Here is a 72089-nt window from a genome sequence, read left to right on the forward strand (position 1 = left end):
TCTGAAACTACACCTAATTCAAGCAAAATGGGATTTTAGTCTTGCTTTTCTTTAACTTCTACCACTAGTGATGATTCAACCTCATTCGTCACCACTACTCATCCTTCTGTGGAATCCATACGTCGGACTCCTAGGCGTGCAAGCCTATGCACATCTTTCGCTAACTCTCTCTTTTCTTCATCAACATGGGCGGTACTACCCATAAACAACCTGCTCAAAGCATCAACAACAACATTAGCCTTACCTGGGTGATAAAGAATACTCATGTCATAATCCTTGAGTAATTCTAACCACCTCATTTGTCTGAGATTAAGCTCTTTCTGAGTGAACACATATTGAAGGCTCTTGTAATCAGTGAATATATCAACATGAACACCATACAAATAATGACGCCATGTCTTCAAAGTGAATACTACAACAGCCAACTCTAAGTCATGGGTTGTGTAGTTCTTCTGATGAACTTTCAATTGTCTGGAGGCATAAACTATAACTTTGCCATTCTGCATTAAGACACAACCCAAACCAACTCTAGATGCATCACAATACACCACAAAACCTTGAATACCTTCTGGTAAGGTCAAAACTGGGGCAGTGGTCAACCTCTTTTTTAATTCCTGAAAGCTTTTCTCACAAGCTTCTGACCATTGAAATTTCACTGTCTTCTGAGTCAACTTGGTCAAAGAAGACGAAATAGATGAGAACCCCTTTATGAACCTTCTATAAGCGCCAGTTAAACCCAAGAATCTCCTAATATCAGTTGGAGATGTGGGTCTAGGCCAATTCTGCACTGCCTTAATTTTCTAAGTATCAACTTTAATTCCTTCTCCAGACACAATATGGCCTAATAATGCCACATACTCAAGCCAAAATTCACACTTAGATAATTTATCATATAACTCCTTATCTTTCAAAGTCTGAAGAACTATTATGAGATGATTAGCATGATCTTCTTCATTCCTTGAATAGATTAGTATGTCATCAATGAAGACGATAACAAACATATCTAAATAAGGTTTGAAAACTCTATTCATAAGATCCATGAACACTGCCGGTGCATTGGTCAGACCAAAAGACATGACCAAAAATTCATAATGACCACATCTGGTTCTAAAAGTTGTCTTTGGAATATCACACTCCCTTACTCTCAACTGATGGTAACCTGATCTGAGGTCTATTTTCGAAAAACAAGAAGCACCCTGAAGCTGATAAAAACGATCATCAATTCTCGATAGAGGATACTTATTCTTGATGGTAACCTTGTTCAACTGACGGTAATCTATGCACATCCTAAGGGAACCATCTTTCTTTCTCACAAATAAGACTGGAGCGCCCCAAGGTGAGACACTTGGTCGAATGAAGCCCTTTATCTAATAGATCCTTTAACTGCTCTTTCAACTCTGCTGGTGTCATTCTGTATGGTGGAATAGAGATAGGACGAGTATCTGGAATGATGTCTATGCCGAAGTCTATTTCTCTCTTAGGAGGGACTCCGGGTAGGTCTCCGCTTCTGCATACAATATGTCTTTTTATCGTTACCTAAGGATGAATTTAAACGATACGATATAAGAGCACAAGAACAAATCTAACTATTTTTTCTTTTGGCTTATACATTTTGACATATATAACCACTTTTTTTATTTTGGTTTTAAGACCAAATGAGCTTGTGGTCATTAATTAACTGCGTAGATGGTTAAGCTTGAAGAAGTCAACAAAATTGAGAGAGTTGTACTTTCACCTCACCTAGGCATTAAGTACGAGTTGTATACTTTTCAATCATTTTTGTGCACTACGTAAACCCCACCTATAATAGCCTGCTGCAAATCACATCGAAGATATAAATTGCACTAGGCAATTCCTATGCAATAATTTTTCAATGTTAATATATACAATATTTAAATAATTACATATTTATTGTTCATATTAATTGAAAATTTTAGTTTGTACTCAATCTTTTACTAATCATTATGCAATAATTTTAAAAATTTATTATTTGTTAAAATACAATTGATGTAATTATAATTAAAAGTTGTAAGTAATTATATTTGTAGCTAATTTCTACTCCTTAATTTGTTTAATTCATTTCAATTTGAATCAATCACGTTTTAATATTGACTTTCTAAGATTGTTATCAATTTTTTTAGGTGTCTTCTTAGACATTTCAAGCCCAAACCAATTATATTATCGAATAATTAAATTTAAAGAGACATTGTCTAACTTTGAATGTCTTATAAAGCGTAACAATCACTACAATATTGATGAGTTAGGCCTATTTTTATAATTAAAGGTAATACGAAATATTATACAAAATAAAAATTATACTCCAATTGACATACTAGGTGATGTCTTAACGCTATTTTTTAATAAATATTTCTACTACTTCTAGATAAACATTTGTGGTATTGTGTAAGGTGTAATAATTTATATATAACTATTTCAGTCCTATGAATTATTACAATTTTTTTTTTATTATACTATGAATTGAAAAAGAGAATTAACTATCAAATTTATAATTAACTATTAGAATATATAAATGATTACATAAACATAAGATCTCTTTTTAAAAAAATAGTTGACTTTAGGTCTCGCATCCTATTAAGCTGTCGCAATTCTGGTTAGGTGACATATCAATATATGTGATAAATTTCAATCTTGTATCTATAAATTACACAAAAATAACTTTTTGGGATTCATGTTGTTGACCGTCCAAACTCCTAAATTACTTTATTGTCAATTTAATTTAACTTAAATTAATTTAAATTAAAGTAAAGATGAATTAATATTAATATTCATCACAAAAATATTCAGAAAAATTTAAGGGATACATTATTAAATTGAATTACATATTATAATAGTTAGTAATAATTTTTTTACTAATTTTAAAGATTTAAAAATTAATACTAAATTGACTAATTTTCAATTGAATTTTAAACATGAGTCGATATTCAAATTTCAACACTAAGATTACTACTAATCTTAAATTCTCTCACTCACATTATATTGCATAAAAAAAATTAAATGTCATAATTTAATTTAACTAACCAACATGATCCCTTCATGTCTAAGACTCTAAAAACTTTCACTCAGCAAAAGCAATAAATAATTATTTAGAGAGCAGAGAGTTGATATGTGTGGCTATGTTTTGGGCATCAAATGCAATCCCATAAAGTCCTCTTCTTGATAACCCCACACAATAGAGTCCATTCTTCCCCTTCCAATGTTGTGGAAATTCTGGCTTTGGTAATCCATCTTCATTCAGCAGATAATCATCTCCCTACACAATAAACACATATAGAATGCAAAAAAAAAAAAAAAATTTTAGAATCATCTGAACTTATTATCTTTTTCTTCAAAAACAAAATTAGAAAACAGAAGAAAATCACACAACAAAGAAGACAATTTAATATTATTATTATTAGAATACAAAAAAAAAAAATGGTTACTCACCTGAAGCCAGTTGTGAGTAGTTCTCTTGAAGCCAGTAGAAAAAACAATACCATCAAATTGATGAATTTTACCATTTTCCAACACAACATCATTTCCTCTTATGCTTTTCATTGCAGGTAACACCTGTCACCATAATTTTTTTTAATCACATGAATCAGATACAGTTTGAATTTCGAGAGTCAAACAATTTATGTTACCTGAATTTCACCAGACTTGATCTTTCGATAAGTCCCCACATCAAAAACAGGGTACTTCCCATACTTTATTTTACAAGCAAATGGTCCTTCTTCTGGCCTTTTCACCCCATAATACTTGTTTATCTCCATACATCAACTTGCTTAACATCACCATTATAGTATCCACCACTGTGTATGCAACTTTGTACTTCAACAACATCAGCCCCAAATATCCCATCTCTCTTGATATCAAGTGCATCTGTAACATACAGACGCATGATTAGAAATTTGGGGTTCTAAATTTTAGGACTGAAGAATGATATAACGAAAAATATTTAAAATAAAATCAATTGATTACCGGGCTTCGAATAATGATTGAAGTATTAGCACCATTATTAGCAAGATCAAGAGCAATTTCCATGCCTGAATTTCCACAACCAACAACAAGGAATTTTTACCCCTATACTTCTCAGCATTTTTGTATTGAGTAGAATGAAAAGCATCTCCAGTGAAACTTGCCAATCCAGGGACATCAGGGATAAAAGGGTAACTAGCTTCACCAGTAGCTACAACAAGAAATTTACAAAAATACTCTTCCATTTCATCAGAATTACCATTTCTAACCTTAACATTCCATTTTTTAGTAAATTCATCAAATTTAGCAAATTCAACATTTCTTTTGTAAAAAGGGGTGATATTAAAATGAGTAACATAGTCATCCAAGTATTGAATGAATTGTGTTTTTGGTATATAAGTAGGTGAAGAAGAAGGAAAAGGAATATAAGGAAGTTGACAAAATTGTTTAGCTAAATGAAGATGAACTCTATCATAAGAATATTTTTTCCACATAGGAGAGTAACAATCTTCTTTTTCAAGAATGAGATTTGGTATACATAATTTATTTAGACATGCAGATGTAGCAAGACCACCAGGCCCACCACCAACAATGATAACCATAGGTTCTTCATAATTATCAAATGTTGCCATGACTAAAATTGAGAAGAAAATTTGTTGGTGTTGAGAGAAAAAATGATGAGGGATATGTATATATATACATGGAAATATGCTACTCCCTCCGTCCACTTTGATTTGTCATGCTGTGCTTTTCGAAAGTTAATTTGACTAATTTTCAAAGTCAAATTAGATTACATTAATTCGATATTTTAAACAAAAAAAATTAGATTTTCAAAAACTATACGAAAAGTGCTATAAATTTGCAATTTTTTTGATGAAAATATACATTGTAAAATATTAGTCAAAGTCTTTATAGTTTGACTCTGAAAAAAGAAGTTATGACAATTAAAAGTGGACGGAGGTGGCAGATGACAACTTTGGAGTCATTAGAATTTATTATTATTTTTTGACTATTTTACTGTTCATTTATGTTGACTTATTAATTTTTCTTTCCCCTTTTTATTATTTTTTGACTATTTTAGTGTTCATTTATGGTGACTTATTAAATTTTCTTTCCCCATTTTATTTGGGTATGATTTTGTAGATTGTGTTGAATTTGAACTTATTTTGGTATCATCTCTATAAAATTTGTACAATATCATTTCAATGTTTGTGGTAGAATTTAGAGAAAATGCATAAATTCCCCTCACAAAATTTAATTTAGCAATGTAACTTTATAAGCGTTTCTTTACCCCTTAATTCTAGTTTGAGATCAATTAAGCTAAACTAAATTTTTTTGGTTTGACTTAAAAACATGTGTAATTTTCACATCAAACATAAATATGAGGAGTCTTAAAGCAACCACCTCCCCCATCCCCACTCTCACCCTCAATTTACTTTTAACTCTCAGATTTATAAAATTATATTTTAGCACTAATTCTTAACTATAATAAGACATATTCCTTCATTTTTCCTCACCATTCTAACTATTAACTAAGCTTGTGCACAAATCGGTCCAACTCGAATTGTCGGACAAAATTCGAAGCAATTTGGATAATATAATTTAGTTATACGATTCAAATTTGATTTATAAATTCAATTATAAAATATTATAATTTTTTTTATTGCATCCGATCCAATCAAGAAATTGAACTGCGTAAACGTGATTAAAAGTTATTAATACCAAAACATGTGGTTGCATATTTGTGAAAAAACTCCGATAGGTAATTGAAGTATTTATTTATCAAACATATAGGAGTATTTATTTTGAGAAGGTTATTTTTTAGCGTGAAGAAATATATAAAGTGTGTCTTAGTAAAATATGTTACTATTATGCCTGCAAGCTAGTAGTAGCACAATCTATTTATTTATTTGGTACCCTTGGGCCACCGATAACCTTTGTCACAGTCTCTGTCCGAACAACCACTCAACTTTGTTCTTGCGGTCGAGTAGCATAAATTATCAAGCTCTTGTTTTGCCATTTATATGATATAAATAAAATAATGTATAGGGCATGTGCACTTCTAACCGTACATGCAGGAGAAGTAGGTATCAGATGAATGAATTAAGGATGAATGTCAAAAATTGTTAAGACAAATCAGAATTTGAAACATGTATCAATCATTATTTTTATTTCCAAATAAATCTAAATTATTTAAAATGTATGTAATTATTAATTTTTTACATTCTATTTTGTGGTGACAGTTTGAGATTACTATACGATGATAATTTGAAAAAATATTATTTTAACCTTGATTGTTTCCTAAAACATTATGCAAGTATTTATGAATGGTAGAGATGTGTACAAGATGGCTACAACACAACAATTACAAACAAATCCAATCTAAAAACATGGAAGAATTTTATTATAAAAAGTCCAAACTCACATTGAAGTTTGATTTATATATAAAGATGTCCTTGTTCTTTACGTATTAAAAATAAAGCTTCTTTCAATTTTGACATAAAGAGTATAAAGAACCACTAGAAAATTCAGTAAAGTATGTTATTCAATTCTTGAAATTAAAAAGAATGACAAGTTTAATCAATCTTGGTCAAAATCTGATCAAGTTAAATGAGGTTTGAAGTGTAAAAATTCTCACATTCTTTTAATTCTAATCATTCTCCATTTTCTCTAGCTATGCCTCTTTCTCCTTTTTTTTTTTTTTTCTGAATGATTTTTTCTATTACTCCATTGTTATTGTTTTTCTTACCTTACCCTTGCTCTTTTTTCTTCCTCCTCCTTTTTCTCCTTTTATTTTCTTGTGTGTTCTTGTTGTTCTTCATCAATTTAGAAAAAAAAAACATGTAATTTATTCGTATAGTACTGGATATTACCTAGAATTAATATTCGATCATTTGATAAGTTAATAATGTTGTGTTATAACAATTGTTTATATTGTGAAGTTGCATTTTCAAGAAATTTCGATAACAGTTATCCATGTTGCAATGAGAAAGTTATTATATAAAAACTTTTAAGTTTTTCATAACAACTAACAAAGAAGTTACTACAATTATTGCAAATGCTACATATTATATGAATAGCTTTTAAACATGTAAAGAAATTTGTTGCAATAGTTGATGTAATTAATGCAATTTTCAAATGAACAATTGAATCTATTAGAACAACTAATAAACTTCTTGTGTATATAGCGATAATTGTTGTACTTGGCAAGCATTTTCAAACAAGTAAACTACCAAATTGTACAATTGCAAGTTCTCTTATACTTTAATTCTATTTATGGGACTAAACCTGAATGCAAAATAAAGATAAATAATAAATTTTATTTTAGTGCTACTAATATAAAAATATATATAACTTACATAAATTCCATAGATTTAATATGAAATTACAATCTATCCCTCATTAGTTTGTAATTACATTAATCCCTTAAAAAGTAACACAAACCGGGTACATAATATGTAGCTCAGATACATTATAACATAAACCGGATACATAATATGTAGCTCGGATATATTAAAAACTAGCTCGAATACATAATATGTAGCTCGAATACATTAAATACTGGCTCAGATACATTAATATGATACATTTAAGAAATAAGGGATTTTAGAGGTTTTTAAAAATAGAAGGGAATATTGGAAATAAGGAAAATATAAGCGTGTACTTCAGTAATTTTTCCAAAAAAATATGTGTTGATAAAAATTGTATTAGTTCAATTAGTTGAAACATACCTATTGTATAATGATGATATCGTAGATTCGAGCCTTATTATATGTTAATGTTTTTTTTTTTTAATTTCAAAAGGAATGACCTAGTTTGACTTGACACGGAGTTTAAGCAAATAAAAAAGACTTTTTAATTTTGTGGTCCTAAATTAAAGTTAAGTCAAATGTACCAAAATATCTTTAATCTTGTGAACTTAAACTTGACACGATAAATTAATGTTTTGCCAAAAATAGAAATGAGTCATTATTTTTAAACAAACTGACAAGGAAAATACATTATTCTTTTTGAAACAGGCTAACAAGGAAAGAAAAGTATATTATTATTTTTTGAAACAAAGTAATAATTAATAAGAATTTTAGTACAATTACAACAAATGTAAGGCTACAAATTGTAACTGAAACTACTACTTGCACTATAGTTACTACGAACACAAAGGGTTTCTAACACTTTTGTTTGGATGGTTGTTACATATTATTTTATAATGTATTATATTATATTATATTTTGTTGTATTGTATTGTACTGTATTGTTTTAATGAATACAATGTTTAGATAGATTGCAACGTTCTCTGTCATTACATAATGTTACACATCCATAATTTGAATGATAAGCCTACAAAAAAAGTAGGATACGGGATATGGTTACAATGAAAAGGTAGGATAAAAGATGAAATATGATTCTTAAATAATAAATAAAGACAAAATGAGTGAAAATATTAAGGTAACAACACGATAAAACCAAATTGATCGTTACATAAAAATTAAAATATGTCTTTTTATCGTTACCTAATAATGAATTTAAACAATACGATATAAGAACACAGAACAAATCTAACTGTTTTTTCTTTTGGCTTATATATTTTGACATATATAACAACTTTTTTTATTTTGGTTTTAAGACCAAATGAGCTTGCATGTGGTCATTAATTGCCTGCGTAGATGGTTAAGCTTGAAGAAGTCAACAAAATTGAGAGAGCTGTACTTTCACCTCACCTAGGTATTAAGTACGAGCTGTATACTTTTCAATTATTTTTGCGCACTAGGTAAACCCCACCTGTAATAGCCTGCTGCAAACTACATCGAATATATAAATCGTACTAAGCAACTTCTATGCGATAGTTTTTCAATGTTAATATTTACAATATTTAAATAATTACATATTTATTGTTCATATTAATTGAAATTTTTAGTTTGTACTCAATCTTTTACTAATCATTATGTAATATTTTTAAAATTTTTATTATTTTTTAAAATACAACTGATGTAATTATAATTAAAAGTTGTAGGTAATTATATTTATAGCTAATTTCTACTTCTTAATTTGTTTAATGCATTTCAATTTGAATCAATCACGTTTTAATATTGACTTTCTAAGATTGTTATCAATTTTTTCAGGTGTCTTCTTAGACATTTCAAGCTCAAACCAATTATATTATCGAATAATTAAATTTAAACAGACATTGTCTAACTTTGAATGTCTTATAAAGCGTAACAATCACTATAATATTGATGAGTTAGACCTATTTTTATAATTTAAGATAATACGAAATATTATAGAAGTAAAAATAATACTCCAATTGACATACTAGGTGATGTCTTAATACTATTTTTTTATAAATATTTCTACTACTTCAAGAATAATTTTGATAGTTTATGTAATAATTGACTCAATTTAAAAAGTTTTTAAGACTATAGAATTTACCTAGAATATAAATATTTGTGGTATTATGTAACGTATAATAATTTTTATATAACTATTTCAGTCCTATGAATTATTACAAAAAAAATAATATTATACTATCGATTGAAATTTAAAAAAATATTGTACTAACAATTGAAAAAGAGAATTAAGTATCAAATTTATAATTAACTATTAGAATATATAAATGATTACATAAACATAAGATCTCTTTTTTTAAAATTTGATTTTAGGTCTCACATCCTATTAAGTTGTTCCTGATATTCTGGGTGGGGTGATATCTCAATATATGTGATAAAATCCATCAATCACATACTTAGCCTTAGTATTATGTCTTCTCCCTTCCTGAATCTTTCTGCTTTTTACATCAGGCATCATAATCAGAATTGTGTTTTCTTTGTGACTTCTTATTTTTAGCATCACAAACATCATTATACTCAGTAACATGTCTTATGTAACGACTCGAACCGTCGTTAATTAGGAAAAGCAAAAATTTGGGATATTTTGGGCCACTGTCCCGTCAGGGCGGACCAGATGCCGCTAGGGCGGCAGCGTCAGGGCGGGGTAAGTTGGCGCCAAAGCGGGATAGGCGAGATAAAATATAAATAACGCGAAATCCTATTTTCTCCTTCTTCCTAAAATACCTAAATTAGTCATAAAACACCCTAGAAACCCTCAAAAAGTTGCTCTAAGTTTGGAAATGAAGGAAAAGGAGATTTCTAGTGTGTGGATGACGATATCTTGCGGATTCTTGGCCAAATTCACCGTCATGTCATCCGAAAAACCAAAAAATTATCTGTAATTACTCCGTGCAGCTGCTTGGCGCCCAGGTAGGCTAGGTTTTATGAATTAAGTAGTTATTAATATGTGTTCATCACGTAGCATATGTAAATCAACGGTAGAATTATGCGTAGGCCTTCGTGCACCGAACAAAATATGGTTAAATCTTAGGAAGAAGCCTTAGCGGGTGATCTAGGGTTAGGTGATGATTGTGATTCTATGATTGTATGATGTATGTTTATTCTTGCTTCATTATGATACATGTATGTATGTGAATGCTGCATTATTGATCACACTTGTTGTAAAGGAGATAGATGGGGGATGAATGCCATGAATCATGACTAAATTGTATGAACTTGAGAATATACTTGTGATTGTGATTGTGGTGTGTTGAATGGATCGGTTGCCACGTTTCGGCATAAATATGAGATCGGTTGCCACGTTTCGACATAACTAACATGGATCGGTTGCCACGTTCCGGCATAACTAACTTGGATCGGTTGCCACGTTTCGGCATAAATATGAGATCGGTTGCCACGTTTCGACATAACTAACATGGATCGGTTGCCACGTTCCGGCATAACTAACTTGGATCGGTTGCCACGTTTCGATATAAATATGGGATCGATTGCCACGTTTCAGCATAAATCTTGGATCGGGTACCACGTTCCGGTATGCTAACAGTTTGAATTTTGGGTTCCATGAGAGGACCAATGACTTGACATAATTGTGTACTTCGAGGATTGTGAAATTGAATGTGGTTCGTAATGATAAATGATATTGTAATTCCCCGGAGTAGTCGTATGGTTATGAGGACTTTTATCTTATTCTTTTTTGTGTTGGGTGAACTTGTTGTGTATGTGGTTGTTGGGTGAATCGGGGAGGCCAAGGGTTCAAGGGTCGTAATAATTGAAAGCAAGGGCAGTCCGTATGTTACAAGGGTGAGAAGTAGAGGTAGTATACGTGATGTAAATGCTTAGGTGGATTTCACTTGGGAGAAAGGGATTCGTATTTAGTGGTTTGAAAGCTTGATGTAATGTACTATGTGACCAGGGCTGGGTAATACGAAGAGAAAGTAAGGGTGTGACGTGAGCGGTTAGTTGGAACGCTGGTAGTTGTATTTGGGGATTTTCTGTGTGCTAGAATATATGGTTAGGCTATGACCAAGTACCTAGTAAGTAGGTTAACTGAAAAGATTGTTAGTAGTTAGAGTGCTAGTGTAATTTGGAGGTATTTTGAGAGAGAGTAAAGGTGGAGAAGCAATTGGTTTTATTTCATGATCTTACTAGTTGGTTTCTTATGTTATGTGGTGGGCGTCGGGTTGACCGATGATGAATATCAGTACGTGTGGTTGTACTGATACTACTCTTGCTATGTCTTTTGACATAGACTGGATGCAGGTTGGTGATATTCCATTAGGTGAAGACGAAGAAATTCTCCAGTAGCTTCTATCTTTCTTTCCGCATGGTGGGAGCTGTGTCTTTTAAATTATTATGTCCAATTGTACTTTTAATTGCTCTTGTAGCTGTTTAGACTAAATTCTTGGGGGTGTTAGTTACTTTACAAGTTTAACTCTAAATTGTTTAAAGTTTTATTTAGAGAAAATACATAATTACCCCATCAAATTTGTACCATTTTTTGAAGTAGACACCTAAAGTTTGTGGGAGTCCTATTACCCCATCCAACCATTTCCAACAATTTTAAATACACTATTTTTATAATATTTGCAGTCTCATAATTTGTGCGTGTGTTTCACCATCTTACTTGTTTAATAGTAGGTCGGGTAAAACCCTGACCCACTCACATTTTAACCTATAAACCTTTTCAGAAAAATTCATGTTCATCTTTTCCAATTTCTTTTCCCAATTCTTTCGAGTTTCTTCACTTCAAAAGATTTATTTATTTTGGATGTTTATTTAGTGTTTGATTTTAATTTTTTCCTCAAAAATTAGTTTAATCCTTTTTAGCTTTGTGGGTATTCCAAAAAGCCTAGCTTTGAGTTCTATAAGTGAATTTCACATTTTTTTTTTGAATTTGTACGAGTAAATTCTTTGATACTTTTGTTCTTGGAAAACTATATGAACAGAAATGGGTTCAAATTTCTTTGTTGAAAGGTAAATTACGTGTTAAATTGACCAAGTATTATGTCGTTGTTAAATAGATTTTTCTAATAAAAGACCTTAAGATGGATTGCTAGAAATTGATGATAGAGTATACAATAAAGCAATTCGCTTCGCGTAGTAAAAAACCAACTTTTGCTGTTGAGAAAAGCTCTCAACAACCATTAATGGTGGTTTGGAGAAGAAGAAACATGGGTCTCTTTTCACTTTGGTTTAACAATGCCATGTGTCAGCTTTCCATTGGTTTGGGGCTGCAATTTTACCCTTTCACATGCTTCTCTAGTGTGAGATCACAATTGCCGTGAAAATGAGTCAAAATGATGTATTTATTGTAGATTTAAATGATTTCGTGGGGTAATAGGACATCTGCAAACTTAAGGTGTCTTCTTCAAAAAATGGTCTAAGTTTGATGGGGTAATTATATATTTTCTTTTTTATTTATGAAAACTCGATGATTTTGTTTATCTCCGTTTTTCGTTAAATTTTTCCACATGTTTTAACTTTTGGGATATGATGGTTCTCCTACTTAGACGTTAGAGTTGGTGCCCGCACGGCCCGATCGGTTGGGTCGTGACATCTTGTAACTTCATGAATCTTCATACTTTTTACATCACGATCACTACTATCAGAATCGTCATCAGAATCATGTCTTCTACCTCTCTATGACTTCTTGTTATTAGCGTCACGACCATCATCATGGATTCATGGTCATCAGACTTATGTCTTTTACCTCTTTGTAAGGTCTTTTTTTAGCATCACGACCATCATCATATTTATTCTCAGCAACATGTCTTTTCTCTTTCGGAATCATCTTGTTTATGCCATCACAGTCATTGCCATGGTCATCCTCATCAGAATCATGTCTTCTACCTCTTTGTAAGGTCTTGTTTTTAGCATCACGACCATCATTATATTTATCCTCAGCAACATGTCTTTTCTTTTTCTGAATCATCTTGTTCATGACATCACGGTCATTGTCATGGTTATCCTCATCAGAATCATTTTCTACCTCTTTGTGAGGTCTTCTTTTTAGTATCACGACCAACATCATATTTATCCTCAGCGGCATGTCTTTTCTCTTTCTGAATCATCTTGTTTTTGACATCACGGTCATTGTCGTGGTTATCCTCATCAAAATTATGTCTTCTACCCTGTTGAAGCTTAATGATTTTTGCATCACGGCCATCATTATCACCTACAAAATGTCTCATATGGACTTTCACGTGTTTCTTCTCATGATCAGACTATAAATAAGAGTCAGAATCAGAATCAGAGGATGAATCGTCACTGTGATGCCGCCTTCTAACCTTCTTGTCCTTGAAAGACAACTTTCTTGACTTTTTACCACCAACAATATCAGAATCAGAACTAGCATGAGCCTTCTTACGGGTTTTCTTAGACTTTTTGGCATGGATTTCACTGCTGTCAATGTTAGACGAATCGTCCCGTCCTCTCCTTTTCTCTTTTTTCTTATGACGCTTACCCTCGTCCTTTTCTTTTGCCAAGTCATTAACTTCACCCTCTTCAAAATGAGCTAAAGTATCATGCTGCTTCTTCTGAGTGTCGTGTTCATCCCCTATCTGAGAGCAACTTTTAAGTTTTCCATTTGATTTTCTTTCAAACTAGCGATCTGGTGTGTTTGTGTTTCCAAAACCCTGGAATGAACAAGTTTAGTTATTGCATATCAACCTCACAGTATTTATAAAAATACTGAAAAAATGATCAAAATGGTCCCTAATGTATGAGGGTTGCATTATTTTGATCCTTAATATATTCCACATAATTCATATGGTCCTTAATGTATTATAAAAGATACTCAATTTGGTCCTTTGCCCTAAAAGTAACAAATCCATCAGTTAAATTTAACATCAGGCCCACTAAAAAATAAAATGCCAAAAGCTCCCTTTCTCCTTCATCAAGCATAGCTGAAAGGGATAATTGTACAGAATGACAAACTTATAATCTAAAATAAATGGAATAGCTACTGTTTGATTTAATTGCTCCCTGTAGCAAACGTTTGTTCAGTTGCCTCTCTCCCTCCAAATTCTCGCTCACTAATTTCCCTTTCTCGCTCGCTCCCTCTGTGCTCGCCTCTCTCTCTTTATACAACAAAATTGTATAAATTGCGTTTCTGTTTGTATAAAGCGAGAGAAAATTGTATATACACATGCAAATAAATATATATTCGTCCTATACACTTATAATTATACAATAAAAATATTCCCCTACCCAGTTCTCTTTTGCCTTTCTCTCTTTCTCATTTTATACATACACAGATTATACAATATAATGTAAAATTTATGTTTGTATAATGTATAATTTATGTTTGTATAAAGCGAAAGAAAATTGTATATACACATGCAAATACATATATTTTCGTCTTATACACTTATAATTATACAATACAAATATTCCCCTGCCCAGTTCTCTTTTGCCTTTCTCTCTTTCGCGTTTTATACAAACACAGATTATACAAATATAATGTATAATTTATGTTTGTATAATGTATAATTTATGTTTGTATAAAGCGAACGAGAGAGCGATTTTTGATATACAAATATTTTTGTCAATGATTTATACAAATAAGAGGCTAACAACAATTTATACCAATGGCCTGCCAGCGAAATTATACAAATCTGAAGAGGAGCCAACGAATTATACAATTGCTTCTTTTTGTATATATGTATAGCGAAATAGACATAACTTTCAATTGTATATGTATAGCGAATTATACATATATATGTTTGCTATGGAGCGCAATTATATAAATTTTGCTCTAACATACAAATATGGTTTTTTTTTTTTTTGCTATATGTGAAAGTTGCTCTAGCTGAAAAGCTTGGCCTAATTCTTCTCCCTTCTCTGGTGATTATAATGCTTTAGGCCATCGACACACCACCGGTCGTCCACCAGCCAGCCGTTGCTCTCCACTTTAGTCCCTCCTCCACCCATCCTCTGTTCCCACGGTTTATTAGCCCTAATCCAAAATTAGGATTTCTAAAAAAATTATATTTATAATTAAATTAAAAAATTAGTTATTTTTATTACATTGTTATTGATATTATAAGATTTGATCCTATATTTAGAATTGTTAATGTCTCTAGTGAGAGCCAATTGTATATGTGTTGTCGTCATAATTTTTTTTAACAGACCGTGTCCATGTGTTTGTGGCAACATTTTTCAGCTTTAAAATTTGTCATAAGGGGTTGATGAAGCATCAACCAAGCAAATTTCTATTTCCTTATCAATTCTGCTGGCTCCAAATATAATACATCTAAACACGAATGATAACAGAGTCAAATCTAGAAATTCATTAGCTAGTTCATAAGCAAAAACTGCATATTATGCAAAATTATAACACTACAATTCAGAAAAACAAATTATTTTTCATAGGTATGGTAGGTCCTCCAAATTCCTCAAATGTTGCCTCGAGATTCCTTCGCGCTTCCTCGAGCTTCTCGGAGATCTCAGCATCAGTGTATCCCTGATCGGCAAGCTTCTCCTCAACGACGACAAGTTTGAGCTGAATCTGCCGTTTTCGGTCATGTTTGAGAATGTCCTTGTTTGCTGTCCTCGACACTCCGACAGTTCCTTGACGGGACTCGTAACCTACAAGGACTTTGTTCGTCTTCGACTTGACGAAGAACTTGTTGGTCTCGATGTGGCCGTTGGTGCCGGAGCCTCGCGGCGTTTGTAGGCCGATTCTGTTGTACATCTTTGCTGGAAAGACAAGACAAAAATATATTTGCCCTAATTTATAGATAGATGCGTGACCCAAATTTAATCGGATCGGGTAAGTTGCTTCATGAATTTCGGGTAAATCCACTAATACAAATTCGCTATGAATTAGAAATAAGTTTTTTTCGATTAAAGTCCAATTTGCGAAACTCATAGGTCATAAGAAAGCTTTTTTGTCAAAAAAAAAAAAAAAATCAGAGCCAAAGTTGTACAATAAATTTCAACTAGATTTTTTATTGGTTAAGACTTACCCATATTGAGTGTTTACATAAAGTCAATACATGCATGTCATGTGTTTAAATTTATTGTACATTTTACTTAATCATAATTAATTAACATATGTTTTACTTCATTAAATCATGTAATAATGAAAACTGCATTAGTTTGGTGTACACACCTAGTGCGGGTAAGTTTTTTGCATTTTTATTGGTGATTGGAATAATGTTGGATAAAATAACATTAAAAATGTTGGTGTAATATACCACAAATATAATAAATTACAGTTGATTTAAAATGAACAAAAATGAATATATTAATCTTTAGGCTGAGGCGTAGATATCTCGCTTCTTTAAGGAGATTTAAGCCCATTGTGGCATAATCTACACCGATCCAACAATATCACTCTTGACTTGTCCCCTCCAGGATACAACAACCCAACAACGTCGTACAACTAAAACAACTCCGGATTAGTTGAAGGGTCCAAAGCTCCACAAAAAGAATACCTTCCTTCAACATTTACTACTCTCTTTTGTATAGTGAATATAGTAGAAGACTTAGAATATTTTATTTGTCTCAACTCTCTCTTTCACTACACGAACCTCAATATAAACTTCTTATCTTTTCTTACATTATTTCACTTCTACTTGGGATCCTTCACAAAGGAAGAAACACCACTATTTATAGGTGAAGAAGTCTTTCATATAATCAATGGGTAGAATGAGGGGTAGTAATGTGGGTAGATGAGTTCCAAGAAACTAATGGTCATACGAGTTACAAGGAATTAAAGGTCAGATGAGTTACAAGAAACTAATGACCATGAGAGTTACAAAAACTAATGGTTATATGAGTTACAAGACACTAATGACCATGAGAGTTACAAGAAGTAATAGTCATATAAGTTACAACAATCAATAGTCATTTATACTCACTAACATATGCACTTAGTATTTTATTTTAATAATAAAATACATATACACCAACAAAAAAATATCCCAATAATATGAGTCAATTATATATACACATTTTGATATCAAATATCTAAACCTTTATACTAAAAAATTCTACACAAAAATATAGCTTGATAAGCTTTCTATTTAGATAGATTTTTTAAAAATATGTACATATATTATGAAGTGTATCTATAATTACATACCCAGTTTATTTCTTTTTTTTATGACCCATTAGATTAAAAACAGAATGTATGAAACAAATAGTTTTTGTTTTTTATAATTAAATATATGAGTATAGCTGTATAAGTTATTTACATATTTTTAAATAGAATATTTTATTTTAGAAAATTTCTTATTTTTACTTGAGTGTGCTTCTTTACTATTCCGCTTCAAAGTCTTATATTTACTTGATAAAAAAAAAAGAGTCTTATGGTTACTTAGACATTACAACATTTTTCTTAACGTATATACAACGTTATTTGTTGATATTTTATTTTATTTTCATTTCTTCTATTCTCTCTCTATATATTTCTAATATTTCATTATAAAAGGATTTATTTCTAAAAAAAATATGAGTAACATCATTACATGTTTATGTTATAATATAAGCTCACTAGTAGACTTATTCGTGCTTCGCGCGGTAATATAAAAATACCTTTTAAAATTTTATTTTTCTTTTTGAAAATTGAAAATATTTTTGAATATTATAGTCCACAAATAAAAAATATTAGATTTTTATGTTTTAATCTATTTAATTATTATTTTTATATTTTATAAATCTAATTTCCCATTACCTAAGACTTAATTATGAGGAAAGTAGATATATTCAAAAAGTACAGATGATCTTTGATAAAATTTATATCTTAATAAGAAAATTTATATTTATAATTTGCGTAATTACTTATCAATTTTATGTTAAAGGGAATATGGACTCCCTTCATATTAGCTTACGTTCATGGTTCTATCAAGAAAATAGCCCTTTAATATATTTTAATCCATTCATATTAGCTAAAAGACATGTTTCTATTAAGATTTTTTTATATATATAAATACTACTAACAAATAAAACAATGAAAGAGATTATGAATAAACTATGTGTTTGTTAGCTTAAAGAATCTCCCCACAAGACACATGCAGCAAAAAAAATAAAGGAAAAAAAATTACAATCTCATAACCACAAAGTAAACCAATTAAGAAAATTTATTGATAATAATTATAAGACATTTAAGATTAAATTTTTAGGCACATGAAAAATTATTAAGAAATAAAACAAAAGCAATTACGATAATTTATTGATAATAATTATAATAAATTAGACTCTGTAACTTTATACTGCATTAATAAAAAATATATATAATATATAATAAAGGCATTTAAGATTAAATTATTAGGCATATGAAAAACTATTAAGAAATAAAAGATAAAAAAAGTATTTTTTTTTCTTTCTATTTACTTTCCTTGGTGTTGGGAGGTGAAAGGGGTGCCTTCAACTTATAAAGCATATTTGAAGAAGATTTTAATTTAATATATGTAGAATAAATATGAGAAATTACTCTAGAACAATTCAAAAATTAACTGATGACAGCAAATTAGTAAGAATTGAAAGTATATACATTTTACTGTCAACTGCTATTAATAAATTTAAGTTAATTAAATTTAACAAATTAAATCCCACAATTCAAGGGCTTTAATTCAAAGATCAAATCTCATAATTGCCGATATGAATCACCACCTTCATGACAGATGGTCATATTTTATGTCAATCACATGATATGAATATGTATTTGTAGCAGTATTATTTTGAGGATATTTAATACTAGTGAATTTGATCGCGCTTCGCACGATTATAAAATATATTTTAAAAAATATTGAGAGCTATTTTCTTACAAAGAGTCTTAAATTTAATTTATTTTTAGTATTTGAATTTTACGGTTTATTTTTAGATGTTTTAGTAGATAGAGCTTAAATGAATTAAATATTTTTATTATTTAAAGTTTATTAAAATGAAAAGACTAATTTATTTTTAAAAATTCATATTATGATGTTAATACAATATATTTTTTAATTTAATATAGTTTAAATATATGTATTTAGAAAATAAATTATTGCTTTCGTCAAACGGTAAAATTTTTGTTGAAATAATCTTTTATGTTCAATTTTTTTTATATATATTTTATATATATATATATATATATACACATATATATATATATATATACACATATATATATATATATATATACACATATATATATATATATATATATGTCTTTATTATTATTTTATAGTAAAAAATATGCATCTTGCTTAGAACCTTAATGGTAAGAATTAGAAGAAACAAAAAAGATACAAAATCAATGCATAATTTATATTTATTAATGTTAATTTTTATAAAGTAGAATAAATGAACAAATCTAAAGAAAACATAAATGATACTACTTATTACCATAAGAAACACCATAAAAAGAGATATATTCCAATATTTAATATATATTTTTAAATTATCAATAATATTGTTTGAACATAGGTGAGTAATTATCATATTCCAGAAAAAATTACAATAACTAATTTGCATCTAACAAAGGTACATATTTGTGATAATAAAAAATTCATAAAACTTCAAACATAATAAATTTCATGGAAAGAAAAACACAGTGCACATATCTTTCTTATGACCTTAATCATAAGAACATAGTGAAAAGAACAATATAAAATTAATGCATAATTTTTTAAACTCTTATCGACACTATCTCCGACAAACTAATCAACATCCAAGAGTCTTCTTCACCGAGTCAAGATAAAGAATTTGATAATAATAATAATAATAATAATAATAATAATAATATAAGCAATACACTACTTCAAATATGAAGTGAAAAGGATAGTCGTGAGTAGAAATCATAAAAACTCAAACCAAAGAGGTTACATGAAAAGAACACACATCTTCCTTAGAACCTTAATCATAAGAAAATAAATGAAAATAGAAATATAGAATCAATGCATAATTTTTTGAACTTTAGTCCGACATCCCTTTGGACAAATTAAACTAATCAACATTCAAAAGCCTTCTTCATCGAGTTATGCTAAAAGATGAATTCGATCCTATAATAATAATATTAATATAAATATTAACAATGAAATAAAAAGAATAATCTTGAGTTACATGGAGAGAACACACAACACACATCTTTCTTAAGACCTTAATCATAAGAAAATACATGAAAATAATAATACAGAATCAGTGCACAATTTTTGTTACTCTTATCCAACATCCCTTTTGACAAACTAATTAACATCCAAAAGCCTTCTGCATCGAGTTATGCCAAAAGATAAATTCGATGCTATAATAATAATATTAATATAAAGATTATAAATGAAATAAAAATAATAATCTTGAGTTACATGGAGAACACACCTTACTCACAAGAAAATACATGAAAATAGAAATACAAAATTAGTGCAAATTTTTGGAACTCTTGTCCGATATCTCTTTTGACAAACTAATCAAAAGTCAAAGAGCCTTCTTCATCAACTTATGCTAAAAGATGAATATGATCCTATAATAATAATATAAAGATTAACATTGAAATAAAATGAATAATCTTAAGTTGGGGTCCCATGATACAAAATATTATGAATTTATAGAGATAAAATTTGAAAAATATCATAAAGTGTCTTAAATATTGTAATTAAATAATTGGGGGTTATGAATATGAGAATTTAAAATTGAAGGAGTTAATGATATTATTATAAGTAGAAGTTTAATAGGTATAAGTTATGAATATGAAATTTTAAAAACAAATAAAAGAAAAAAACACAAATAAAAACAAATAAAGGAGATAAAAGAAATAATTTTATATTATATATAACTATAATATTTTTGGATTGAATAAGTAAAGAAACATTTTCAACAAAATCGTAATGTGTTTTTGAATTGGAATAACAATAAATGCTGCCATAAAGGTAGCAATTCAGCAAATGATTCTTTATTACAGCCTTACATTTGGAAAGTGGGTGTAGTTTTTTTTAAAAGATTTGATTTTAAAATTAAATATGATAGAGGAGACGTGATTGAGTAAAATACTAAAGAAAATTAAAAAATTTGAGAAATTAAATAAATGTCTTATTTGGTCTATAAATTAATAGCATTGATGATGGAATGAGTTAAATATGGCTAATTGTGCACGTTTTGGGCTACAACTGAGCAAGTAATTACTCCTATTTAGTGTGATGTTTTTACACATTTATGTATTTGTTTTGAGGTAAAAAAATCAGAAATAATTCAGAAAAAGGTAAAAATAGATGATTGCAAACGCTGGCCATTGGAGGGCGCCACATCAGCGGATCTAGATTCAGATTTATATATTTATATTGATTTCTCGTCTAGAAATAAATTGAGACACAAAAAAAGAAAAAGATGTTAAAGAATAAACTGATTCAAATTATTATAAAAATATATCTGCAATAGATTATATATATATCATAAAGAGGTAAATTTAGTGACAAATACATGCTACTAGCAAAGCTCTTCATAAGGTTATTGGTATACGAAAATATTTGCATAAATAGTTACACTGATCAAATACAATAATATAAAATGAGTAAATCAAACATGCTACCAGAAAAGAAGAGTTAATTTCTCAAAAGGTCATTCAACTTTGAAAAATTATCTAATAAAATCACTGAATTTTATTTTGTATCAATAAAATCACTCAACTTAGATTTTTATATCAATAAAATTATCCAACTAAATTTATTATTAAAATAAATTTGACATGACAACATTATTTTTTATATCATGCTAATTTTACTTTTAAATTTGTGTTTTAAAGATAAAAAAGTAATTAAAAACAAATTAAGCCCTTGCTTTTTCATTACAAAACGTAAAATCAGAGTCGTAATCCAACTTACTGTTACGGATTCTCTGATTACAACAAATCCATCCAACAAAAATGGATTATTACGGAAAGTCCGCACATTGATGGATTATTTTTTAGTAATTTAACTACTCCTAATTTTTCCTTCTAAATAATATCTAAAAAATTATAACAAATTACAGTAGTTGATTTACATAGATAATAGGATTTTTTTTACATAAATAAAATCATTTAGATTAATTATTATTCTTTTTTTGGGTACTTATTTAAATTAATTATAATGAAGTATTAATTTTGAGACATTTGTTTATTATTATTTTAATAATGAACATGACATAAAAAAATATTTTAATAATAAATTTAGTTGAGTGATTTTATTGATACAAAGTTTTAAGTTGAGTGATTTTATTGATATAAAACAAAGTTCAATGACTTTGCTAAATAATTTTTCAAAGTTGAGTGACCTTTTGAAATATTAACTCCAACAAAGCATATGCCTCTCAAAATTAGTCTGCATAAATCAAACACAACAAATAGACATTAGAGAAACATATTGCGTTGGCAATTGAGTATATCAAATTAAACACAAATTTAACATTTCTATTTTATTTTATTTTGCTAGAGAATTGATATTTACTCATTTTCACCTCGTGCCTATGCTGAACTGCACATATATTTATATAGTCGGAATGTTATATTTGGAGAAAAGAACGTAAATTAAAATGATAAGAAACGGTAGAGTAATTAGTACTAATTACTATTAGACTTTAATTACTATTCGAATTTCAAGAGTCAAACAGTTTATGTTACCTGAATTTCACCGGACTTGATCTTTCGATAAGTCCCCACATCAAAAACAGGGTACTTCCCATAATTTTACAAGCAAATGGTCCTTCCTCTGGCCTTTTCACCCCATAATACTTGCTTATATCTCCATACATCAACTTACTTAACATCACCATTATAGTGTCTACCACTGTGTATGCAACTTTGTACTTCAACAACATTATCCCCAAATATCCCATTTCTCTTATATCAAGTGCATCTGTAACGTACAGACGCATTTGAGTTCTAAATTTTAGGACAGAAAAATGATATAACGAAAAATATTTAAAATAAAATTAATTGATTACCGAGCTTCGAACAATGATTGAAGTATTAGCAACCATTATTAGCAGATCAAGTGCAATTTCCATGCCTGAATTTCCACAACCAACAACCAAGACATTTTTACCCTTAAACTTCTCACCATTTATGTATTGAGTAGAATGAAAAGCATCTCCAGTGAAACTTGCCAATCCAGGGACATCAGGGATAAAAGGGTAACTAGCTTCACCAGTAGCTACAACAAGAAATTTACAAAAATACTCTTCCATTTCATCTGAATTACCAATTCTAACCTTAACATTCCATTTTTTAGAAAATTCATCAAATTTAGCAAATTCAACATTTCTATTATAAAAAGGGGTGATATTAAGGGTGTGTTTGGTATGAAGGAAAATGTTTTTCATGGAAAATGTTTTCCTGGAAAACAAGTTGATTTTTCACTTATTTTCTCATGTTTGGTTTGTGAGTAGAAAATGTTTTTTCCTTCATACCAAACACACCCTAAATGAGTAACATAGTCATCCAAGTATTGAGTGAATAGCTTTTTTTGGTATATAAGTAGGTGAAGAAGAAGGAAAAGGAATATAAGGAAGTTGACAAAATCGTTTAGGTAAATGAAGATGAACTCTATCATAAGAATATATTTTCCAAATAGGAGAGTAACAATCTTCTTTTTGAAGAATGAGATTTGGTATACATAATTTATTTAGTCAAAGTCTTTATAATTTGACTCTGGAAAAGGAAGTTATGACAATTAAAAGTGGACAAAGTCAAGGGCGGAGCAACTGTAGCGGAAGGGGGTTTGGCCGAACCAACTGACTTTTTCGTAGATTATATTTATATTAAAATATGAAGTACAATGTATCTATATATTTCCTGCGAACTCATAAACACACTGAAGCGTTTGGTCCAGTGGTCGTTGAGCACCCATCGAGATCATTCACCCCCATGGTCTAGGGGTTCGAATCTCGATAGTCACACAATTTTGGGTTAATATAAAAAAAAAAAACAATTGTTAAATGAAAAAAAAAATAGTATTTGTATCGTACTCTGAAACTACAATATCTGACTATTGATTTCTACTCACATTCAAAAAGTTTAACTCAATTTTTTTTCTCCAAAAGTTATGGTTCTAACTTTTATTGTTGATCTAATTGCTGCTATCCAACATCTGGCCTCCGGTGTATACTCTTGTCTCTCCCTTTTCATTTTTTTCCTTATTTGGTTCCTTATTCGTTTTTAGTAAATTAAATACTTGTATTTGTTCGTTAATTTGATGATTGTTACTTTAGGTTAAGATCGTTGTTCTTTTTTAAAATTTAAAACCCACTGACATGAAATCTTATCTCCGCTTCTGCATACAATGTGTCTTTTTATCGTTACCTAAGGATGAATTTAAACGGTACGATATAAGAGCACAAGAACAAATCTAACTATTTTTTCTTTTGGCTTATACATTTTGACATATATAACAACTTTTTTTATTTTGGTTTTAAGACCAAATGAGCTTGTGGTCATTAATTAACTGCGTAGATGGTTAAGCTTGAACAAGTCAACAAAATTGAGAGAGTTGTACTTTCACCTCACCTAGGCATTAAGTACGAGTTGTATACTTTTCAATCATTTTTGCACACTAGGTAAACCCTCTCCTGTAATAGCTTGCTGCAAATCACATCGAACATATATATATCGCATTAGGCAATTTCTATGCAATAATTTTTCAATGTTAATATATACAATATTTAAATAATTACATATTTATTGTTCATATTAATTGAAATTTTTAGTTTGTACTCAATCTTTTACTAATCATTATGCAATATTTTTAAATTTTTATTATTTGTTAAAATACAACTGATGTAATTATAATTAAAAGTTGTAGGTAATTATATTTATAGCTAATTTCTACTCCTTAATTTGTTTAATTCATTTCAATTTGAATCAATCACGTTTTAATATTGACTTTCTAAGATTGTTATCAAATTTTTTAGGTGTCTTCTTAGACATTTCAAGTCCAAACCAATTATATTATCGAATAATTAAATTTAGAAAGACATTATCTAACTTTGAATGTCTTATAAAGCATAACAATCACTACAATATTGATGAGTTAGACCTATTTTTTTATAATTAAAGGTAATACAAAATATTATACAAAATAAAAATTATACTCCAATTGACATACTAGGTGATGTCTTAATGCTATTTTTTATAAATATTTCTACTACTTCTAGATAAACATTTGTGGTATTGTGTAACGTGTAATAATTTATATACAACTATTTCAGTCCTATGAATTATTACAATTTTTTTTTATTATACTATCAATTGAAAAAAAGAGAATTAACTATCAAATTTATAATTGACTATTAGAATATATAAATGACTACATAAACATAAGATCTCCTTTTTAAAAAAATAGTTGACTTTAGGTCTCGCATCCTATTAAGTTGTCGCAATTCTGGTTGGGGTGACATATCAATATATGTGATAAATTTCAATCTTGTATCTATAAATTACACAAAGACACCTTTTTGGGATTCATGTTGTTGACCGTCTAAACTCCTAAATTACTTTATTGTAAATTTAATTTAATTTAAATTAAAGTAAAGATGAATTAATATTAATATTCATCAAAAAAATATTCAGAAAAATTATAGGGATTAATTATTAAATTGAATTACGTATTATAATAGTTAGTAATAATTTTTTTACTAATTTTAAAGATTTAACAATTAATACTAAATTGACTAATTTTCAATTGAAGTTTAAACCTGAGTCGATACTCAAATTTCAACACTAAGATTACTACTAATCTTAAACTATCTCACTCACATTACATTGCATAAATAAAATTAAATGTCATAATTTAATTTAACTAACCAACATTCACATCCCTTCATGTCTAAAGACTCTAAAAACTTTCACTCAACAAAAGCAATAAATAATTATTTAGAGAGCAGAGAGTTGATATGTGTGGCTATGTTTTGGGCATCAAATGCAATCCCATAAAGTCCTCTTCTTGATAACCCCACACAATAGAGTCCATTCTTCCCCTTCCAATGTTGTGGAAATTCTGGCTTTGGTAATCCATCTTCATTCAGCAGATAATCATCTCCCTACACAATAAACACATATAGAATGCAAAAAAAAATAATTTTAGAATCATCTGAACTTATTATTTTTTCTTCAAAAACAAAATTAGAAAACAGAAGAAACTCACACAACAAAGAAGACAATTTAATATTATTATTATTAGAATACAAAAAAAAAAAGGTTACTCACCTGAAGCCAGTTGTGAGTAGTTCTCTTGAAGCCAGTAGAAAAAAACAATACCATCAAATTGATGAATTTTACCATTTTCCAACACAACATCATACCATTTTCCAACACAACATCATTTCCTCTTATGCTTTTCATTGCAGGTAACACCTGTCACCATCATTTATTTTTAATCACATGAATCAGATATGGTTTGAATTCCGCGAGTCAAACAGTTTATGTTACTTGAATTTCACCTGACTTGATCTTTTGATAAGTCCCCACATCAAAAACAGGTACTTCCCATACTTTATTTTACAAGCAAATGGTCCTTCTTCTGGCCTTTTCACATCATAATATTTGCTTATATCTCCGTACATCAACTTACTTAACATCACCATTATAGTATCCACCACTGTATATGCAGCATAGTACTTCAACAACATCAACACCAAATATCCCATTTCTCTTGATACCAAGTGCATCTGTAACATATAGACGCACGATTAGAAATTTAGGATTTTAAATTTTAGGACAGAAGAATGATATAACAAAAAATATTTAAAATAAAATTAATTGATTACCAGGCTTCGAACAATGATGGAAGTATTAGCACCATTATTAGCAAGATCAAGTGCAATTTCCATGCCTGAATTTCCACAACCAACAACTAGGACATTTTTACCCTTATACTTCTCACCATTTTTGTATTGAGTAGAATGAAAAGCATCTCCAGTGAAACTTGCCAATCCAGGGACATCATGGATAAAAGGGTAATTGTAACACCTAGAAATTTTTTGAGTTAAGACTTGAACCATTCTTCATAGTGAGTGATATTTTACCAAGGAATTAAAAATTTCTTAAATGTTAAGGTCACTATATGTAGCACCTTGAGTTCCAAGAAGAAGAGAGTTCATTCAAGTCATTCCTAAGTTTTTCTTAAGCTTTGGGTCAACTTCAAACAACCATAACTCCAAGTACATGATGAGTTAGGTGAGCTACGAGATAGAAAATTAAAGCCCTTTCAGTCCTCTTTCCAACTCCACTGAGCTTGCTCAATTCCAAGCTCTGAGTAAAATGTTATGACTGATTTACTAACAACGCGCAAACCTGGCAGCAGCTCCGCGACGCGAAGCCAACACGGACCTCACTGCCTGGTGAAAGATCTTTCCGACTCCCAGCTCGTTTTAATTATTTTCTTAAAGGGTAATTTAGTCCTAAAAACCCTTAGGAGGTCATCTAAATTGCCCTAAACATGTAGAAAATCAGTTTTCTTATATCTAAACCCTCTCATTCACTCCAAATATTCTACGCTCAAGAAATTCAAGAAACACTAAGGCTAGGGTTCTTCTTCAAAGGTTTTCCTTCAAGTTGCTTCAAGAAGATAATTCTTTCAAGTATGTAAGCTTCCATAGTGTTGGGTTTGTTCACCCACACACCAATCATGTTAATTTCAGTTTTAAATTCGTTCTAAAAGTTGAAGCTTTGATGTTCTTGTTATGTATTCATGAATTTGCTTTCGTTCATGAATTGGACTGAGATTGAGGAGTTCTTGAGGTTAATGTGTCGATTTATAGAAGAGTTAGAGTTAGATTCTAGTGTACATGTGCTGGGTATCTAAATCTAAAGGGAGATTGAGAAAAAGAATCGAATTTAGGCGAATTGGGGTTAAGAAATGAAGAAGAAATTTCGTCGGTTGAAATTTGAAACCCCCTCCGCGTCGCGCAGCCACTTCTCAGATTTGGGAATTTATGTTTCGCGGAGCTGACACAGAGTGTTCTGCCTCAAAAGCCATTTTTGAAACCAAAATTTAATGCTTCTACGCGTCGTAGACCCACCTTCAGATATTGACTTTCAGACTTTTCTCATGTTTAGCTATCTAAAATCATTCCTAAACATCATGAGACCTTTCCTATCATAAAGCACAACCATGAATTCAAATCACATTAAAGGTAGAGTTGAGAGTCAAGTCTTGAGAGTTCTTTCGAACATTTTTCAGAAAATCCCTTTTTGTCTTTTTGAGAAGTCTTCTACAAATTCTAATAACTTGTTTCAAGACTCGAGCAAGTGAGTATGAGAGTGAGAATAATGTATTCATGAGTCTACCTTGTCATCATGAGATCTTTCTTATCATGAACTATAACTCTTGAATTCATAATTCACATTCAAGAGAGAATTAAGAGTAGAGTATAAGAAAGCCTTTGAGTTTAATTGTGAATCCTTTAAGATCAACTATCGATTTGAACTAAGTTTAGAGGAAATAATTCAGAGAATGAGAAGAGTCGTATACATCAGTTCCATATAGTTATGTAGACCATCGAGTCGAGTTGTTTAATGCCCATAATTTCGCATGAACTTCGTAAGTTGATCATCCTTCAAAGAAGTGGTATCTTCAAGTTCTAAGCCTTTAAGTGTTGAGTTCCTAAATCCCTTTGGAGAAGTATCTTTGAGTTCTTGAGTTGAATATTTCATGCTCATATCCGCATGAATATTATAAGTCGAACATTCTTGAGATGAGAAGTATCTTTGAGTTATTGAGTTGAGTAGTTCATGCTCATAATTTTGCATGAACTCTGAGTTGAGCATTCTTGAAAATGAGTAGTATCATTGAAGTTCTTGAGTTCCAAGTAATTGAGTTCTATCTATGGTTATTGAAAACCTTGTATTGAGTCGTTCATGTCCATAATTCGGCATGAACCATACTTTAAGAATTCTTTTACAAACGTTTTAACTTTGTTTTAAGACTTAAGTTTTGAGTTCAGTGAAGAGTAAAGTTGAAGTTCATTTCTTCAAAAGTATATGGGGACTAAGTATTCCCAAAGAGATTTAAAATGTTTTCACATTTAAATAAGAATGGAAACTGAGATTTCCAAAGAGCCTTCGAGCTAGTTTTCAGAAAAGAGTAATCGCTTTCTAAATGAAGCAAGAGAGGAAACTGAGATTTTCAAGATAGCTTTTGAGCTAAGTTTTTTGAGCACCAATCTCAAATCACAGAAAGAAGTATGTTTTTAAAACATAAAGAGCTAGTATATTTTGGGAGTAGTATTGAGTACCGATATGGGGGAGAGTTCAGATAACTCACAGCCTCCATAAACCATGTAGTCATCATGGTAGAAAAGGGTTATACTTTTTAGATGAATCCTTTTCGCATAGACTAGTGGATCCACTTAGTAGTTCAGGTCATATGCCCTTGGCAAGGTATATGATGTGTTGGCAGCGTGAAGAAGATCGTTGTATCATCACAATAGCTCTTATGTGATGGTTGTCGGTTAGAGAAACTCCCACAACAATATTTTGTATTTTTATGTACATCAAATTATTTGTATTTTTACATACATTTCAGAGTTATGTTGTATCCTTGCATACACACAGAGTTTACAACACGTTTTTAAACAGTTTGTTTCTTCATATTGCACTTATTTTAAATTGTTTTATATTGAAATGAGTTCAATCATATTGAGTTGAGTATCCAGAGTTGAGTACCCAGAGTCGAACAACATATCTTTGAGTTGAGTATCCAGAGTTGAGTATCCAGAGTCGAATATCATATCTTTGAGTTGAGTATCCTGTCATTAAGTATTCCTTGAGTTGATTAAGTTTGAGAAGAGGTAAGTATGTTTCCTTTATATCACGTTTCAAGCTTATGTTATGCTTTAGAATTCCTCTTACATGCTCGTACATTCCACGTACTGAGCCATTTGGCCTGCATCTTTTCATGATGCAGACACATATATTCAGGATCATCAACACGAGCTTCGTTGATACATTCGAAAGTTCGAGTGAGCTATGGTGAGTCTCCTTGTTTCCGGAGGATTTCATTTACTTTTCAGTTTAGTCAGCTAGATAGTGTAGGTCTTGTCCCGACTTCCATCTTTATCAGTTAGAGCCTTCATAGATAGTCAGTATAGTTGAGAAGTTTGTATTATTCATTTATTTTACTAAATGTTTTAAAGACTTAAGTTGCCTATTTTATGGCGAGTTAAATATATTATTTTTATTCTAAGTTGTTCATTTGAGTTAAAGTTTTGAAAAGTTGAGTTTATTGAATTTTATTCAGTTTTAAGCTTTTGCATGCTTAAGTTAGTCTTCCGCTTGTAGTCAGCTAGGATGAAGGTTCGCTTGGGGACCAACAATGGTTCTTGACTGCCGGCCACGTCCAGGGTGTAGACTCGGATCGTAACAATAACTAGCTTCGCCAGTAGCTACAACAAGAAATTTACAAAAATACTCTTCCATTTCATCAGAATTACCATTTCTAACCTTAACATTCCTCTTTTTAGTAAATTCATCAAATTTAGCAAATTCAACATTTCTTTTGTAAAAAGAGGTGATATTAAAATGAGTAACATAGTCATCCAAGTATTAAATGAATAGTTTTTTTGGTATATAAGTAGGTGAAGAAGAAGGAAAAGGAATATAAGGAAGTTGACAAAATTGTTTAGCTAAATGAAGATGAACTCTATCATAAGAATATTTTTTCCACATAGAGGGTAACAATCGTCTTTTTCAAGAATGAGATTTGGTATACATAATTTATTTAGACATGCAGATGTAGCAAGACCACCAGGCCCACCACCAACAATGATAACCATAGCTTCTTTCATGTTTATCAAGTATTGTCATGACTAAAATTAAGAAGAAAAATTGATGGTGTTGAGAGAAAAAAATAAAATATGAGGGATATATATACATGGAAATATACTAGAGGACAACTTTGGAGTCATCAGATTTTATTTATTTTTTTGACTATTTGAGGCTTCATTTATGGTGACTTATTAATTTTTCTTCTCCTTCTTTTAATATTTTGGTTTGATTTGGTAGATTGTGTTTACAAATTATTAAGTCAACATTTATAAATTTATACATTGCTAAAATTAAATTTTGTCAACAATTTATAAGTGTTGACTTCTTGCCCTTCTTGCCAAATTTCATCACCAATTTCAAAGGTGACACTTTAAGAAGAACATTCTCACCAGTCTGAAATTTCATATCTCCTACCTTATGGTCTGCATACTTTTTATGTCTACTCCGGGCTGCTAAAAGGTTAGCTTGAATACTTCTCACTTTGTCTTGAGCATCCTTCACTAAATTAACCCCTAAAGGATTCACATCTCCAGCCTCAAACTGTTTGGCCTTATCTCATTAATGAATGTGGCCCTCACCTCAATGCTAACTAACACCCCACATTTCTCTAAGATACCAGTTGCATGAACTTAGACTCCAAGGTCTGAATCTCTGTATCTAAAGGTCTCTTGGTTACACTCAAACAAGCTAGACTACCCATACTTACCGCCTTTCGACTCAAGGCATCTGCCACCACATTAGCCTTATCCGGATGGTATTGAATGGTGACATCATAATCTTTAAGTAACTCAATCCACCTTCTCTGTCTCATCATTTTGAGTGAATACATGTTGCAGGCCACGATAATCAATAAACACCTCACAGTTGACACCATAAAGATAATGTTGCCAGATCTTAAGAGCAAATACTACCGCTGCTAACTCTAAATCGTGTGTGGGGTAATTCCTCTCATGCACCTTTAATTGTCGTGATGCACAAGCTATAACATTCTTATCTTGCATTAACACATCACCCAAACCCGAATGTGAAGCATCACAGTAAACAATAAAGTCCTTACCTTTCACCGGTAGTGCTAGAATAAGTGTTGTGGTCAAGAGAGTCTTGAGTTTTTGAAAGCTCTCTTCACACTTTTCAGTCCATTCAAAGGTTACCTCTTTTTTGGTCAATCTTGTCAGATGAGTGGCAATAAAAGCAAAGTTCTTCACAAATCGACGATAGTAGCTAGCGAACCCTACAAAACTCCTAACTTTAGTCACAGAGCTAGGCCGAACCCAATTCTTAACCGCTTCAATCTTTTAGGGATCTACCATTACCCCTTCCTTCGAAATTACATGCCCCAAAAAAGCAACCGAAGTCAACCAAAATTCACACTTAGAAAATTTCGCATACAACTTTTGTTTCCCAAGAACACCAAGAAGAATACAAAGATGGTCGGTATGCTCTTCTTCACTTTTTGAATAAACCAATATGTCATTAATAAATACTTTAACAAACGAATCAAGAAATGGCTTGAACACACCATTCATCAAACTCATGAAAGTTGCAGGCGCATTTGTTAACCTAAATGACATAACTAGAAACTCAAAGTGCCCATAGCAGGCCCTAAATGCCGTTTTTGGTATATCCTCAGGCCTAATTTTTAATTGATGGTAACCAGAAGTTAAATCAATCTAGAGAAAATTGATGCACCCTGCAACTGGTCAAACAGATCATCTATCTGAGGTAATGGATACTTATTCTGAATGGTGACCGTATTTAATTGTCGATTGTCTATGCACATCCTCATACTACCATTTTTTTCTTAACAAACAAGACAGGGGCACCCCACGGGAAAGCACTAGGATAGATAAAACCTTTATCAAGAAGTTCTTGGATTTGAGCCTTGAGCTCTCTCAACTCTACCGGGGCCATGCAATATGGAAGGATGAAAATGGGTGTGTACCAGGTTTTAAATCTATGCAGAAATCTATATCTCTATCCGGATGCATACTAGGCAAATCCATAGAAAACACTTCTCTAAATTCTAACACCACAGAAATATACTCAATAGAGGGAGACTCAACCTTAACATTCTGAATATAAGCCAAATATGCCAAACAACCCTGCCCTACCAGTTTCCTAGCCCGAATAGAGGATATGATCTTAGCTGGCTTAGGCTTATACACATCTTCCAACTCTAACTTTTCCCTACTTGGAATTTCTAGAGTCACAGACTTAGTACTACAATTAAGCACATCATAATAGGGGGACAACCAAGTCATGCCTAAGATTATGTCAAAGTCAGTCATATCCAAAATCACCAAATCAGCCTAAGTCTGAAAATGTATAAACAAGATAGAACAAACACGATAGACATAATTGACTATGACAGACTCTCCAACTGGGGTAGAAACATGGATGAGGGCATCAAGTATATCACAAATCATATCAAATCCTAAGGCAAACTGAACGGACACATAAGAATAAGTAGAACCCGGATCAAATAACACATTAGCCATCCGGTCAAAAACAAGAATAGTACATGTGATAACTGCATTAGAAGGCTCTGTCTCGCTCTTGCCTGGAAAGGCATAACACTGATCCATGTCATCTTGATGGGAGATTTCCCTGCCTGGCTGTGTTGTACCTCTGTATGTGTTATTATTTCCCCGACCTCCAAGGCCTCGCTGATTTCCTCTTCGCCCACCTTGTGGATGTCCTCGATCGTTATTACCATTTCCCGCGGATACCACTGCTCTAGTCTACTGCGGCACAGAATCCAACATGTGCAGTTGGGGACAATCTATCCTCATATTCCCAGGTTCTCCACAATTATAGCAAGTACGATCAAAAGATGGCCTGCTGCCCGCCGAAGGTACAGCTCCCTGGCTATCCTAAATCAAATTATGAGGTGCAGTTCCCGAGTAATTATCTGTAGAAGCCAGCATAGCGGACTGAATTGGATGTGCTGCAAGTGTCGGCCTCCTTGAACCTCTGGAGTAAGAACCTTGGAAGTTACTTGTGCTCTTGGCCAAAGCCTTAGCCTGCCCATCGCGCCTCACTCCTTCCACTTTCTTCACAAAATTCGTTACCTCATTAAAGTTTTTCCCTGCAGAAGTCATGTGCACACACAATACCTGTAACTCAGAGTTCAGTCCCTTGACGAATAGACGGATCCTCTCTTCCTCAGTAGTCACCAATTGCGTAGCATATCTAGACAAAACACTTAGCCTCATAAGCAGCCACATACATACCACCTTGCTCCAAAGCCATGAACTCATCCTTCTTACGATCTCTCAAAGTCCGGGGAACATACTTCTCTAAAAATAGAGCATGAAACTGGGTCCAAGTAAGTGGGGCTAAAGCTGAAGATCTGCACTATACGTAAGCTCTCCACCACTGCTTAACCTCACCTTGAAGCTGAAAAGCCACAAACTCTACTCCATGCTGACGGACAATACCCAACTTATGCAACCTCTCATTACAATCTAAGATGAACTCATAGGCATCCTCACTATTAGAACCATGGAATACTAGAGGCTTCAATTTCAGAAGTTTGGTCAACATTTTATGTTCATTTCCAGTCATTACCAAACCCAACAAAGGACAGAAAAAGGCATCAGTACCTACAGTTCCACCCACCTAGGGAACAATAATAGCAATAGGGGGATTGGCGAGAGTTTGAGTTGCTTGAACTGCAGGAAGAATTTCAGAACCAACCAATCTTTTCAGGAACGACATAATCTGTTGAGCTAACACTAGTTCTAAGGGAGGAATACTTATAGTCTCAGCATGCACCTCTTCCTCTTGTCCAACATCCTCATCATTCTCCACCTCAAGATTCTCTTATATCACTTCATGATGCGAAAGAGGATTCTCATTTCTGGGAGCATTCTCAACCGGAGCTCCACCCCTAGCAGGTGCTACCCTTCCTCGGCCTCTACCCCTTGCTCGTCCTCTACCCCTGCCTCGACTGCGACATCTCGTTGTGGATTCCTCAGCTGGATCGTTGATGGGAGATGCGGGCCTAACACCGTTGAACCTAGTGTTAACTATTTGCGGACAGAAGAGTGAATGAGATTAGATACCAATTCGGATCGCCAAATACTAATTGGAATCAAGTTATAGCCCGAAATGAGACAAGAGAAAACAGAGAGATTTCTTACAGTCCTATAGCCTCTTGAAGAAAAGTACATACGTCTCTGTACCATTCCGCAAGACTCTATTAGACTCATTTTGGTACATCGAGATCAACGAACCTAGGGCTTTGATATCAACTTTGTCACGACCCAGACCATCGTGATTGGCACCCACACTAACCCTCCGGTGGGAGAACTATTAATACTAATTAGCTAACTCAAGAACTACACATTTAAAGATACGGAAGCAAGTTTAAATGTAAGAAATAAAGTAGAGTTCCCATAAATTCCAAAATTCTAAAAACGACTATTAAAACATTAAGGAAATATTCCCTAGAACCTGAAAGTCAATGTACCAAAACTCTAACAAAGAACCATAAGAAAGAAAAAGGAGTACAACCCCAAAAGCTTAAACAACTGATTATCTAGAGTACTAATCTAAGTCCGAATAAAAGGGACTGAGCAAAAAGAGAACTCATGGCCACCTGGAAGAACTGGCTCACTCTTGAATTCGACAGATCATTGATCTCTTAAACGAGGTCTATCAGTAGCCACATGAAGATGCCATGTACTCAACAAAGAAAGAGCAAGTGTAGTATCAGTACACAACCACAGTGTACTGGTAGGATCACGCGGCTATTCCAGTAAGTGAAACATATACAACAGTTACAACATAGTAAACATGCATATACAGAATATAACACATATATTGATTATTAATCATGAACAACTTAAAATTCCATTATTCTCTTTAACAAGTAGTCAGGACAATTCATTGGTCCTCTCATGGAACCCATACTCAAACTGTTAGTGCACCAGAACGTGGTACCCAATCCAAGTTAGTGTGTCAAAACGTGACACCCATTCCAATATGTATGTCGGTACGTGACATCCGATCCCAGTTAGTGTGTTGGAACGTAACCCTGATCCATTCAACAAACCACAATCACAATCACAATGTACATTCTCAAAAGCATACAATCAAGTGTTGATTTATGGCATACAATCATTCATTCATACTCATTTGCATTAGGTGGGATCAATAGTGCAACATTCGTATACATACATTACAATGAAGCAATTGCTAGCATACATCACACAAACAAGAAATCAAACTATCACCTACCTCGAAAACAAGCTTGAATCATTCTAAGAAACTTGATTCTTCCCTTTCAGGATTCGTTCCGTTTGTTCTAGGTCTACAAACAATCAATTCAATACGAGGATCAATAATTAAGGACTAATTCACCCGATTTATAACAAACCCAAACCCCCAAGACCCAAATTATGAACCTAAGGTGCAACTAGGCTTTTTTCCACCATCCAATTCAATTCAAAACCCTCCCCCAACAATATATAATCAAGATTCTATGTTCTACGGATCAAAAAATAAAATTGGAGAGTGAAAACCTTACTTTTAGCACCGAAAGTCGTGGAAAACTGTCAAGGGGTCGTCTCCTAGCTCTCGAGAACGAAACTTGCAAAAAATAACGATTTTGGAGTGTTAATTACGACTTAAATCGTGACTGAGCCACTATGGCGGTCCCCATCCCGCCACAGTTGCCCTGTCCTGAAGGGAATAATCCCGCCCTGGCGGCTTACACGAAAACAAAACCTCAAAATTTTAGTTCCAAGCCCTCATTTCACAACACACCTTCAAACCAGGACGTTCAAAAATCACATGCCCACGCTAAGATCAGTTTCAGGAGTTCTACTCGCCCGAATTCGATTCTGTAAAGTCGTACGAGTTTCTTAACGTCTTAGCTATCTACTCATGTGATCAATTACATAATTAGATCTCTCATTCATTACCAGATTTCCCTACACCTCACTGACTTCAATTTCGTCCAAATTTGGACTAGGCTAAGAATTCTCAAGTTACTACCAAAAAGTTTTCCGGCTCAAAATTTTTCCCCGTTGACTTTTCTATAATGACGGAAGCAAGTCGTTACACTTTCATCCCTTATTTTTTTATTTAAATCTTTAAATATAACAAAATTTATTATTATTTTTTCAGTACGAAGATGGTATCGTTCATTCAATCTTGATTCAATACGGAAATCAATAACATGAATTCTAAAATCAAATTGGTATCATAGTGTATGAATTAGTATATAAATTGATATAAATTAAATAAATATCACAATTTATAGATACCAATTTGTATACAATTTTCATACACTAAAATAGTTAATAAAATATAAAAATGGGTGATTACTAGTTTGCATACCCACTTTTACATACATTATACATATTCCATATGATATATGAAAATACTTGATAAACCGATTTCATTCATTATATAATCTAAAGTATATCTTCTAAATTGGATGTCATAATCCATAAATATTAATATGTATAATAATTTCATAAATAATTAATAAAATATAAAATTTATTAAGCATCAATTTTTATACTAATTTTTATAGTGATTATACACATTACATATAAAACATGTTCATGTATAACTGATATAAAAAGATTAAGTAAACCAATTTGTATATTTATTCCATACATACTATTTATATATCCATTCTATATACATATAGTTTTCGATTATATATTGTTTACGCTCCAAAAGTGAACATACCATATTATATATCAATTTCATATAATGCATAATTAAAAAAAAAAATCTTTGATGCATGTTTTAAGACCAAATGAATATGTTAATAACTCAACATAAATATCAATTAGTGTATTTAACAGGTATATAAATTGGTTAAAAATGGTAGATTAAGCTAAAACGTGAAAATCAAATTTAATACAGTTTTCATATGTTAATAAAATTTTACTAATGTACAAATTTGTTGGGCATCATTTTTCATACATAATTCGATAACCAATATTATTACCAATGTTCAACTTAGCTTGATTTTTTCAAATTTAAATTTCTTCACGACAAATTTTGCTTCTACAACTTAGATCCTTCTTGAGAGTCTTGGGCAAGTTGTCACATCTAGTGTAACAAATTTATTTGATTTTTAAGGCAAATTTATCAAAATAAAACAAAAATAATACAAAAACATAGAAAATGAATTAAAAGAGAAGAGAACTATGGATGAAATATGGTTGAATGTGGATGAAACATAATATTGAACGGCCTTCATTCCTCTGGTTATGACCATAGATTCTTCCGAATCCATCAACATTAACACTCTCTCTCAAATAGATCTTTCTTTCCATAGAAGCGGCTCTAATGCAGTACCAATCAGTGTCATATGGGGCAAGCTTCTTTAGCCTACCAATCTTTACGATATTAGTCCACTCAGGAAGCTTCATCTTTTCAGTTAAAGAAGGTTCAAAAAAATTGAAATATATAGTTAAAGAATCACTAGTTGAAACTAATTAACACACACAATTAGTACACAATGGAGAGAAGATTGACATGAATTTCATCATGGTTGTGATATTTTTTTTAAAAAGCATTAAGGAGAGATGTTTGGAATTTCAAGTACTATTACGAATTATTACTTTTTAAGGAGGCATGTAACATTATAATTCCTAAATTGTAGTTAGATAATTACCTTGGTAACTGCTATAAAAAATGCTTCTTATTTTCTCTTTCCAATATTAAATATGAAAATAAAAAAATAAAAAATTTAAATTAAATTAATTAATTTGAATTTGTTATCACTAGTAATTAAGTTATTGTATTAGTAATTCCTAATTAATAGATTTATATGATGTAATATAAGATCTTAAATACATATAAGGAGTAATTTTTGCTTTAATTTTCACATCAAACATAAATATGATAAGTCTTAAAACAACCACCTCCCCATCCACGTTCTCACCCTCAATTTACTTTTAACTCTCAAATTTATAAAATTATATTTTAGCACTAATTCTTAACTATAATAAGACATATTCCTTCATGTTTCCTCACCATTCTAACTATTAATAACTAAGCTTGTGCACAAACCGGTCCAACTCGAATTGTTGGACAAATTCGAAGCAATTTGGATAGTATAATTTAGTTATACAATTCAAATTTGATTTATAAATTCAATTATAAAATATTATGATTTTTTTTAATTGCGACTATTGTTGGGTATATTTACAATCCGACCCAAACAAGAAATTGAACTGCGTAAACGTGGCTAAAAATTATTAATACCAAAACATGTGGTTGCATTTGTGAAAAAACTTCGACAGGTAACTGAAAAACATATAGGAGTATTTATTTTGAGAAAGTTATTTTTTAGCATGAAGAAATATACAAAGCGAGTCTTAATAAAATATGTTACTATTATGCTTGCCAGCTAGTAGTAGCACAATCTATTTATTATTTATTTGGAACCCTCGGTGCCACCGATAACATTTGCCACCTTCTCTATCCAAACAACCACTCAACTCTGTTCTTGTTTGGCCATTTATATGCTAATAATCAATAAAATAATGTATATGGCATGTGCATTTCTAACCGTACATGCAGGAGTAGTAGGTATCAGATGAATGAATAAGGATGAATGTCAAAAAATTGTTGAGACAAATAAGAAGTTGAAACATGCATCAATCAATATTTTTATTTCCAAATAAATCTAAATTATTTAAAATGTATGTAATTATTAATTTTTGACATTCTATTTTGTGGGTGACAATTTGAGACACTTTCTCTGCCATGTCATCTTCAAAGGGATATTAATATCACTTTAAACAAGTTCAGATGTGTAATAGATCGTCAGAATAGTTAAAATATGTAACTGACTTTTCGAGACAAGTTCAGGGGGAAATTTATGTCTTTTCCCAATGTCTTATGAAGCGTAACAGCCACTACAATATTGATGAGTTAGACCTATTTTTATAATTAAAGGTAATGCGAAATATTATACAAGTAAAAATAATATTCCAATAATTGACATACTAGGTGATGTCTTAATGCTATTTTTTATAAATATTTCTACTACTTCTAGAATAATTTTGATAATTTGTGTAATAATTGACTCAATTTAAAAAGTTTTTAAGACTATGATCAATAAGAACTTACCTATAATATAAACATTTATGGTATTATGTAACATATAATAATTTATATATAACTATTTCAGTCTTATGAATTATTACAAAAAAAATATTATACTATCAATTGAAATTACAAAAAAAATATTATACTAACAATTGAAAGAGAGAATTAACTATCAAATTTATAATTAACTATTAGAATATATAAGTGATTACATAAAGATAAGATCTCTTTTTTTTAAAATTTGGTTTTAGGTCTCGCATCCTATTAAGTTGTCCCTAATATTCTTGATATTCAGGGTGGGATGACATCTCAATATATGTGATAAATTTCAATCTTGTATCTATAAATTACACAAAAACAACTTTTTGGGATTCATGTTGTAACCGTTCGAGCTCCTAAATTACTTTATTGTAAATTTAATTTTAATTAAAGTAAATTAGAATTAATATTAATATACATCACAAAAATATTCAGAAAAATTTAATGGATAAATTATTAATTTGAATTACATATTATAATAGTTAGTAATAATTTTTTTACTAATTTTAAAGATTTAACAATTAATACTAAATTGACTAATTTTCAATTGAAGTTTAAACATGAGTCGATACTCAAAATTCAACACTAAGATTACTACTAATCTTAAATTCTCTCACTCACATTACATTGCATAAAAAAGAATTAAATGTCATAATTTAATTTAACTAACCAACATTCACATCCCTTCATGTCTAAGACTCTAAAAACTTTCACTCAACAAAAGCAATAAATAATTATTTAGAGAGCAGAGAGTTGATATGTGTGGCTATGTTTTGGGCATCAAATGCAATCCCATAAAGTCCTCTTCTTGATAACCCCACACAATAGAGTCCATTCTTCCCCTTCCAATGTTGTGGAAATTCTGGCTTTGGTAATCCATCTTCATTCAACAGATAATCATCTCCCTACACAACAAACACACATAGAGTGAAAAAAAAAATGTTTATAAAATCATCTCAACTTATTGTCATTTTCTTCAAAAAAGCAAATGTAGAAAAAAGAGGAAAATGACACAACAAAGAAAACAATTTATTATTATAATATAAAATAAAATAAGTTACCTACCTGAAGCCAATTGTGAGTAGTTCTCTTAAAACCAGTAGCAAAAACAATACCATCAAATTGATGAATTTTACCATTTTCCAACACAACATCATTTCCTCTTATGCTTTTCATTGCAGGTAACACCTGTCACCATCATATTTTTTAATCACATGAATCAGATACAGTTCGAATTTCGAGAGTCAAACAGTTTATGTTACCTGAATTTCACCAGACTTGATCTTTCGATAAGTCCCCACATCAAAAACAGGGTACTTCCCATACTTTATTTTACAAGCAAATGGTCCTTCTTCTGGCCTTTTCACACCATAATACTTGCTTATATCTCCATACATTAACTTACTCAACATCACCATTATAGTATCCACCACTGTATATGCAACTTTGTACTTCAACAACATCAACCCCAAATATCCCATTTCTCTTGATATCAAGTGCATCTGTAAGCAGGATTAGAAATTTGGGATTCTAAATTTTAGGACAGAAGAATAATATAACGAAAAATATTTAAAATAAAATTAATTGATTACCGGGCTTCGAACAATGATGGAAGTATTAGCACCATTATTAGCAAGATCAAGTGCAATTTCCATGCCTGAATTTCCACAACCAACAACTAGGACATTTTTACCCTTATACTTCTCACCATTTTTGTATTGAGTAGAATGAAAAGCATCTCCAGTGAAACTTGCCAATCCAGGGACATCAGGGGTAAAAGGGTAACTAGCTTCACCAGTAGCTACAACAAGAAATTTACAAAAATACTCTTCCATTTCATCAGAATTACCATTTCTAACCTTAACATTCCATTTTTTAGTAAATTCATCAAATTTAGCAAATTCAACTTTTCTTTTGTAAAAAGGGGTGATATTAAAATGAGTAACATAGTCATCCAAGTATTGAATAAATTGTTTTTTTGGTATATAAGTAGGTGAAGAAGAAGGAAAAGGAATATAAGGAAGTTGACAAAATTGTTTAGCTAAATGAAGATGAACCCTATCATAAGAATATTTTTTCCACATAGGAGAGTAACAATCTTCTTTTTCAAGAATGAGATTTGGTATACATAATTTATTTAGACATGCAGATGTAGCAAGACCACCAGGCCCACCACCAACAATGATAACCATAGGTTCTTCATAATTATCAAATGTTGCCATGACTAAAATTGAGAAGAAAATTTGATGGTGTTGAGAGAAAAAAAGAAAGATGAGGGATATATATATACATGGAAATATACTAGAGGACAACTTAGGAGTCATTAGAATTTATTTATTTTTTTGACTATTTTAGTGTTCATACGGAGACTTATTAATTATCTTTTCCTTTTTTTATTTTGGTTTGATTTGGTAGATTGTGTTAATTTATGGTGACTTATTAATTTTTCTTTTCCTTTTTTTTATTTTGGTTTGATTTGGTAGAATGTGTTGGTGTTGAACTTACTAGCAAGACACTTATTAAAATTAATACTTGGTCTACCTTTACTTGTCCACTATAATATTTTGGCATGTCCAATAATATTTGTCCAGTTCATAAAATCAACGGAAAATGATCATATTTGCTCTTATAGTCTCAGAATAGGGTTATATTTACCCTTTGTTATATTTTTTTGATATATTTACCCTTGTCATTTACTCTTGGACCGTTAAGTCTCATCATCCTATGTGGCGTCTACTTGGTGTCTACGTGACATGCCTACATAGATGTTTATATTTATAATTTCACTCAAATTATAATTTTTGATTTAATTATTATATCCAACTCAATATTATACTCACTCTTTTACATGTAGTTGATGGTTATGACTATGTGACGGTGGTTGTTTGGCTGATGGTAATTGATAATGATAGTAGTTATTATTATACTATAAATGTCGATGGCCATAGTGGATCAAGAGGTGGTAATTGACTGTTATAGTTGTCCAGTAAAGGTTAGTGCGTAGAATTAATAATGCTAAAAATATTTTTACGGAATCTCTGTAGTAAACATCTTGATTAATGACTTTGTATAAAGAAAATTTTAATTATATAAAATTTATGAAGAATTAATTAGTGATTGTGAGAGGAAAAAATATATTAAGTAACATAATATATCAAGATTTAAATTTATACTTTCTTTTAAGTACAAACATATAAGTATTAATTACCTGTATATGAAATTAATTTCTTAAAAAAAATACTAGTGCATGTACATGATTTAGATTAAATGTACCAAATTAGCCCAAACATATCACTATACTTTGACTCTGCCCCTAGTAGTAGTTATTATTAGTTATTATTAAGTATATGATCCTTGAAATATTTTAATTGTTATTTTCATTCATATACCGTAAGAATTAATCAAAAGGGAACCATGCATAAAAAGGAATATGTGTAATTATGAATATATAATTTCAGCGACACACGCCTCTCTCTATCCTAATGAATTTATTAGACCACATACAACTAAGATTGACAAACTGCTATTCCTTCGTCTTAATTTATGTGTTGTTTTTTAGAGTTCAATCAAATGTTAAATTCAAAAAATATTTTTTTTGTCTAATAATAGTTATCCATTATACTATTTGGAATGTCCAACAATACTTGTTCACTTTATAAAATCAATAGATAATTTCACACTTAATTCCGAATTTACCGTTATCATTAATTATCGTCATTTCTCTATTACATTTTTCAAGACATAGTATTTATTATTCAAAGGATGATATAATAAAATTACTCTTCTATTATAGTTTTTTAAGAAGTGTGCAAAATCAATAGTGAACAAATAATATTGACACATGGAGTAAGAAAATACTTTATTATGTTTATTAAATTGTTCTTATTAAAGTTACTTTAATATTTATTTTTAATTAAATTTTTTTCACAGTAAAATATTAAATGAAATTCAGTAAAAATAAAATAAAATATTGTCATTAAATATTCTATTTCTACTATATTATAAAAGAGAGTTTAGGCCCAAGTATAATATATAATATTCAAGATTGGGACTTTTCCCAATCTTGAATATTATATATTATACTTGTGGGACTTTTAAAATTCTATTCTATACCCAAGTATAATATATAATATTCAAAATTGAGACTTTCTTGAATATTATATATTATATTTATTAAATAGTAGAACTTATATATATTATATTATTATATTATACTATTCTACTTTCTACTTTTCTATTTCTATTTCTATTCTACTTCTACTATATTTTATTATTACATTATAAATTATTATAATTATATTATAAATTATAATTATAAATTCTACTATATTATAAAAGAGAGTTTAGGCCCAAGTATAATATATAATATTCAATATTGGGACTTTTCCCAATCTTGAATATTATATATTATACTTGTGGGACTTTTAAAATTCTATTTTATACCCAAGTATAATATATAATATTCAAGATTGGGACTTTCTTGAATATTATATATTATATTTATTATATAGTAGAACTTATATATATTATATTATTATATTATACTATTCTACTTTCTACTTTTCTATTTCTTTTTCTATTCTACTTCTACTATATTTTATTATTATATTATAAATTATTATAATTATATTATAAATTATAAATTAAAATTATAAATAAAATTATAAAAGAGAGTTTAGGCCCAAGTATAATATATAATATTCAAGATTGGGACTTTCTTGAATATTATATATTATATTTATTATATAGTAGAACTTGGGCATAAACTTCCTTTTAAAATAATATATATATATATATATATATATATATATATATATATATATATATATATATATCTCACAAATGGAAAAGTCTCAATCAAGGAAGTAACATATATCATTTACAAATGACTTAAAAAGCATTTAAAATTACAATAATTACCAATTTAAAATATTTAAAAGCTATATAATAACATAGGTTGACTCTCAGAATTCTATCAGGCTCACATATATTGGGACAGAAAAAATAGCACATATCATTTTAATATTACCAAAAAAGTATTATAAATAATAATAATTAACAAATTAAAATATTTGAAAGACATTTTAAAAGGGTTAATTTTGTAATTTTATTCATATCACATAAATTAGGACAAAGTGACCAGTAATGTACATTATTTCAAAGTTACATAAAAATATTATAAATCACAATAATTAATAACTTCAAACATTTTTAAAAAACATATGAAAATTTGGATGACTATCCAAATTCATTTGTGTCACATAAATTGAGACAACAAAAACAACATATACTGGGTCCATTTTAATTTATTTGTCTTATTTTATTTTATTTATATTTAAAAATTGCGTAAAAATACTATAAATCATAATAATTGACAACATAAAATATGTTTTTGAAAAAAATACAAAAAATTCTACTGATTCTTGAAGTGAATCTATCGTAAAAATACTATAAATCATGATAATTGACAACATAAAATATTTCAAAAATGTTGTATGTGGGTAGTCTTATTATGCCTTAAATAGCGTCAAAGAAAATACATGTTTGTGATAAAAAAAACTTATTCCTTTATCCACGTAAACAATCGCTTCAAAAACTCGGTTATTAGCCCCAAAATATACCATTTATATTATTGGGCCGTGCATAGCACGGGCAACATCAAATAAGAACGAGTACCCTATAAGAAATCTTCTGGATCACGTAAGATAAAATTTATCCAATGTCTGGTACTTTCAATCTTTCTGCTTCTGGCATTACCAGTAATAACATTACTTTTACTTGTTGGATTTTTTTATTTTTATTTTTGTTCTTCTGAAATTTTCATCTATCTTTTTTTTTTCGGGAAAAGGTTTTGAAAAATACTTCAACTTTGATCGAAATTGTTGTTACGATACCAAACTTTGAAAAGGACCTTTTACCCCTGTACTATTTAATAGTGTATTTTAAAGGTATATATATGTCTACGTGGACATCATAAATATTGCATCATTTTAAATAGTAATGTGTCCACGTGGGCACATATATACCTTTAAAATACATTATTAAATAGTGCAGGAGGTAAAAGGTCCTCCATAAAGTTTGGTATCGTAACAACAATTTCGGCCAAAGTTGAAGTATTTTTCATACTTTTTTCCCTTTTTTTATGATAATTGTTTAGTAAATAATATTTTTATTTGTTTTGCAGTTTATTTTAATATTTAGCCTACCATCTAAAAAATTATTTTGAACAAAAAATATATTTTTTCACATAATTTGATATTATAATTGTGTTGGACTTGATTAGATAGGAATACTTACAAGTTATCCAAACATTAAGAAAATGAAGAGAAAGACACGATGATAATTTGTTATTATCATAAATAAAGGGCCTAAGTATAGAATACACAGTTGCGTTTAAAATCAATCCAATCGACAAAATAAGTTGATCCCATATAAATAATAAATAACTAAATAAATATCACTAACAAGGATTGTCGTGGAGTGATAAACACTCATTCATCTTTAATCAGAGGTCTCACATTTAAATCTCCTTGAATACGAAATTACCTTTATTAAAGGGCACTTGTAAAACTTTCCGAATAAGGGCAAATTCACCTATTTTACTTTTGCGAGATCATTTTCCATGTGTGTCACTCCTTTTTCCTAACTTTTTACAATTATCGATAGAAAACAATTTAACATTACGATTAAAAAAAAAAAGATAATTTGTTCTAAATTAATGAGGGGACACTTTGCTTTTCATATATAATAAGAAAAAAGGTCCCACAAAAATAAATGGAGAATAAAGAACAATTTCCTTCTTTGTATGTATCTTTCTGCATACATAATTTAAAAAAGACATGAGGTGCATGCGATGAAATAAAAAAATCCACAGTTGGTTATCAATTTTTTTTTTAAAAAAGACTTGGTATAACTAATATTGAGACGCAATTGATTAAATATTTGTTTTTGATATATACAGTGTGAACTAAATATTCTTTCATTTTAAATTAAAGATCTCAAATTTAAATTTTCTTAAATACAAAATCACCTTTGTTAGAAAATGTAAAATTTATGAACCAAATTATTCCAAGTTCTTTATGACATGTCATGAGATTTATAATATATGCATGATTAAATGGGAATTATGTAATTTTACTATCAACTAGGGTAGGCTTTGTTGGCTGACAAGGAATTAGTGCGACCCATCTTCGAAACATGTGAAACTTTATGTATTTTAACTGTTTAAATTAATGTAAAATTAAAGAATAAATATCTAATAATATTATTATCATTTTTTACTTTTTTAGTATTGAAGTGGATTTTTTTTAGCATTATATTATTAATTTGATTTCGATTTGAACTTTATTAAAGTTACTAATATTTACAGACTATAATCTTTATTGGACTATTTAAAAATTCTTTCTCAAACTTAAAATAATATGATAAAATATAAAATTACGAAAAAGGAATAAAAAATAATTATAAATTACATCACTCTAACTACTTTTATGTATCAAAATTTTTTAAAAATTGTATATTAATTTGGTTTCGAATTGACCTTTTTTAGTAGATACTAAATCAAATCACGATTAATTTTTTATATTTTATTTTTAAAAAAAGAAAAATCAAATAACTAGTCAAAAATTTTCTGATTAAACTCAAATTTATTAGTTTGATGTGATTTGCGGTTTGATACAAATAACCCTTAAGCTTGCAAAGTCACTCAATCCGTTTTAATGATTTTCTGCTAATTACTTTATTTCCTACATGTCAATTATTGTCGAAGAAAATTATTTTATTACTTGAATTAAGATTAATATTATACATCGTGTATTCGTGTTACTTCTTATTTTTTATTTTTTCTTCTAATATTTATGTAACTTTATGAACGTTGGTCGGTCCTAATCAACTTTCATTATCATATGACGTGTTTTTTTTTTTAAAAAAATAAGTTTATTGAAGATTTCGACATAATAACATCTCTTAAGTAATAATAATGATAATAATAACAACTATAACAATAATACTGATAACGATATTTAGCAATAAGAATGATCAAGGAACAGATCAACCAATAATTATTATTTTTTACTATCTTATAAATGGCAATAAGCAAACAACTTTTCGTCAATATGGCTGCTCGGACCTTGGGTTCATGAAGAATTTATTGTTATTATACAATGAATTGATGTAATTTTATTGATTAAGAGACTGTTTGGATTGACTTAAAAAAATAGCTTTTAAGTTAAAAATAAAAAGTCAAATTTAAATGACTTTTAAGTCAAAAAAAAAGAAAGTAGGAGGAGACCTACTTTTAGAGCCCGTTAGGATTGACTTTAAAAAGTAACTTTTAAGTTAAAAATAAAAAATCAAACAAAAATAACTTTTAAATCAAAAAATAAAAAGTAGGGGATACCTACTTTTGAATTTTGACTTATTTTAAATCATTTTAAACTTATTTTAAGTCATTTTTGACTTATTTTAAGTTATTTTTTATATTTATCAAACACTTCCAGAAGTCAAAAACTGACTAAAATAGGTTTGACCAACTTTTAAGCCCAATCTAAACACCCTCTTAGTTTTAAACTTATTTTAGGTTATTTTTTATACTTATTTTTAAGTTATTTTTAAACTTGTTAAACACTTCCTAACTTATTTTAAGTCACTTTTGACTTAATTTTAAGTTATTTTTATTTTTGTCAAATATTTCTAAAAATAAAAAACTGATTTAAAAATATATTTGACCAATTTTTAAGTCAATCCAAACACCTTCTAAGAATAGGATTTTATTGTAATTACAACTCGAATTGACTTTTTTAGTTAATACCAAATTAAACCCTTATTATCATATTGTTTTTCTAAAAATCAAGCTAAATCACTAGTCAACTTTTTTTCGATTTAACTCAATTTATCAATTTGATGCAATTTACAGTTTGATTTTGTGCACCCCTACCTGCGCATTTAACCCTTAAGCTTGCCAAGTCACTAATCAATCCGTTTAATAGTTTTTTGCTCATTACTTTCCTACATCTCAATAATCAACTTTCATTATCATATGATTTTTTATTTTTGTTAAAATAAATGGAACAACAGCAACAAGAATTATCAGTGACAATCTCTCGATCAATATTTTTTTAATATATATTTTACTATCTTATAAATGACAATCTCTCGATCAATATTTTTTATATGTTTTACAATCTTATAAATAACAATAAGCAAGAAACTTTTCGTCACAATCTCCCAACCAATATATTTTATAAATGACAATAAGCAAGCAGCTTTTCGTCAACACGACTGCTTGCAACTTGTGTTCATGAGGATTTTATTGTAATTACAATAAATTGATGTAATTTTATTGATTAAGAAAAGGATTTGATGTGGCTCACCTTGCTCTCTCTTTTCACTTTCAGGCATCAACAAAACAATTCTAATATAGACCTCTCCTTACATGATTTTGCTTTTGGTAAAACTTTATATATATATATATATATATATATATATATATATATATATATTTAGTTTTATATTTCCTAGCACTTTAATATTTTTCTTTTCAACAATTTTTAAAATTATTTCATTCTACTTAATCCAAATAACGAAAATAGACATTTCATTTTATTTGTTCATTTTAATATTGCAAAAAAAGATATTTTTTTCGTACATTACTTTTAGTAAGTATTAAGTAACTATATAAAGTGGTTGTGGTCAAATTTAGAATTTCTAAGAATTATTAATAAGATTAGTTTTGTAAAATACGTTTCTAATTATTTTTCTTAACAAATATATAAGGTCAATATGAGTCAAGTAATATAAAATAGAGAGCATAAAGCACTCTGACTCGAACTTTTCATACCATAAAATTTGTGAATGTCCTTATACTTGAAGAATTTTGTAAAATTATAATTTTCCTCTTTTATGAAATCAATATTTAAATTGACTCTCATTCTCAATAGATCATTTTTTCCTGTTAAGAAAAACTTTATCCATACTATTTTTTAGACTCTAAAGGAAAGCATACATGAAAATAGTTATAATTTAAAATTTTAGCATAATATTATTGGAACCGTGCTCATGGGCTACTAACTAATATGCATAAATCGTTCAATCAATTTACCTAATTATTTACTCATAATTAAATTGACTCTCATTCTCAATAGATCATTTTTTTCTGTTAAGAAAAACTTAATCCATACTATTTTTTAGACTCTAAAGGAAAGCATACATGAAAATAGTTATAATTTAAAATTTTAGCATAATATTATTGGAACCATGCTCATGGGCTACTGACTAATATGCATAAATCGTTCAATCAATTTACCTAATTATTTACTCATAAGTTTAACCTTTTTCTTTTAACCCCCAGGCAACCTACAATCACAATCTTTGCCCGCTATTTCGCAAATTACACATTATATATAAATCGCACGAGACAAACCTCATGTGACGATCTTATGATAATTGAGTAGCAGATAGAGGCTGGATTCGATCCAGGTCTCCCACGTGAGAGATCCACCTCCCAAGTCCCAACCACTCATGAACCATGCCCTTGCGGGCAATTTGAAATAATTTTATGTTATTGGATCACATAATAAAATTAACTATAGAGCAGGCTATATAATAAGTGGAATTAATAATTTTTAAAAAATAAATCAACCAGCCTGCTGCAAGGAATTAATTCAATGTAGATAATTAAATTAAATCCACTTAATTACCATATCAATTTTAGTTGATAGTGATACCAGCCACTTGATAACACAAAGGACAAAGAGATTCCAAGAACAAAAGGGCATAATAATAATAATAAGAAGAAATGTCAAGACAATGATGTGATAGAATTAATATTGAAAAGTTAATGAGAAATAACAATAAAGACCCATGGAAATTCAAAGAAAAAAAATTCAAGAATATATCAAGAAAATAGTTAATTTGGATTTGGTAAGATTGAAAAATCAACGTATATTGATTAATAAAAGAATTAAATAGTACCTTTACTTAATAAACAAAATCAAAACTTAGGTTCTAATTTTGAAGGCTTCATGAGTAACGTTAGTTAACCAATTAATAGATTGTACTACCCACCTTTTAAAAATACCAAAAAAGTAATAAAAAAATCAAACAAATAACTATCTTAGAGCCTGTTTGAATTGGCTAAAATCTGTCACTTTTAGTGCGGTACCTTTGAAGTAACCCAACAGAATAATATAGAGTATCAAATGAAGAAGAGCACAATGAATGTAGGGCTCCACACAATGTGGACATTTACATAATGATTGATGTGCCCATAAAGGGTGAAAGTGATTGACCTATGAAAATAATTTATGGTTAAATTATCTTCACACATATTGAGGACTATATATATAAAATCTTCTAGAGATGGCAACAGGACAGGACATGACGAATGTGGTCATTTGTCTGGTTATCCTCTCAAGTATTAAGTTCTTCAACTTTATAAGAAGTCTCTTATTAGTATCATATTGCATTTATTGAAATAGGATATAATAGTGTTGATATTGTGTAGAGAATGTTTTAACTATGAGTAGGAAAATGCAAGTGCTACAAGAAAAGAAGATTAAGTACTATGGTTTAAGATTTAAAAGAAGGTAATACTTCAACTTTGAACTTGTCGTTCAATGGTGAATGAAATGATTTATAGATATATAAATGTCCGTAACTTGTTTTAGATCATAAATTTCAAAAAAAAAAAAAAATCTTAAATTTTGTGTTCAGTCAAACACCACACCATAAACTAAAACAGAGATAGTACATAGGTAAAATTATGAAATGTTAGAAATTAGTCAATAATATCTAGTATCATCTATCATCTCAAGATGGTAGTGTTATAGCGTATTCAGGATTTTGAGATAATGGGTGCACTATTACAAAAAGGTGGATCTAAGATATAAATTTGATCGAATTTAACATTTAGGTTCTTATCACTAAAAATAATTAAAATTTTAAAATTATAGGTCCAAAGTTATTTTTACCTATCAAAACCACTTGGAGATACATTACCCAATTTTAAAAATGAAAATAAAAACAAGATAACTAAAAGATTCAAATTTCTAACCTCACTTAGAGAGGTGCACCCAACGTAATTGCACGGTATAATACTTCAAGTGTGGGTTCACATATCTATATTTAAATATTTTTCAAAAATATAACACTACTATATATGATTTCAGGAGGAGAGTATGGGTTCACGTGAACCCGATGACACCCTCTTGGATACGACTCCTCTGATAGTGTACTAATAAAGAATTTGGTAAATGTTATTGTTGTATAGAATAAATGTAAAAATGAATATACAATCATGTGCTAATATACACACCATTGATCTTCACTGATTAATTAGCTTATATATAAAAGAATTTTATGAATTTTATTTTAGTATCAAATTCAATTAAAAAAAATTAAAATGTTATGTGGAACGGGTTAAAGTCTTCGTGAATTTATAGAATTTGATTATACAAAAGCATGAATAATAGGAGATACTAGTGCTATTGTTGGGCCGTTAAATCAAATAGCTAGTAATGTCATTGGGCTGTTCTTGGACCTTGTAGAGAAATGAAGTTTTTGCACGGATTGCTCTTATTTGGGATGATTTTTAATTTTTGCACTCAAATATAATGGTCCTTCATTTTTGTCTCTGCGACTTATTTAGTAAAAAAATAAGTATGGATCAAAACGAATTTATCTATAATTTAATTTCGTTACACATAAGTTTAGAGAGCTTTGTCTCGCTCTGTAAAAGTTTAGAGAGAACTTTTGCTTTGTTAGGCATAAGTTTTATAGGATTTAAGTTATCCGACATAAGTTATGTGGTATATTAATTTCTATGTCCTAATTTTCTCTAGGTCTGGCATAAATTTACAGAACTTTAACCTTGCTCAACATAAGTTAAGTAGGAATTAAATTATTTATTCTTTTATGATATAACTTATGGGTTTTGAAACTAAAGTTTTCCTTTATCGATATAAGTTCTGTAGGAATTAAGTTATGTTCTTTGCGATCCGTGCACAACATGGATAAACTTTACCAAGTCATTATATTTAAGGAACAATGGGAGAAAATGATAAAAATGGTTCTTTTATGTTTGAGGGTGGATTGAAAATAGTCTTTTAAGTATGTATTGAACTGTTAGATCTTTTAAGTTGTCAAAAATTAATATTTTTAGTCATCATCATATATTTTTATCAATTTTTTTCTATTATATACACTGTTGTAATTAGTGTAGTGTTATTTTTTATGTTGCATATTCTAGGATTTGATGGTACTTTCTTTTATCCTTATGGTTGACTTATTTTAAAAAATATTTTCGTTAAATTTAACAAATATAAATTGTTAAATATTTGTTGCACTATAAATATTAACTTTTGACAAACTTTAAAAATTAAAATTATTTAGTGTGTATTTGAGGGACTATTTTGAACTTACCTCCAAATGAACCAAAACTATTCACCTATTCAGTGCAGGGTCGTTTGGTTATTGGTAAGAGTTATGCAGATATTAGTTATGCGGGTATTGATTATGCAAATATTAGTTATGTAGGTATTATTTAGTTATGTGGAGATTACAATACATGAATTATTAACTATTGAATATTAAATTTAATATAAATTAATATATTATTTACAAATAAATAAGCAAGTAAATGGTATAAATTCTCCCTAAAAAAAGAAGGAATTCTCTCTATACTTCAGTGGGAATTCTGTTTATTTTTTTCTCTCTCTATTTTTTTTTTAATGTTTAAAGCTTATAAATAGATATAGATTGATCATCAAAGTAGATCTATATATTTATTTGAGCCTCATAAAAATACAATGATAATTAAAAAGTAATAAAACAAAATATTTATTATTGGTTATTAAAGATTAATTAATTGGGAGGACATGGCTTTTTGCAGTAGCATATGGAGTCACCACACTCTCCAAATTGAAAGCCCTCACTTTGGCAGGCACTTGTACACTTTGCTTGTTCTACACATGGTCCCTTGAATGTTTTGCTTGCTTCTTGACAAATATTTGCTTCTGTTAAAATAAAATAAAATACAAGTAAGAATTTTAATAAAATATAAAAGAGAATGATAAATTTGACTAATACAAATTCACGCTTGTAAATTTATATTCTCTATAAATTAGATTCAAAAACTTTAAATAAAGGTGGAAAATTCTCATATATCTCACCATATATATCTACTGAGGTTAAGTTCATAATTTCTCTCTACTAGTTTTGATTCGCAATATACTTTTATTTTTATTTACGTCCCGAAGATGTTTCATACCTGCATTGAGGCTCAACTAAATCTGAATTGACGAGATCCAAACAACCCTACCACAACTTATATTGGTGATTTGCGATATAGTTTATTGATTGAGTGATTATTTGAAAAAGGATATATAAAATTTAAAAAATATTTTTTTAATCTCGTATCATTCTTGATTGGTAAAGAAAGTATAAAGTAAAGAGATGATATACCTGCATTGCCCATCAAAAATAGAACAAGTAGAAACACAACTTTAAACAAAGACAAAGAGGCTGCCATTTTTTTGTTTGTTATGATTTCTTCAAAATGTATTTTTGATAATGAAAATGATGAAGCACCATGCTTATCTTATATAGTATTAAGAAATGATTCACTGACTAATTTTTTTTAAGAGATTACCTTTAATTATTTGGATAGTAAATCTTTTTACATTAATGAGTTTCCATCCCTTTAATTATGATCTGGATACTGTTACTATTTGATTTGATTTCTTTCATATTTTCTTTTTTGAGGTTTCAAAATTTTAGAAAAACATATATATGGCCTAATGTAACACTTTGCACTTACGTAACTATGTTTTTCAGTTTACATCTGTATTTTTAAAAAATCATTCATGACAATATTTATACACTTTTATGTATAACATTACAAGTTTTGGATCCCGTGCCTGGGTCCAAGTCCAACTAATAACAATTTTGATTTTTTTGTTATCACCTTATCAGTTAATAATGATTTGAGATTTTTTGTGTGATTAGCATGTCTACAAATCAATAATCAATAGGTTAAATCGATAAACTTCAAAGTTGAATCAAACCGAACAATACGCCTAAATAGTGACTTGACCGCATCACTTACATTTTTATTTGCATATAAATAGTGAAAATATAAAACAAAAATAAACACGAAAACACAACCACAAAACAATTGAATATATAATGGAGAAGGAATATATATTAATGTTTAATAAAAAGTGCGTTTTTCTTTTTTTATGTTGTAAGACTCATGTCAACATGAGCCTTACTACATATCATTTAACGGCATCCATCCTTCCATTCAAATATTACCCTTTTGATTTGTTCCTCAATTTTTATTGCCCTTTTAAAATTTTACTAGTATATTTTTTTTTTTCCTTTTGACTTCGAATTCAAATATCTACTCATGCTTCTAATATATTAGAAAGAAAAAAAAAGCTACTATTGTACCACTCTATACTATACCACTGAAACAATACTGTATTAATATGCAGAATGTCTAAAAGAGTTGTGCATTTAAAGCGCGTGTCTTAGAGAATGTTTGGATTGACTTAAAAGTTGATCAAATCTTTTTTTAAGTTAGTTTTTTACTTCTGAAAGTATTTAGTAAATATAAAAATAACTTAAGATATGTCAAAAAAAATAATTTAAAATAAGTTAGAAAGTATTTGATAATGTTAAAAATAATTTAAAATAACTTAAAATAAATTAGAAAGTATTTGGTAATTTAAAAATAATTTAAAATAACTTTAAAATTAAAAATAGATCTCCTTTATTTTTTTTACTCTTTTACAATTTTTTTAACTCAAAAACTATTTTTTTTAAACCAATTCAAACGAGCTCTTGGAAAGCCGACCTAGAACCACACTTAGATGCAATGATTTTGGGTTAGTTCCACAAAGTCAAGAAAAGTAGCACTCTTTTTTGTAGGGCAGATTAATAAATAGGGTAATATGCTCTGGCTTTTTGGTCTCACGGAAGGAAAATATCACCATCACAGCCTTTGACACAACGCAAACAAAGCGGTTAACTTTGAAAATGCCAAAATTGTCCTTTGGTCGGTAAGCAGCCACGTTGACGAAGAGCTGCTTTCTCTAGACTTTTCTATATATTATATATATTAGTAATAGTTAGTAATATAGTATATATGTATTCATAATCTAGTATGAGATATATATAAATATACACAATATACAATATGATATACATTTGTCATAATGACGTCCATGAGAATTAGATGTATGTGATATACATGATATATGATGTGATATACATGTTGGGTTTTAAAAGGTGTGAATGAAAAATGAAGAGTTGCGACTTTTATGAAGAGTTGTGACTTTGATGAAAAGTTGCGACTTTTATGAAGAGTTGTGACTTTTATGAAAAGTTGCGACTTTTATGAAAAAGTTGTGACTTTTATGAAAAGTTGTGACTTTTATGAAAGGTGGTGACCTTTCCGAAAGATTGTGACTTTTCCAATGGTTTGTGACCTTTCCGGTAAGGCACAATAAGAACTTTTTCACACTACCCTTTGTTTTCTATAAATTGAGGAATTTCCTCTCATTTTAAATATAGAATTTTTCTGAACTTCTTCTTCTACTACTAAATCTAGTATTCTAAGTGTACTTTACTATCGTTGAGTGGCTCACTGACACCAGCGTTTTGGGTATCAATACACTGGTGATTGAGATCATTCTATCCTGAGAGGACATATTCCAAATCAAACCTCGAATACTAGAGAAGAATAATTTCCTTAAGGGGACACTGTGCATTCAGTGGGCTTGATCTTCTTTTTGCTTTTTCAGATTCTGGCATGTGTTACAGATTTTAGATTTGTGAAGTAATTTATGTTCTTCTGTTCTTCACTGGTTCATTAAACTTTGGTAACTTCGTGTTTCTGCAAAGTTTGTTGGAATCAGTAAGATTCTTTAAACACAGATTGACAACAATTCTTCTTTAAGGAAAAAAATATTTCGTATATTTTATCTAATTTGTTTCTGATTCTAGTTTCTCTACTAGTTTTAATTTTCTAGTTGTGAAAAAGTTCTTAAACTTTATTGTGTCTTACCAAGTTCTTCAAAGTTTTGTTCTAAGTATCTTAGGAATACAAAACGAACAACAATCTTAAGGAAATTATTATACTGTTGGTATTTCTTGTATTCTACTGAATGAGAGAAACAGATCATGAAAGTAGAAATTTAAGGCATTACTTCTCCACAATTTGGTGCTTTGTTTAGCAAGGTCGAAGTGAGAATGTACAGAAAAAATTGGTGCTATTCTGGTTAAAGATTATACCAGGTAACCTTCTTATTATTTATCTAAGGAGGAAAATTGTCACGACCCAAGCCAATGGCCTAGACGTGACCGGCGAATGGGGAACCCGAAGGAACCCCAAACAAGCCTCATAGCATATCATTACACATCCTTGGTCGCGGAAGCAATTAAAATGATCATAAGCGATAAGTATAATCAAGGGGAAATCGGGACTAAGGGAGCAAGAAAAAGAAGAAGAAGAAATGATACATAAATACCATAGATGAGTCAAGCTCAAGCATAATACACAACTTGTCCAACACCACCTCTAAACATGAGTACTTAGTGGGGGCCAAGACAAACTACCGGGCTCACCCTCATAGTCAAAACATAACTAAAAAGAAAAATCTTATACATAGCAAAAGATCATGAGCAACGTCCCCGGAATGGAGGACTCACCAATAACCTTGATAGGAAATCGTATTAGCCACGCGGAAGAGGATGGTCAAGCGGTGCTCCGGTCCCTACATGGTGACATCATGTAGGCATAGAGTATGCGTTAGTACGTTTGAATGCACTAAGTATATGGGATGCAATGCAATGCTACAATAGATGAACATCATAGGAAAAATGCATAATCATACCCGATAGATAGCACATAAATGAAATGATATATATAATGACGCTTACATAAAAATCATATTTAGTGGGACGTAGTACATGTGTGGTGAGTGACCATCAATATAGTATTTCCAAGGCCTACCACCCCCTTGGAGAGGCGAAAGAGGTACAAACCCCTCAATGTGGTTACTCGGGCCTACCACCCCCCGAGCTAGGGACCAAGGTACAAACCCCTCGATATGGTTATACGGGCCTACTACCCCCCGTACTAGGCAACCAAGGTACCAACCCCTTGATACGGTTATACGGGCCTACTACCCCCCGTACTAGGCTTGGTCGACTCACAACACTTTTATAGAGAAAATCATATACATGTATCTCTTTCATCATCATTCCAATAATTATATAATCATCCGACTCATAGGATGTACATTGGACCTTCCATTTTCTATGAATTCTATAAATGACATTTTATCAAACACATGGTGGGCTATTGTTCATGTAGATAAAATCATGTCTTTCAAGAGTACTAAGTCCAATCAATTCCGAAATACATATAAATCAGCCCACCAACAACATACATATATATATCAACCTTCATAATTTGATCATGGAAGCATGAAAACCATAACATCACATAATAATTCTATTTCATGATAATATGCAAAAATAGACCATAATAGAATGTGTAGTAGTAATTCCATAATTCAAGAGTTCATAAATGATCATAAGGACCCATAAACTTGAAGTAAAATAGAGGATAAATGGTTGGACTTGTGGAAAGGAAGGTTTCCACAATCAACCCACATACCTCAACTTTGGAGAATCCTTGATGAGGATTGGAATGGAGAATTGATGCTTGAGATTGAGTCTTAAATCCAGAATTAAAACTTGAGATGTTTGAATTTGGTTGAAGATCTTGGTGGAATTTTGGAGAGGGTTTAGAGAGTGTTTTTGAGTGTTTTGAAGCTAGAAAGAAATATAACTAAGTATGGGACAATCCTCTTTTTATAAAAGAAAAATGTCCAGCCGCTACAGTAACTTTAGCTACTGGAAATTGAAATTCTGCTCCGACAGGTTTTACGAAAATGATCATAACTCCTTCATCCTAACTCGGAATGAGGTGAAACCAATTGCATTGGAAAGCTAACTCGAAGGGCTTTAATTTAATAGGTAGAGGCCCTTCTAGTTCCTTGTGTGCTAAGAGATATGCCTCTTTAAAGTTGACCCTGAAAATCGCATTTTTTGCGATTTTCGAATTTTGATACGGTTGCTCTAAAATTTGGGTTAGACCCATTTCCCACTCAATCTTACCCCCTGAATAAGAATATGAAGTCGAATTTCCGAAATCATGCACGGATTTTGAGATATATGGAAATTACAATTATAGGTGTTTCCGAAGCACATTTTCGGGCATTTTTGGGGTCGTTTCAATATCTCCCCCTTGGGAACATTCGTCCCCGAATGTTAAGAAACGTACATGAGGGACACAAACATGGCAATATCAGCCCACATAAGGATGCAACAATGCACTTACATCTTATTTCAAAAACCTCAACATAGTTGTAAAACCACAATGAACTTGTCAACTTAAACATGAATGTATGCAATGACATGAGGGCCGAACTTAAGACCTGAGATTTTATAAAGGGCTAAGATCAATACCTTAAGCTTGAGTGGAGTGAAAAAGATAAGGATATCGCCTTTGCATGTCCGCTTCGGCCTCCCAAGTAGCACTTTCAACTTGTTGATTTCTCCAAAGGACTTTAACGGAAGCCACCTCTTTGTTTCTCAACCTCTTCACTTGCCTATCTAAAATCTGGACCGGAACCTCTTCATAGGTCAAATTATCTTCAACAACACCACAACATCAAGAGACACAATGGCATTCGGATCACCCACACACTTCCTCAACATAGACACATGAAATACCGGATGAACCAAATTCATTTCGCTAGGCAATTCCAACTCATAAGCTACCTTGCCAATTCTCCTCATCACCTTATAAGGACCCACGTATCTTGGGCTCAACTTGCCCTTTTTACCAAAACGAACCACACCTTTCATGGGTGACACCTTCAAATAGACCCAATCACCAACTCGGAATTCAAGAGCCCTTCTCCTCACATCGGCATAGGACTTTTGGCGACTTTGGGCCGTCTTCAACCTTTCTCTAATCATCCTAACCTTCTCAAGAGCCTCCATAACTAGATCTGGTCCTAACAAGGCCACCTCACCAACCTCAAACCACCCAACCGGTGATCTACAACGCCTCCCATAGAGAGCCTCAAAAGGAGCCATACCGATGCTAGAATGATAGCTATTGTTATAGGAAACTCAATCAATGGAAGATGATCATCCCAACTACCCTTGAGCTCCAATACTCAAGCCCTAAGCATATCCTCAAGTGTTTGGATAGTCCTTTCGGCTTGTCCATCCGTTTGCGGGTGAAAGGCCGTAGTAAGCTTAACTCTCGTACCTAGACCCCTTTGAAAGGACTTCCAAAAGTGTGAAGTAAATTGAGTACCACGGTCGATATGATGGATAGAGGAATCCCATGCAACCTTACCAAGTCATGAATATATAACCTTGCATAATCTTCCGCCCCATATGTTGTCTTTACCGGTAGAAAATGAGCCGATTTTGTCATCCTATCAACCACCACCCAAATAGAATCAAAACCTTTTCTAGTCTTAGGTAAACCAACTACAAAATCCATATTAATTTCTTCCCACTTCCAAGTAGGAATCTCTATGTCTTGGGTTAGACCACCCGGCCTTTGATGTTCGGCCTTGACTTGTTGACAACTATGACAACCGGAGACGAATTTGGCAATGTCCTTCTTCATGCCTCCCCACCAATACACATCCCTCAAATCTCTATACATTTTGGTGGAACCGGGGTGAATGGAGTAGGAAGAATTATGAGCCTCCTCAAGAATTTTCTCCCTCAAACCATCAACACAAGGCACACACAACCTACCTTGGTACCTAAGGGCACCATCTCCCCCTTGGGAGAAAACTTCCACCTTGCCCTCTTTCACCAAGGCCTTCAATTCTAACAAGGAAGAGTCAAGATCTTGTTTTGCTATCACCTCATCAACCAAGGAAGACCTAGCACCATCAACAACGACCACACCACCATTACCAACCTCTTCCAACCTAACCCCCAACCTAGCCAACCGATGCACCTCCCTAGCCATTTCCCTATCACCAATATCAACATGAGCCAGGCTACCCATAGACACCCTACTCAAAGCATCCGCCACCACATTAGCTTTACCGGGATGATAATGCACACTCATATCATAATCTTTAAGAAATTCTAGCCACCTTCTTTGTCTCAAGTTGAGATCTTTTTGAGTGAAGACATATTGGAGGCTCTTATGATCGGTGAACACATCAACAGTACCCCATACAAGTAATGACGCCAAATCTTTAAAGCAAACACCACCGCGGCTAATTCAAGATCATGTGTAGGATAGTTCTTTTCATGCACTTTGAGTTGTCTAGAAGCATAGGCTATCACCTTACCATTTTGCATTAGGACACAACCCAAGCCAACTCTAGAAGCATCACAATACACAACAAATCCCTCAAGCCCATCCGGTAGTGACAATATAGGAGCGGACACAAGTTTATCTTTCAAGGTTTGAAAACTCCTTTCGCACTCGTCGGTCCACTCAAACTTAGCCTTCTTTTGTGTCAACTTAGTCATGGGAGAAGCAATAGAAGAAAACCCATTCACAAATCTCCGGTAGTAACCCGCTAAGCCCAAGAAGCTCCTAATATCCGACGGGGTCAATGGTCTAGGCCAATTTCTAATCACATCGGTCTTCTTAGGGTCTACCTTAATACCATCCCCCGAAACCACATGACCTAGGAAGGCAACCTCCTTCAACCAAAATTCACATTTTCATACTTGGCATACAACTTCTCCTTCTCAATCTTTGCAACACAACCCTCAAGTGACCCATATGTTCTTCCTCGCTATGCGAATAGATTAAAATATCATCAATGAAGACCACAACAAAGGAATCAAGGTAGGGTTTAAAGACCCTATTCATTAGGTCCATGAAGATAGCCGGTGCATTGGTCAACCCAAAGACATGACCACAAATTCATAATGCCCATACTTAGTCCGGAAGGCTGTCTTGGGAATGTCACACTCCCTCACCTTCACTTGATGATACCCGGACCGAAGATCAATCTTAGAGAAATGGCTAGCCCCTTGCAATTGGTCGAACAAGTCATCAATCCTAGGAAGAGGATATTTATTCTTGACGGTGACCCTATTGAGTTGCCGGTAATCAATACACATCCTAAGGGACCCATCTTTCTTCTTCACAAACAACACCGGAGCACCTCATGGTGATTGGCTAGGCCTAATAAAACCTTCTCCAACAAGTCCTTCAATTGTTCCTTCAACTCCTTTAACTCCGCCGGGGCCATACGGTAAGGGGGAATAGAAATGGGTTGAGTATCGGGGAGGAGGTCTATGCCAAAATCTATTTCCCTTTCGGGAGGAACACCGGGAAGGTCATTAGGAAAGACATCAAGGAATTCATTTACAACCAGAACCGACTCTATAGGAAGGGTTTTGGACTCCACATCCCTAACCCTCACAAGATGATAGAGACACCCCTTAGAGATCAACTTACGGGCTTTAATGCAAGAGATGAACCTACCCTTGACTACCACATTTTGGCTTTCCCACTCAAGAATGGGTTCACTTGGAAATTGGAACTTGACCCTACGGGTTCTACAATCAATGGAAGCATAGTATGCATGCAACCAATCCATCCCAAGAACAACATCAAAATCGACCATGTCCAACTCAACAAGATCACAAGGCAATATTTTATGCAAGATGCAAATAGGACAATTTCTATAGACCTTCCTAGCAACAATATATGCACCAATAGGAGTAGACACCTTATATGACTCACGCAACAATTCGGGCTCAACATGAAACTTTTTGGCAACAAAGGGGGTGACAAAAGAAAGAGAGGCACCCAGATCAATTAATGCATATATATCAAAGTCAAAGATTTTCAACATACCGTAACGACATCGGGGACTTCATCGACCCCTTGCCTCCCATGCAAAGCATAAAATTGATTGTGCCTTGGGGCACCATCTTGTCGGCCCCCTCTCCCCAAAGGAACCGCATTGGCACCTTGTGGACGGACCTCCTTACCCTTGTTGCGATTTCGAGGACAATCCATTGCCTTGTGCCCCATTTCCCCACAACTATAGCAAGCACCGGTATTTCTCAAGCACGGGCCACCATGGCCCTTACCACACTTCGGACATACATCAATAGGACCCATACCACCAACACCTTGGGCCCTTGGAACGTCATTGGCAAACCCCTTATGGGACGCATGAGAAGACCCTTGGCCTTGATGAAACCGACCTCCCCTTCGACTTTGGAACTTGCCCTCAAAACGGGCCCTCTTGGCCTCATGACCCCTCCTCTTCCTCAACTTCTCTTCCTCCATTTGTTCGGCATACACCATCAAGCGGGACAAGTCCATGTCACTAATCAACATTGCGGATCGGCATTCTTCACTCACTAGGTCGGACACACCCATCACGAATTTGTTCATTCTAGATCGTGAGTCGGCAACCAAGTGTGGAGCATATCTTGAAATTTGGTTAAACTTGAGGGCATACTCCCTAACATCATAGACCCTTGTTTTAAATTCATGAATCCACCAATTTGGCTTCCCTAAGCTCAAGAGGAAAGAATCGATTAAGGAAAGCCGTTTTGAACTCTTCCCAAGGCACCACATAGTTTGCCCCCTTCTCTTCCTTCCATTGGTTGTACCATATTTGGGCCACCCCTTTTAGTTGGTAGGCCGCCAACTCCGCCTTATCTTCTGACCTCATGCCCATGATAGTTAATATCTTGTGGACTTCATCAATGAACTCTTGAGGGTCTTCATCTAACTTAGAACCATAGAATTCCGGAGGATTCATCCGCACAAAGTCTCTCACCCGAGATGCCGGGGTAGGAGCCTGAGGAGCTTGGGCCCCGTGGTTGGCTTGATTAGCCATAGCTTGGGCAAATAAAGTAAGGGCATCCCGAAGATCCCCATTGGTCGGTTATTCCTCGGGTGCGCGGGCTCGTCTTCCTCTTGTATTAGGCATGATCTAGCAAAGCAAAGAACAACCGTTAGGGAAGACCTTAATTCAACTCTACAGCACGACTTAGAAAGTGGAGAAGGGAAACATTTCCTAAAACGTCTCATAGCCTCATACTCATAGTTGTGGTGCACAACACAACCATGAATCGGACTCTAATCAACGCGGTGTGTTGGACTCCGAGGATCTATCAACCTAGTGCTCTGATACCAAGTTTGTCACGACCCAAGCCTAGGGCCGAGACGTGACCGGCGATTGGGGAACCCGAAGGAACCCCAAACAAGCCTCATAGCATATCATTACACATCCTTAGTCGCGGAAGCAATTAAAATGATCATAAGCGATAAGTATAATCAAGGGGAAATTGGGACTAAGGGAGCAAGAAAAAAAAAAAAATGATACATAAATACCATAGATGAGTCAAGCTCAAGCATAATACACAACTTGTCCAACACCACCTCTAAACATGAGTACTTAGTGGGGGCCAAGACAAACTACCGGGCTCACCCTCATAGTCAAAACATAACTAAAAAGAAAAATCTTATACATAGCAAAAGATCATGAGCAACGTCCCCGGAATGAAGGACTCACCAATAACCTTGATAAGAAATCGTATTAGCCACGCGGAGGAGGATGGTCAAGCGGTGCTCCGGTCCCTACATGGTGACATCATGTAGGCATAAAGTATGCGTTAGTACAATTGAATGTACTAAGTATATGAGATGCAATGCAATGCTACAATAGATGGACATCATAGGAAAAATGCATAATCATACCCGATAGATAGCACATAAATGAAATGATATATATAATGACGCTTACATAAAAATCATATATAGTGGGACGTAGTACATGTGTAGTGAGTGACCATCAATATAGTATTTCCAAGGCCTACCACCCCCTTGGAGAGGCGAAAGAGGTACAAACCCCTCAATGTGGTTACTCGGGCCTACCAACCCCCCGAGCTAGGGACCAAGGTACAAACCCCTCGATATGGTTGTACGGGCCTACTACCCCCCGTACTAGGCAACCAAGGTACCAACCCCTTGATACGGTTATACGGGCCTACTACCCCCCGTACTAGGCTTGGTCGACTCACAACACTTTTATAGAGAAAATCATATACATGTATCTCTTTCATCATCATTCCAATAATTATATAATCATCCGACTCATAGGATGTACATTGGACCTTCCATTTTCTATGAATTCTATAAATGACATTTTATCAAACACATGGTGGGCTATTGTTCATGTAGATAAAATCATGTCTTTCAAGAGTACTAAGTCCAATCAATTCCGAAATACATATAAATCAGCCCACCAACAACATACATATATATATCAACCTTCATAATTTGATCATGGAAGCATGAAAACCATAACATCACATAATAATTCTATTTCATGATAATATGCAAAAATAGACCATAATAGAATGTGTAGTAGTAATTCCATAATTCAAGAGTTCATAAATGATCATAAGGACCCATAAACTTGAAGTAAAATAGAGGATAAATGGTTGGACTTGTGGAAAGGAAGGTTTCCACAATCAACCCACATACCTCAACTTTGGAGAATCCTTGATGAGGATTGGAATGGAGAATTGATGCTTGAGATTGAGTCTTAAATCCAGAATTAAAACTTGAGATGTTTGAATTTGGTTGAAGATCTTGGTGGAATTTTGGAGAGGGTTTAGAGAGTGTTTTTGAGTGTTTTGAAGCTAGAAAGAAATATAACTAAGTATGGGACAATCCTCTTTTTATAAAAGAAAAATGTCCAGCCGCTACAGTAACTTTAGCTACTGGAAATTGAAATTCTGCTCCGACAGGTTTTACGAAAATGATCATAACTCCTTCATCCTAACTCGGAATGAGGTGAAACCAATTGCATTGGAAAGCTAACTCGAAGGGCTTTAATTTAATAGGTAGAGGCCCTTCTAGTTCCTTGTGTGCTAAGAGATATGCCTCTTTAAAGTTGACCCTGAAAATCGCATTTTTTGCGATTTTCGAATTTTGATACGGTTGCTCTAAAATTCGGGTTAGACCCATTTCCCACTCAATTTTACCCCCTGAATAAGAATTTGAAGTCGAATTTCCGAAATCATGCACGGATTTTGAGATATATGGAAATTACAATTATAGGTGTTTCCGAAGCACATTTTCGGGCATTTTTGGGGTCGTTTCAAAAATAGTTTCTAAGAATTAACAATTTTGATTTTGTATCATGTGTATCTTTGGAAAAAGATCTGCAAATCATTTGTTGTGGAATGAATTTTTCTTGGCAAATAGTATTGCCTTTAAAATTCTTTAGTTTGCAAAATAAGAGATGCACATTTTTTTTTGATAAAATAGTATGTCAAAATGTTACAGTTGGAAGATTATTTGAAAAGAAAAACATTTCTATGTGATAAAGAATGTTTAATTCTGTTTGGAGACTAAAAAAAAAAAAAACTTTTGAAGTTTTGTACTCCATGTGAAATTTGATTGTGTCTGATTTTTGTAGGCTAAAAACTTTTGTAGTTTATTACTCTGGATAAATCAGACTATGCAATTGGTTTGAAAAATTATGAAAACTTCACATAATAAGTCAAGGTTGTACTTTTGACTTTCTATAAACTCACTGTTATACAGAAACAAATTGTACAAATTTTTTTTTGTCTTTATTGTTAGTATTCTAAATACTAAGTGGTATGTCTATTTGTGATAGATTGAAAAATACCAGTGACTTAGAGTTTGTGATTTTGTGCCTCTATGAATGAACTTTGACACTATGTAAATATTGTCAAAGAGAATTGAAGCATATGATTCTTTTTAGAATAATATTTCCAAAAGAGGTTTCATAGTGCCAATGACATTTTGATGGTCTGGAAAAATATGTGGAAAAACTATTTTTAAATACTTGAAAAATATTTTTGAGATCACATTTAAAATGTGGGGGTTCTTTGCTTATGATAAAGATAAAATTAGACTTGGTGTCTAATTTAATTTTGGAGCAAAATATATGAAATTCAATGATACTTTTGTATTATGTTAGACCCACAAAATTCTTAGAGTATATTTTGTACTGTGGTTGTTGAGACTAGTATGAAACTACCAAATTCTATATATACTTGTTCAAAATAATTGTGTTCTTTTATGAAAAAGTGTCACTTAAAATGTTGTGATTTTTCATGAAAAGATATGTCTATTATGATAAAAATATTTGCATAGACATGAATATTGGTGAATAGTCATTTGTTATGTTCTCTAAAAGAAACATTTGGACTATATTGTCTTTATTGGACCCGATGAAACTTTGTTCATGGGTAGTTCTATAACAATCCAATTGAAAGTTATGGAAAGTTCCTTCTGAAAAGGACATTTGATAAGGTGATGACTCTAAACAATGTTTGTATCACACAAAATTGTAAGAAATAGGAACAAAATATTTGTGAGAAAAAAGCTACCTCGCGAAGAGCTTTTCAAACTCAATATTTTTATTTGTTCTTACTTGCTTGAGTCAAAGGTTTTGACATGAACACTTGGGCATGTCAATTACAAAACCTTGTAAGGAAAACTGATCAACTTAGAAATTTTGTCTAACTTTGAGTGCAATAAATAAAAATGTCATGTTTGTGTGGAGTCTAAGTATGCTGAGTGTTGTGCCGTAATTTTTCTATCTTCAGAAAAATCACTTTTTGAAATGTTCTAAGTATAAAAACAATTTGAGAAATACTTAGAAAGAGTCGCCACTTAATTTTTTAAAGAAATTAAGAAAACTTATAATTTTCAAAGATTTAAACAGAAAAAAACATTTGAAAATATCAAAGAGGGTTCGGGGTTCAATTTACACTTCGAGAAGGATTTAAGCATTCGAATTGCCCGCTAACATGCGGTTGACCTGCGACTTGACTAAAATATATTTTTGACTTTTTTAGAAAAAAGTAATTTAACATAAGAATAATAATTTACGATATTTGGTTAAATTTGAGAAAAATAGCTAAATAAATGACACATTTTATTTCATTTTATTGTTTTTAGAAAAAGGGATCCAAAATGAAATATTTGACTCGAAATACAAGTGATTAGAATATTAATAAAAATAAATTAATTAGAATTTATTTAATTCATTTTGAAATAATGATTTAAACCAATTTAATAAATTAAAGCATGAAAATCATTTTAAATAAGTGAAGAGGCGTTAAAACATATCTCTTAAGAACAAAAGGTTTAACTTAATTAGAAAGTATAATTTGATCAATATATTTTATTAATAAAAAAAAAAAAAATTAAAAGTTAACCAACACAAAGAAAATAACTTATCTTTTGGGGAATCTAATTAGGTTAATTAATAATTCTAAAGTTAGAGTTGAATAAAAACACATAATAAATAATCACAATTAAATAATTTAAGAGTAAATGAGAGATTAAATTTGGGCCCTTCTTGGGACTGCTGCAATTTTTGGGGGTTTAATTCTAAACCCGTTTTTGTATACACCTGGTGTATATTAGTGTATATTAGCATGTATATTAGCCCTTTTCATGTATTTATTGCTTCCAAACACATGTATTTTGCCTCAGCCATGTATTCTTGCGTTTTTTACCTGTATATCTCTGTATAATGACTGTATATTGTTGTATACAATATGTATACAACCCATTTCTGGCTTTGCAAGACCTGTTCATCACTTTGGCTGACTCGAGAGGAATTCAATTCAACGAAATGCGGGGATGGAGTCCGAAATGGACTCGGATAAATGTCACATGTATCAAAATAAGGGAAAAGGAATTAATGGAGGGTTTCGAACAATTCACATATGCAATTATGCTTTCAACTAGGAATAACCATGATATAGCTTAATTCAAGATATCTACAAATTACTACAAGCATCAAATAAAATATATAAGCATATGAAGTATCACTAATGCCCACCACGTGATACACTACATGCCACTTTCAATAATTTCACTTTGACAAATTAGCAAACATATCATACTTAGCCATATGAAGAAATGAAACAAAAGGAAATTACTTCTGTTATAGTTGTAGGTCATACAAAAAAAAAAAAAATTACAAATGACAGTAACACTAAAGTGATACCAAAGAAAAATAATGGCTAAGTAAAAAAAATTCAATGCACAACTACATTATGAGTCTTAAGATATTGAAACAAAGTTCCAAAACATATAATTCTAACATAAACATCGAAACAGTGCACTTAGATAGCATTTTCAAAAAAAGACAAACAGATGTATAAGCATAACACATTTATAAATATCTTCTCTACAACAAAAGAAAATGACTTAACAGATAGAAAGTCATTACTAAAGAGACAAATTATGACTAAATTCGATAACGTAAACAAACACATTAACTGAAATAAATTAGGATTGGAAATGAATTTTACCTTTCTCGGAGTAGGAACTGGGACAACGAGCTTGACTATGAAGCAGCTTCCACACCAGAGAAGAGATAAACTTTGAGAATTCTAATGAACTCCAGTAAGAGATTTCAACGAGACGAAGAGAAATTCCAAGAAATCTCGATCTAACTTTGTGGTTTTTGGTATTATATCGATACTATATTCATCAATCTAAAATTACGACTTTTAAAATCCCCCCCCCCCTTTCAAACACTGACTGGTCGAGAACTTATATAGGGGAAAAGAAAATCATTTTTTTTGGGAGGAAATTGGATAGAGAGGAGGTATTTGAATTTGAAATTCAAGTTCCCTTTTGGATAATGTTGCTGAATATCCGCAATTTGGAGGGATTTTCCGAATTTTCTGGGATTTTTGCTGAATTTCTGGGTTTGTGTCGTGAAGAAGATGATATTGGGGTAATGGGGTCGCATGCTGGAATTGGGAATGCTGATGGGATTTTGTGGGCTGGGAAATAAAGGGAATATTGGGCTGATTGGGTTGGTCTCATGGGACATGGGCCCAAAATTAGTTTGGGCTGCTGGAAAAGGTAGAAAAGGGGCCCAAAACTTGGTCTTAAATAGGTTTAAGGTTAGGGTAGAAATGGGCTAGAATTATAAAAGGAAAATGACCATTTGAATTTCAACTATAGCTAATTTGAATTTAAGTAACAAAATTGGCTAAAACTTAAATAAAATGAATTAATATAATCAACTAACGAACTTCTTAACAAAATAAATAATTGAATTATAAACTAATAACTCGAAATTATAACTATAACTTAAAGTAAATTAGTAAAATATTTAACTAAAATGTAAAATCTTTTGTGATGATTTTCAAAAATTTATAAAATAATGTGATTGTAAAAATATACATATTTATTATTTAAAATGGCAAAATTACTTTTAAAAATAACTTGGAAGTATTTTGAATTTCCTGAAACTCATTAATTCAAAATTATAACCATCACTAATAAAATATTAAAAATATGAAATCTTTTTGAGATGATTTTTGAATAGTCATGAAATACATTAATTATATATATAATTATATAAAACATATATATTATTTAAAAATTATAAATAAGTGACAAAACTATTTAAGATAACTTGCAAACTATATTTATTGAAATTGAAGAAGCTCGGTGATTAATTAATATTGTGGAGGGTCAAAATTGGGTGTCAACACTGAGCATTCTTATAAATCTTTTGAAAGGAATTTTAATCCCTTAGAGTTGATTTACATTGACATTTGTGATATGAAAAGTACACATATTTGTCTGTTTCTTTGTCTTGGAGTCATTCCCCATTCATGCGGGGGATTGTTGGGTTTTAAAAGGTGTGAATGAAAAATGAAGAGTTGTGACTTTGATGAAAAGTTGTGACTTTTATGAAGACTTGTGACTTTTATGAAAAGTTGCGACTTTTATGAAAAAGTTGTGACTTTTATGAAAAGTTGTGACTTTTATGAAAGGTGGTGACCTTTTCGAAAGATTGTGACTTTTCCAATGGTTTGTGACCTTTCCGGTAAGGCACAATAAGAACCTTTTCACACTACCCTTTGTTTTCTATAAATTGAGGAATTTCCTCTCATTTTAAATATAGAATTTTTCTGAACTTCTTCTTCTACTACTAAATCTAGTATTCTAAGTGTACTTTACTATCGTTGAGTGGCTCACTGACACCAGCGTTTTGGGTATCAATACACTGGTGATTGAGATCATTCTATCCTGGGAGGACATATTCCAAATCAAACCTCAGATACTAGAGGGGAATAATTTCCTTAAGGGGACACTGTGCATTCAGTGGGCTTGATCTTCTTTCTGTTTTTCCAGATTCTGGTATGTGTTACAGATTTTAGATTTGTGAATTAATTTATGTTCTTCTGTTCTTCACTGGTTCATTAAACTTTGGTAACTTCATGTTTCTGCAAAGTTTGTTGGAATCAGTAAGATTCTTTAAACACAAATTGACAACAATTCTTCTTTAAGGAAAAAAATATTTTGTATATTTTATCTAATTTGTTTTTGATTCTAGTTTCTCTACTAGTTTTAATTTTCTAGTTGTGAAAATGTTCTTAAACTTTATTGTGTCTTACCAAGTTCTTCAAAGTTTTGTTCTAAGTATCTTAGGAATACAAGACGAACAACAATACACTTATCGCAATGAACTTTCTTAGATCTAATTTTGTACATAAAACAAGGCCATAATACTTCTAATATTCCTCAATTTTGTATATAACGTTGTTAAGGTTTCCAACTAATTTTAAGCATATCCGACTCACATCCCTTCCATCCAATAAAAGAAGAAAGTTGAAATTTGTTTTTTTTTTTGGGCTAAAGTCATCTACGGCCCCTTAAAATTGTCCACATAATTCGTTTAAACACCTCAACTAAGGTTTGTACTGATTGAACACTTTTATTATTTAAAATATGTATCTATTGAACACTTTTCGCTGACATGACAAAAAAAGTGAAACACACTAACAGTGCAGCATGTGAAAGG

At 31.2% G+C, this 72089-nt stretch overlaps 2 protein-coding genes and 2 pseudogenes across 2 annotated transcripts; all 4 read right to left on the reverse strand.

Moving 5' to 3' along the window:
- Window positions 1–3974: 3974 nt before the first annotated feature.
- Window positions 3975–4607, reverse strand: LOC125808241 (probable indole-3-pyruvate monooxygenase YUCCA11). The gene has a single exon (XM_049487960.1). It carries the CDS (start codon window positions 4605–4607, stop codon window positions 3975–3977), a length of 633 nt encoding a protein of 210 aa, XP_049343917.1.
- A 5074-nt stretch (window positions 4608–9681) lies between these two features.
- On the reverse strand, window positions 9682–16014 carry LOC125808242 (uncharacterized; annotated as a pseudogene).
- Window positions 16015–26110: 10096 nt separating this feature from the next.
- Window positions 26111–31055, reverse strand: LOC125808243 (probable indole-3-pyruvate monooxygenase YUCCA10; annotated as a pseudogene).
- A 9761-nt stretch (window positions 31056–40816) lies between these two features.
- On the reverse strand, window positions 40817–42392 carry LOC125808180 (probable indole-3-pyruvate monooxygenase YUCCA10). Its single transcript, XM_049487906.1, has 4 exons — window positions 41754–42392; window positions 41424–41663; window positions 41227–41349; window positions 40817–41066 (listed from the first exon to the last, which is right to left on the reverse strand). The coding sequence occupies exons 1-4, from the start codon at window positions 42381–42383 to the stop codon at window positions 40896–40898; spliced, it is 1164 nt and encodes a 387-aa protein (XP_049343863.1). The 5' UTR covers window positions 42384–42392; the 3' UTR covers window positions 40817–40895.
- Window positions 42393–72089: the final 29697 nt, after the last annotated feature.

Source organism: Solanum verrucosum, unplaced genomic scaffold (genome assembly GCF_900185275.1).
Source record: "Solanum verrucosum unplaced genomic scaffold, falcon-dt-bn FXZP01000234.1, whole genome shotgun sequence".
NCBI lineage: Eukaryota > Viridiplantae > Streptophyta > Magnoliopsida > Solanales > Solanaceae > Solanum > Solanum verrucosum.

Bases quoted from the DNA above. Each gene is read 5' to 3' on its own strand.
- LOC125808241 (XM_049487960.1), bottom strand. From the start codon at position 4,607: ATGGCAACATTTGATAATTATGAAGAACCTATGGTTATCATTGTTGGT.
- LOC125808180 (XM_049487906.1), bottom strand. From the start codon at position 42,383: ATGGCAACATTTGATAATTATGAAGAACCTATGGTTATCATTGTTGGT. The intron at 41,664-41,753 runs GTAATCAATTAA...TCCTGCTTACAG, and splicing joins CCATCATTGTTCGAAGCCCG to ATGCACTTGATATCAAGAGA. The intron at 41,067-41,226 runs GTAGGTAACTTA...TTTGTTGTGTAG, and splicing joins CTACTCACAATTGGCTTCAG to GGAGATGATTATCTGTTGAA.